At 39.2% G+C, this 57704-nt stretch overlaps 2 protein-coding genes and 1 long non-coding RNA gene across 3 annotated transcripts; 2 read left to right on the forward strand and 1 right to left on the reverse strand.

Annotated features, from left to right (window-relative positions):
• Positions 1-2674: 2674 nt before the first annotated feature.
• On the forward strand, positions 2675-10275 carry LOC133542210 (glucosamine-6-phosphate isomerase 2-like; the record flags this gene model as incomplete). Its single annotated transcript, XM_061886106.1, has 4 exons — positions 2675-2888; positions 5711-5895; positions 8056-8230; positions 9946-10275. Coding segments are annotated over 4 exons (633 nt in total), but the record flags the coding sequence as incomplete, so codon positions are not given.
• Positions 10276-21271: 10996 nt separating this feature from the next.
• On the reverse strand, positions 21272-42567 carry gabrg1 (gamma-aminobutyric acid type A receptor subunit gamma1). The gene is made up of 9 exons (XM_061885985.1): positions 42410-42567; positions 40385-40545; positions 34913-34980; positions 30136-30356; positions 29791-29873; positions 26347-26484; positions 26117-26269; positions 24565-24767; positions 21272-21944 (listed from the first exon to the last, which is right to left on the reverse strand). Exons 1-9 carry the CDS (start codon positions 42466-42468, stop codon positions 21663-21665), a joined length of 1368 nt encoding a protein of 455 aa, XP_061741969.1. The 5' UTR covers positions 42469-42567; the 3' UTR covers positions 21272-21662.
• Positions 22436-36774, forward strand: LOC133542127 (uncharacterized). Its single transcript, XR_009804062.1, has 4 exons — positions 22436-23050; positions 24644-24748; positions 35484-35600; positions 35679-36774. It is a non-coding gene; the product is annotated as an uncharacterized LOC133542127 (long non-coding RNA).
• Positions 42568-57704: the final 15137 nt, after the last annotated feature.

Here is a 57704-nt window from a genome sequence, read left to right on the forward strand (position 1 = left end):
TAGCAATGCTGTGAGCGCTATAGCGCCACAATAAAGCTGCATCCGTTTAGCACTCATCTTCTAAAACTTATTGCTCATCCTCTTTGTGTTCAGGCTCAAAAATGTAAGGTTCTGGATCATCATTTTTCCCAAAGTTGGGTGTTCCAACAGGACAATGACCCCAAACACAGGTCAAAAGTGGTAAAGGAATGGCTAAATCAGGCTAGAATGAAGGTTTTAGAATGGCCTTCCCAAAGTCCTGACTTAAACGTGTGGACAATGCTGAAGAAACAAGTCCATGTCAGAAAACCACAGAATTTAGCTGAACTTCATGGGCCGAAAGACAGGTTTACTTTGGCATCACCTGAGAAAAAACCCCCACAAAAAGGCTACTTTTTTCAACCCTTCGTGAGGATTGCGATTGAATCTTCATCCAAGCCCCACTATGTGAGCGTGCCGTTGGTCGACTTCCCAGCAGGAGTGGAAATTGTACAATACATTTTTGTTTTATTATGGTTAGTTTGTATGTTTAGCACCTAGCAATGCTGTGAGCGCTATAGCGCCACAATAAGGCTGCATCCGTTTAGCACTCGGCTTTTAAGATGTATTGCTCAGCCTCTTTGTGTTCAGGCTCAAAAATATAAGGTTCTGGATCATCATTTTTCCCAAAGTTGGGTGTTCCAACAGGACAATGACCCCAAACACAGGTCAAAAGTGGTAAATGAATGGCTAAATCAGGCTAGAATGAACGTTTTAGAATGGCCTTCCCAATGTCCTGACTTAAAGGTGTGGACAACGCTGAAGAAACAAGTCCATGTCAGAAAAAACAACACATTTAGCTGAACCACACCAATTTTGTCAAGAAGAGTGGTCAAAAATTCAAGCAGAAGCTTGCCTTTTTTTTTTTTTTTACAAATCTGAAATGGTAAATAAATAGCTAATAATTGAGTCAAAAGATCGAAGGTCCTCCAAGTCCTCCAAATATGAGTGATATTGTTATTATAAACATATCATAAGCGGCCCATTGATAGCAGTGAGCTCTTGCTAGCTTACGCTGGTATTGTTGAAACTTGCTAAGAGTAAATTCTAGATTTTAACTCATGCATCTCACCTGCTAGTAGACACATGTCGCCATGGACCGAGAGACAGGTTTACTTTGGCATCACCTGAGATGGCGAAAAAAAACACAAAAAAGATGATGAGCGGCGGCTACTTTTTTTTTTTTTTAACCCTTCGTGAGGATTGCGATTGAATCTTCATCCAAGCCCCACTATGTGAGCGTGCCGTCGGTCGACATCCCAGCAGGAGTGGAAATTGTACAGTAAATGTTTGTTTTATTATGGCTAGTTTGTATGTTTAGCACCTAGCAATGCTGTGAGCGCTATAGCGCCACGGCTTCTAAAACGTATTGCTCATCCTCTTTGTGTTCAGGCTCAAAAATATAAGGTTCTGGAACATAATTTTTCCCAAAGTTGGGTGTTCCAACAGGACAATGACCCCAAACACACCTCAAAAGTGGTAAATGAATGGCTAGATCAGGCTAGAATGAAGGTTTTAAAATGGCCTTCCCAAAGTCCTGACTTAAAGGTGTGGACAATGCTGAAGAAACAAGTCCATGTCAGAAAAGCAACACATTTAGCTGAACCGCACCAAATTTGTCAAGACGAGTGGTCAAAAATTCAAGCAGAAGATTGCCTTTTTTTTTTTTACAAATCTGAAATGGTAAATAAATAGCTAATAATTGAGTCAAAAGATGGAGGGTCCTCCAAGTCCTCCAAATATGAGTGATATTGTTATTATAAACATATCATAAGCGGCCCATTTTAGCGGCACATTGATAGCAGTGAGCTAATAATAGCTTACGCTGCTATTGTTGAAACTTGCTAAGAGTAAATTGTAGATTATAATTCATGCATCTCACCTGCTAGTAGACACATGTCGCCATGGACCGAGAGACAGGTTTACTTTGGCATCACCTGAGATGGCGAAAAAAAACACAAAAAGATGGCAAGCGGCGGCTACTTTTTTATTTTATTTTTTAACCCTTCGTGAGGATTGCAATTGAATCTTTATCCAAGCCCCACTATGTGAGCGTGCCGTCGGTCGACATCCCAGCAGGAGTGGAAATTGTACAGTAAATGTTTGTTTTATTATGGCTAGCTTGTATGTTTAGCACCTAGCAATGCTGCAAATACTATAGTGTCACAATAAAGCTGCATTCGTTTAGCACTCGGCTTCTAAAACGTATTGCTCATCCTCTTTGTGTTCAGCCTCAAAAATATAAGGTTCCGGATCAAAAAATGTTCCCAAAGTTGGGTGTTCCAACAGGACAATGACACCTCAAAAATGGTCAAGGAATGGCTAAATCAGGCTAGAATGAAGGTTTTAGAATGGCCTTCCTAAAGTCCTGACTAAAAGGTGCGGACAATGCTGAAGAAACAAGTCCATGTCAGAAAACCAACACTTTTAGCTGAACCACACCAATTTTGTCAAGAGGAGTGGCCTCAGTTTTGAATCCATGTTTCGGTTCATTAGCATACCGAACCCTACCAAGCTAAGAGACAGCGCACTTACCTGTGTCAAAAGAAACTAGAGGAGGTGGACCTTCACGCTGCTTCAGTGTGGCTGATTCAAGGTTTAGGCTAAATAATGATTGGTTTAAAGAGTTATGTGGGCGTGGTCTAACATTGCTTGACTGTGTAACGGCGGGCGCTCTCCTCCTCCAGGTCTCCCCCGTGCCCACCCCGAGAGCTACCACTCCTACATGTGGAACAACTTCTTCAAGCACGTCGACATCCAGCCCGCCAACGCTCACATCCTGGATGGCAACGCAGACGACCTGCAGGCAGAGTGTCAGGCCTTCGAGAAGAAGATTGCAGAAGCTGGAGGGATCCACTTGTTTGTTGGGGGTCAGACATTTTTTATTCACATATACATACATACATCCATTTTTATACCGCTTGTCCCTTTTTGGGGTGGCGGTAGGTTTCATGTAGACGTTTGTATTTTTATCTTTCCCATTCTTGTACACATATACATTTTTTATCTTTCTTATTGATGTATACATATATATTTTTTATCTTATTGACATATACATATATATATATATTCTTTATATTTCTTATTGATATATAAATATATATTTTTATCTTTCTTATTGATGTATACATATATCTTTATGTTTCTTATTGACGTAAATATATATATTTTATAGCTTTCTTATTCATGTATACATATATATTCTTTATCTTCATTGATGTATACATATGTATTTTTATCTTTCTTATTGATGTACAGATATATATATTTTTATCTTATTGACGTATACATATATATTTTTTATCTTTATTATTCACGTACACATATATATATTTTTATCTTTCTTATTGATGTATATGTATTTATTCGTATCTTATTGACATATACATATGTATATGTATATATATATATATATTCTTTATATTTCTTATTGATATATAAATATATATTTTTATCTTTCTTGTTGACGTATACATATATATTCTTTATCTTTCTTATTGACGTATAGGTTTATGTTCTTTATCTTATTGACGTATACATATATTCTTTATCTTTATTGATTTATACATATATTCTTTATCTTATTGACGTATACATATACATTTGTTATCTTTATTATTCACGTATACATATATATTCTTTATTTTTCTTATTGATGTATACATATATATTCTTTATCTTATTGACGTATACATATATATTTTTTATCTTTATTATTCACGTATACATATATATTCTTTATCTTTCTTATTGACGTACACATATATATATTTTTATCTTTCTTATTGATGTATATGTATATATTTGTATCTTATTGACATATACATATATATATGTATATATATATATTCTTTATATTTCTTATTGATATATAAATATATATTTTTATCTTTCTTATTGACGTATACATATATATTCTTTATCTTTCTTATGGACGTATAGGTTTATGTTCTTTATCTTATTGACGTATACATATATTCTTTATCTTTATTGATTTATACATATATATTTTTTATCTTTCTTATTGACATATACGTATATATTCTTTATCTTTCATGTATACATTTATATTTTCTGTCTTATTTACATATACATATATATTCTTTATCTTTCTTATTCATATATACATATATATTCTTTATCTTTCTTATTCATATATACATATATATTTTTTGTCTTTCTTATTGACGCATACATATATATTTGTATCTTTCTTATTGATGTATACATATATATTTTTTATCTTTATTATTCACGTATACATATATATTCTTTATCTTTCTTATTGACGTACACATATATATATTTTTATCTTTCTTATTGATGTATACATATATATTCTTTATCTTTCTTATTGATGTATACATATATATTCTTTATTTTTCTTATTGATGTATACATATATATTCTTTATCTTATTGATGTATACATATATATTTTTTATCTTTATTATTCACGTATACATATATATTCTTTATCTTTCTTATTGATGTATACGTATATATTCTTTATCTTTCTTATTGACGTATAGGTTTATATTCTTTATCTTATTGACGTATACATATATTCTTTATCTTTGATTTATACATATATATTTTTTATCTTTCTTATTGACATATACGTATAAATTCTTTATCTTTCATGTATACATTTATATTGTCTATCTTATTTACATATACATATATATTCTTTATCTTTCTTATTCATATATACATGTATATTTTTTGTCTTTCTTATGACGCATACATACTACTTCTGAATCACTAATTCTGGCCTCCATGGCGACAAATAAAGTACGTTTCTTACAGGTACTATTATCACTGGAGGAGGAGGAATAGCTAAACATGCTTCACTACACAGCGTAGGAGGATACAATAGCTCACCGGTGTCACAATGTAAACAAATGCCATGGGTGGATCTACACCCGACACCTACTGTAATGATACCTAGTACAAGAGCGTATGTTGTCGATGCCGCTATGATTACGTCGATATTTTTTGGCGTCACAACACTTTCTTTCGTTTTTTTTTTTTAATTCATTTCATGTTTTTAAACTCAGTTAATATGTCCCTGGACACATGAAGACTTTGAGTATGATCCTGTAACTACTTGGTATCAGATCGATAACTAAATGTGTGGTATCATCCAAAACTAACGTCAAGTATGAAAGAAGAGAAGAATAAGTGATTCTTACATTTGAACAGAAGTGTAGATAGAACATGTTGAAAGAGAAAGTAAGCAGATATTAACAGTAAATGAAGAAGTAGATTAATAATCCCTTTTTTACAGTTTGTCCCTCATAATGTGTATAAAATAATAGGTGTATAAATGACGCAATATGTTACTGCAGACTAATTAGGAGTTTTTGTTTGTTTGTTTACTTACTATTAAAAGATAAGTTGTCTAGTATGTTCAACATTTTATTTAAGGACTAAACGACAATGGTAAACATGTTTTTAATTTACCCTAATTAGGAGTCTTTGTAACCCCTACTAGTTACTAGGGTTGTCTTGATACCGATATATTGGTACCGGTACTATAATGTATTTATGATACTTTTTAAAATAAAGGAGACCACAAAAAAATTCATTATTGACTTTATTTGAACACAAAAACTAATAATAGCGTACATGAAACGTATGTTTATTATTGTCATTTAGTCCTTACCTTTACTGCTCTGTCCTCTGCCTAGGCATTGGACCCGATGGCCACATTGCATTCAACGAGCCAGGATCCAGCCTCGTCTCCAGAACCAGAGTGAAGACCCTGGCCAAGGACACCATCGTGGCCAACGCTCGCTTCTTTGGCAACGACCTCGCCAAGGTCCCCACCATGGCTCTCACTGTTGGAGTCGGGACGGTCATGGATGCCAAGGAGGTCAGACATTTAAGTCAGGACTTTGAGAAAGCCATTCTAAAACCTTAATTTTTTGATCCAGAACCTTATATTTTTGAGCCTGAACACAAAGAGGATGAGCAATACGTTTTAGAAGCCGAGTGCTAAACAGATGCAGCTTTATTGTGACGCTATAGCGTTTGCAGCATTGCTAGGTGCTAAATATACAAGATAGACATAATAAAACAAACATTTACTGTACAAAATCCACTCCTGCTGGGAGGTCGACCGACGGTACGCTCACATAGTGGGGCTTGGATGAAGATTCAATTGCAATCCTCACGAAGGGGTTAAAAAAATAAGCCGCCGCTCGACGTCTTTTTGTGTTTTTTTTCGCCATCTCAGGTGATGCCAAAGTAAACCTGTCTCTCGGTCCATGGCGACATGTGTCTACTAGCAGGTGAGATGCATGAATTATAATCTACAATTTACCCTTAGCAAGTTTCAACATTAGCAGCGTAAGCTATTATTAGCTCACTGCTATCAATGTGCCGCTAAAATGGGCCGCTTATAATATGTTTATAATAACAATATCACTCATATTTGGAGGACCCTCGATCTTTTGACTCAATTGTTAACTATTTATTTACCATTTCAAATTCGTAAAAAAAAAAAAAAAGCCAAGCTTTCTGCTTGAATTTTTGACCACTCTTCTTTACAAAATTGGTGCGGTTCAGCTAAATGTGTTGCTTTTCTGACATGGACTTGTTTCTTCAGCATTGTCCACACCTTTAAGTCAGGACTTTGGGAAGGCCATTTTAAAACCTTCATTCTAGCCTGATTTAGCAATTCCTTTACCACTTTTGAGGTGTGTTTGGGGTCATTGTCCTGTTGGAACACCCAACTTTGGGGAAAAATTATGATCCAGAACCTTATATTTTTGAGCCTGAACACAAAGAGGATGAGCAATACGTTTTAGAAGCCGAGTGCGAAACGGCTGCAACTTCATTGTGATGCAATAGCATCGCTAGGTGCTAAACATACAAGCTAACCATAATACAACAAACATTTACTGTACAATTTCCACTCTCGCTGGGAGGCCGACCGACGGCACGCTCACATAGTGGGGCTTGGATGAAGATTCAATCACAATCTTCATGAAGGGTTAAAAAAAAAAAAGTATCCTCCGCTCGCCGTCTTTTTGTGGAGTTTTTTCGCCATCTCAGGTGATGCCAAAGTAAACCTGTCTCTCGGTCCATGGCGACATGTGTCTACTAGCAGGTGAGATGCATGAATTATAATCTAGAATTTACCCATAGCAAGTTTCAACAATAGCAGCGTAGGCTAGCATTAGCTTACTGCTATCAATGTGCCGCTAAAATGGGCCGCTTATAATATGTTTATAATAACAATATCACTCATATTTGGAGGACCTTCGATCTTTTGACTCAATTATTAGCTATGTTTACCATTTCAAATTCGTAAAAAAAAAAAAGCCAAGCTTCTGCTTGAATTTTTGACCACCCCTATTGACAAATTTGGTGTGGTTCAGCTAAATGTGTTGGTTTTCTGACATGGACTTGTTTCTTCAGCATTGTCCACACCTTTAAGTCAGGACTTTGGGAAGGCCATTCTAAAACCTTCATTCTAGCCTGATTTAGCCATTCCTTTACCACTTTTGAGGTGTGTTTGGGGGTCATTGTCCTGTTGGAACACCCAACTTTGGGGAAAAATGATGATCCAGAATATTTTTGAGCCTGAACACAAAGAGGATGAGCAAACCGTTTTCAAAGGTGAGTGCTAAACGGATGCAGCTTTATTGTGACGCGTTAGCGTTTGCAGCATTGACGTGTGTTTGGGGTCATTGTCCTGTTGGAACACCCAACTGCCCCCAAGACCTAACCTCCGGGCTGATGATTTTAGGTTTTCCTGAAGAATTTGGAGGTAATCTTCCTTTTTCATTGTCTCATTTACTCTCTGTAAAGCAGCAGTTCCATTGGCAGCAAAACAGGCCCTGAGCATAATACTACCACCACCATGTTTGACGGTAGGTTTGGTGTTCCTGGGATTTCTCCTCCAAACACATTGCTGGGTATTGTGGCCAAACCGCTCCATTTTTTTTCCATCCGACCACGAACTTTCCATGTGATGTCCTGAATAATGACACAACATGTACAGACCAGACTGTGTTCCTACTCCCAGGTCCTGATTCTCATCACCGGCGCACACAAAGCCTTTGCTCTCTACAAGGCCATTGAGGAAGGTGTCAACCACATGTGGACAGTCTCCGCCTTCCAGCAGCATCCGCACACCATATTTGTTTGTGATGAAGATGCAACACTGGAGCTACGGGTGAAAACTGTCAAATACTTCAAAGGTACGACTACGGACACCATTCACTACCTGGATTGCATTTATTTGACTACTTGCAAAGTGCGCTCTTGATGGAACATGTGCTAACCCCAAAAGCAGTGAAGTTGTCACCTTGTGTAAATGGTAAATAAAAAGAGAATACAACAAATCATTTTCAACTTAAACTTAATTGAATAGACTGCAAAGACAAGATATATCATGCTCAAATAATCACAAACTTACAAACCCCGTTTCCATATGAGTTGGGAAATGGTGTTCGATGTAAATATAAACAGAATACAATGATTTGCAAATCCTTTTCAAGCCATATTCAGTTGAATATGCTACCAAGACAACATATTTGATGTTCAAACTCATAAAAATTTTTTTTTGCAAATAATCATTAACTTTAGACTTTGATGCCAGCAACACATGACAAAAAAGTTGGGAAAGGTGGCAATAAATACTGAGAAAGTTGAGGAATGCTCATCAAACACTTATTTGGAACATCCCACAGGTGTGCAGGCTAATTGGGAACAGGTGGGTGCCGTGATTGGCTATAAAAACAGCTTCCCAAAAAGTGCTCAGTCTTTCACAAGAATGGATGGGGCGAGGTACACCCCTTTGTCCACAACTGTGTGAGCAAATAGTCAAACAGTTTAAGAACAACCTTTCTCAAAGTGCAATTGCAAGAAATTTAGGGATTTCAACATCTACGCTCCATAATATCATCAAAAGGTTCAGAGAATCTGGAGAAATCACTCCACGTAAGCGGCATGGCCGGAAACCAACATTGAATGATTGTGACCTTCCATCCCTCAGACGGCACTGTATCAAAAACCGACATCAATCTCTAAAGGATATCACCACATGGGCTCAGGAACACTTCAGAAAACCACTGTCACTAAATAGCTTGTTTCTACATCTGTAAGTGCAAGTTAAAGCTCTTCTATGCAAAGCGAAAGCCATCTATCAACAACATCCGGAAACGCCGCAGGCTTCTCTGGGCCCGAGATCATCTAAGATGGACTGATGCAAGGTGGAAAAGTGTTCTGTGGTCTGACGAGTCCACATTTCAAATTATTTTTGGAAATATTCGACATTGTGTCATCCGGACCAAAGGGGAAGTGAACCTTCCAGACTGTTTTCGGCGCAAAGTGTAAAAGCCAGCATGTGTGATGGTATGGGGGTGCATTAGTGCCCAAGGCATGGGTAACTTACACATCTGTGAAGGCACCATTAATGCTGAAAGGTACATACAGGGGAAGCTGCTTTTATAGCCAATCATGGCACCCACCTGTTCCCAATTAGCCTGCACACCTGTGGGATGTTCCAAATAAGTGTTTGATGAGCATTCCTCAACTTTATCAGTATTTATTGCCACCTTTCCCAACTTCTTTGTCACGTGTTGCTGGCATCCAATTCTAAAGTTAATGATTATTTGCAAAAAATAAGTATTTATGAGTTTGAACATCAAATATGTTGTCTTTGTAGCATATTCAACTGAATATGGCTTGAAAAGGATTTGCAAATCATTGTATTCTGTTTATATTTACATCGAGCACAATTTCCCAACTCTTATGGAAACAGGGTTTGTACATATGGAGCCGATAAGAGTACCGATTTGTTAAGGAATATCGGTATCAATAAAACGCTACCAATATACATCCCTAGTCCTGTATGAAAGGTGGCGTTATGTAGATCATACAAATAACACTTGACTCCTCCCATGTGTTGCAGGTCTGATGCATGTCCACAACAAACTGGTGGAACCGCTGCTCAGCATAAAGGAGCAGTAAGACTTCAATGTTGTTACACGCCTCCTCAACAACCACATGTTTACCAGGTAACCTTTGAAAGGACGGTCACATGTTCTGTGTCAAGACCCACAGGGGCCCGGAGCATACCCATACCCTACCTGACTCATGGGCAGATGTTACAGTACTTAGTGGACCTTGCATGCAGTTACAATTGCAAGGCACTAGATGGCAGTTGGGACAAGAGCAGCGTGTTAAAGAGCCGCACTTGGCGGGTGTCAAAGTTGTCCGTAATAAAGCCAACACAACTGAAGATACGTTTCTCTTCTTGAAGTTGATATTAATAATAATAATAATAATGTGGTTTATTTGGTATAGGGCTTTTCAGGGTATCAAAGACTCTTTACAGGATACAAATGAATAATATCAGTACATTTCTTGGCCATTCTTCAGAGAATATGAAAGATAACACAGAAACTTTTTTTCCACTCATGCTTAATGGTTGTGTGAAGCTACTTATTGGCCAACAACTGTGTTTACTGTTTTTAAATCAAAATGACAAAAGAAAGTACCCAAATGACCCCCATCAAAAGTTGGCATACTCCAGTGACTCTGATCTGATAACATCATCAATCAATCAATGTTTATTTATACAACCCTAAATCACAAGTGTCTCAAAGGGCTGCACAAGCCACTACGACATCCGAGTCCACATAAGGGCAAGGAAAAACTCAACCCCCCCCTCCTCTAGGGGAGACCAAAAGCAATGGATGTCGAGTGAGTCTAACATGATATTGTGAAACATGCACAAAAGTTGACACAAACAGGTTTGATTGGCTAATCCATGTTCCGATCCCTCAGCCTTCCCGGTAAGGTCTATTCAGGTGTACTGGAGAGGAGGCTATGTCGGATAGTCCAACTTCGGATTCAGGAGGAACAGTGTGGTTTTCGTCCTGGTCGTGGAACTGTGGACCAGCTCTATACTCTGGGCAGGGTTCTTGAGGGTGCATGGGAGTTTGCCCAACCAGTCTACATGTGTTTTGTGGACTTGGACAAGGCATTCCACCGTGTCCCTCGGGAAGTCCTGTGGGGAGTGCTCAGAGAGTATGGGACTGTCTGATTGTGGCGGTCCGCTCCCTGTATGATCAGTGTCAGAACATAGTCCACTCCCTGTATGATCAGTGTCAGAACATAGTCCACTCCCTGTATGATCAGTGCCAGAGCTTGGTCCGCATTTCAGGCAGTAAGTCAGACACGTTTCCAGTGAGAGTTGGACTCCGCCAAGGCTGCCCTTTGTCACCCATTCTGTTCATAACTTTTATGGACAGAATTTCTAGGTGCAGTCAGGGCGTTGAGGGGATCTGGTTTGGTGGCCGCAGGATTAGGTCTCTGCTTTTTGCTGATGATGTGGTCCTGATGGCTTCATCTGGCCGGGATCTTCAGCTCTCACTGGATCGGTTCACAGCCGAGTGTGAAGCGACCGGGATGGGAATCAGCACCTCCAAGTCCGAGTCCATGGTTCTCGCCCGGAAAAGGGTGGAATGCCATCTCCAGGTTGGGGAGGAGACCCTGCCCCAAGTGGAGGAGTTCAAGTACCTCGGAGTCTTCTTGCTCACGAGTGAGGGAAGAGTGGATCATGAGGTCGACAGGCGGATCGGTGCGGCGTCTTCAGTAATGTGGACGCTGTATCGATCCGTTGTGGTGAAGAAGGAGCTGAGCCGGAAGGCAAAGTTCTCAATTTAACGGCCCATCTACGTTCCCATCTATGGTCATGAACTTTGGGTTATGACCGAAAGGACAAGATCACGGGTACAAGCGGCCCAAATGAGTTTTCCCTGCCGGGTGGCGGGTCTCTCCCTTAGAGATAGGGTGAGAAGCTCTGCCATCCGGGAGGAACTCAAAGTAAAGCCGCTGCTCCTCCACATGGAGAGGAGCCAGATGAGGTGGTTTTGGCATCTGGTCAGGATGCCACCCGAACACCTCCGTAGGGAGGTGTTTAGGGCTTTGTCCAACCGGTAGGAGGCCCCGGGGAATACCCAGGACACGTTGGGAGGACTAAGTCTTTCGGCTGGCCTGGGAACGCCTCGGGATCCCCCGGGAGGAGCTGGACCAAGTGGCTGGGGAGAGGGAAGTCTGGGCTTCTCTGCTTAGGCTGCTGCCCCCGTGACCTGACCTTGGATAAGGGGAATAAGATGGATGGATGGATGGATGGATGGATGGTTCCAATCCTCACCTATGACCTGTTTGTCTGTAAATAATGTGTGATCAGTGAGTGTCTGGGCTTCTGACAGACCATTGCATCTTTCATGCAGTGCTGCATGGATGTTTCTGGATTCTGAGTCACGGGGAAGGCAAAATAATTGTCAAAAGGCTCTGTGAGAAAAGGTAATTGAACTGCATAAAACAGGAAAGGAGTATAAAAAGATATCCAAGGAATTGAGAATAAAAAGATATTCAAGGAATTGAGAATAAAAAGAGATCCAAGGAATTGAGAATGCCAATCAGCAGTGGAAAACGAGGGATTCAGGTAGACCAGCAATGATTTCAGCCACAGCTGCCAGGAAAATTGTCTGAGAAAAAGAAAACAAAATATCCACAAATAACTTCAGCTAAAATACAGGACTCTCTGAAAAATTGTGTTGTGGCTGTTTCAAGATGCACACTATTGAGGCACTTGAAGAAAAATGGGCCGCATTGGATGCCCCCCGAAGTTTAGGGCACGTCCGACCGGTAGGAGGCCACGGGGAAGACCCAGGACAAGTTGGGAAGACTATGTCTCCCTGCTGGCCTGGGAACACCTTGGGATCTCCTGGCAGGAGCTGAACGAAGTGGCTGGGGAGAGGGAAGTCTGGGCGTCTCTTCCTAGGCTGCTGCCCCCGCGATCCGATTTTGGATAAGCTGAAGAAGATGGATGGATGGCCGTTTGCTCTTCTCTGTGCCTGACAGGTAAAGCACATGGTATATATATATATATATATATATATATATATATATATACATATATAAAAACATGTCCACATCACAGTCATGCTGACAACTCTCCAGACAATGGTGTGTGTTGTGTTTACGTTCTGTTTCTATAGCGCGGTTTTTGGTGATCAAAGTCTTTTTTTTCCTGTGGTCAAGTTTTTGGTACGTCACTTGTCAATATTGCTCCAAAAATAGGCTATATATTTATAATATATATATATATATATAATATCAATTCATACTGTAACGACCGTTACGTTTTATGTTCGTGTGGTTTGGATTTGATGTCGGTTTTTCCTATGTTCACAAACACACCGTCCGTGCCTGAAATATGATTGGCGGAGAATGAGGAAGTGTTGTTGCGTGTCCAGCAGGAAAGCGAAGACTCGAGGAGATGAGCGTGTTTTCGTGTGCGGTGAGACCGGTTGAAAATGTGCCGTTGTTTGTCGATAAAAGTTAAAAATAGCGTCTGGCTTTGTGTGATTTCTACAATATAAATTACTTTCCTTAGTTTTCAAGTAAAATAAAAAACAATTGTTGTGCCATAGTGTGGGTGTCAGAATAATTGTATGTAATTTATCACAAAACGTTCTGTTCCCGGCGAGCAGACAAAGCAAAAGGCTTGTAAAACTCCACTGTGTATGATGGGAAGCAACATGACAGCGTCGGTTTCTTTGATCTATTGCAATCCACAGGAAGATCTTGTCTTGACCCGAGATCTACAAAGCAGAGGGGAAGAAGGACCTGACACAAGCGCCAGGCACCTTTTTTTTAAAACTGTTTTTGTGACGAAGGGTAACGGCTGTTTACGACCCCCTTCCCTCCCTTTCCATGTAATCAGGGAAAGTCCAAATAAAAGAGGAGGCGTAGAATTCTCTCGTCAGCGCGTGGGGCTACACTGTACAAGGGTACAGGTCTACGCGTTCTCCTCATTGAGCCAAATGGAATCCTGTCTCTGTTTGATTCCTTGCTTCTTGTCTGTTTAATAGATGTCATCGGGGTTATAACCTGACAAATCCTCACACAATCGTTTTCAGGCACTGCTTTATTTATTTTCACAGTCTTTTTGAGAAGTCACGATACATTGTGATCATCATTGACAGACTTGCACACAGCGGACAAAGGCGGTAATATGGCTGGGGTTAAATGCAACAGACAATCATGCCTCGCTAAATAATGTCACCCTGTTGTTTATCCACAGTAGTTCATTTTCTCGGGTGCTGTAGGCGATGCGTCGGGGTTTCTGACATGTATCGGAGACATTTTGCAACATGAGAACATTTGAATTCCAGGCTTGTCACAAACGGGGATACCACCGTGCACTACCAAGTGTACTGTGGTGTGAACTCAGGTCCCGAGTGCACACACGTGGACATGGTTGACAGTTGTTTACGGCTGTTGCTCACTTACCAGAAATTACCGTTGCACGTTTACCTTCTTCTGTTAATCACTTTCAACGGCTACAGGTTTCTCCTTATTTCAACTTACTATGTGTGTGTGTATATATATGTATATATATGTATGTAAATATATGTGTATATATATACTGTTTTTTGTATATATATGTATATACACATATGTGTATATATATGTATATATGTATGTTTATGTGTGTATGTGTATATATATATAATATATATATATATATATATATATATGTGTGTATATGTGTGTGTGTGTGTGTGTGTATATGTATGTATACGTATGTGTGTGTGTATATATATATATTGTCAAAGATTAAACATAGTTCATTTAGTTACATTAAGTTAGTTACATTTCACAGGCTTGTAGGGATGTTTATTTAATGTGTGTATATGTGTGTGTGTATATATATATATATATATATATATATATATATATGTATGTGTATGTATAATGTGTGTATATATATATGTATATATATATATGTGTGTGTGTATATATATATATATGTATAATGTGTGTGTATATATATGTATATATATATATGTGTGTGTGTATATATATATGTATAATGTGTGTGTATATATATGTGTATATATATGTATATATATATGTATGTATGTATGTATGTATGTGTGTGTGTGGGTATATATATATATATATATGTATAAAACGTGTGTGTGTGTATGGATATATGTATCTATGTAATGTATATTATCGCTTGTAAATGTGAATTCTAACCTTTAGAAAATTAAACTGTCATTTAGTTGGAAATAATGGAATGTTTGTTAACTATGAGCAACTCTGAAATAGTTTGATTGACTGATGGCAAGTTGGTACAGCATTGACTAATATTTACGAGCAAGATGACTTTGAGAAAAAGAATGTACTACAAAAATCCTGAAGACGTTAGCATTAAGGCTGCACATAGAACACAAGTTAGGAGGCATTCCAAACAAACGTTTAAATAATTAGGGTCCCAAAAGGACTCCCAGAGGACCCTATTGAATTTGTAAGGTTTTATTATTATTATTATTTGTTTGTTTTTTTATAACAATGACTAAAAGATCCCAAGTTTAACAGTTGATTTAGAGTCAACATACCTGTGTTTGTCCTTGCATAGTTTATTATCCTGTCTTTTGGGACCTGTTACCTTTCATGGATGGATGGATGTATTTCAAAGACTGAATAATTACAGCTTAAGACTTCAACGCAGCAGTGAGGCAGAGAAACAGGTTGCCTCTACATGGAAGCCATTTTCATATAAATCTGATTTGTGACACAGAAAGACTTCCAAAGTTTGCGAATGAATAGAAATGATGAAACCAGTATCTATCTCACAGAGATTTCCAAGCAATTTTGAGAGCTAATGAGCAAGCAGTCACATGATCGGTGACGTCGCGTTAGGAACCGCAGATCCCTTCCCCATCGACAACAATGCTAATCAAGCAGACTTTGTGAGAGCCAACAATTACTACATTGGGGAAAATGATGATCAGAACCTTATATTTTTGAGCCTGAACACAAAGAGGATGAGCAATAAGTTTTTGAAGCTGCTAAATGGATGCAGTGGCTTGTGGTTAGAGTGCCCGTCCTAAATCGGTAGGTCGTGAGTTCTAACCCCGGCCGAGTCATACCAAAAAGTATAAAAATGGGAGCCATTACCTTCCTGCTTGGCACTCAGCATCAAGGGTTGGAATTGGGGGTCAAAGCACCAAAGAATGATTCCCGGGCGTGGCCAGCTCACTGCTCCCCTCACCTCCCAGCGGTTGGGTCAAATGCAGACAATACATTTCTTCACTCCTAGTGAGTGCGTGACAATCATTGCTACTTTATCTTAACGTATACGGTATAACTTGGTTGATAGACCGGCCATTCCAGGTTCGATCCCCGCTTCCGCTATCCTAGTCACTGCCGTTGTGTCCTTAGGCAAGAAACTTTACCCACCTGCTCCCAGTGCCAGCCACACTGCTTCAATGTAACTCAGATATTGGGTTTCACTACGTAAAACTGCTTTGAGTCACCAGAGAAAAAGTGCTATATAAATATAGTTCACTAATTCACTTATTGTGACACTATAGTGTTAGCAGCATTGCTAAGTGCTAAACATACAAGTTAGCCATAATAAAACAAACATTTACTGTACAATTTCCACTCTGGCTGGGATGTCGACCGACGGCACGCTCACATAGTGGGGCTTGGATGAAGATTTAATCGCAATCCTCACGAAGGGTTAAAAAAAAAAAAAAGTAACCGCCGCTCGCGTCTTTTTGTGTTTTTTTTGTGTGTGTTTTTTTCAGAAGCTTGTGGATGGCTACTAAAAGCGCCTTATTGCAGTGAAACTTGCAAAGGGACATGTAAGCAAATATGAACATTGCTGTACGTATACTTTTGATTGCTCACATTTTCAGTAGAGCCATAATAAATTCATAAAAGAAGCAAACTTCATGAATATTTTTTGGGGTCTTACATAAGGGTTGTAAGCACATCTCTTTCTGATTAGTTGCAATATTACCAGTATGACTGACCTAATAATGTGGTCAGAGAGCATACATTGACGTAGAATCCACGGAAATTACCGAAAATATTCAAATCGGCCGACTGAACTTGTGGCATTTTGTGATGTACTTTCGCGTACTTTGTGGATTTTAAATACAATTAAATATGTTTCACGGATAAAATGAAGCACATAAAGTCAACTTGTTTTTCCACTCTACTGCTACTTTAACTCCTTTTTTCAGCTGCCATATTGCATTTCAAATGGGTTCTTCATACACAGGATACTGTAGATGGATGGGTATATAGGTCGAGGGCGGGTCGCGGGGGCAGCAGCCTAAGTAGGGAAGCCCGGACTTCCCTCTGACCAGCTACTTCATCCAGCTCTGATATAGATACAGAATTATAGATCATACATAGAAATACTCGATTCTTCTTGTTAGCGCCAATAATGCAGTTAGATGAGATGAATGATTATTATGGAATGCATAACGAGAAGTTTGTTTATTTGGCTGGGTAGTCGTGAGAGGTGGGCTGAGCGTACTGATCAAATATAAATAGTATCCATTCCAAGGGTAGTATCACAATCAAATATGAGCATATCTATACAAGACCTATATATATATATTACATTATGTTTATTTGTGTTAATATTACATGAATGATATTTTAATACTTATATATTGTTTTAAAAAAGAGGAATTATTATCATGTTTTTTGTTTTGTAAGTAATAATATTAGATAATATTGCTATTGCAAAACTCTGTTAAAAAGTTGTCTTTAAATCATGTTCTGTTGTTTTTGTCGACGGGAATCATTTGTTAACACGTTTGTGTGCTAAAATCGTGTCCCGTGTTGGTTTTTCCCTTTTCCCGAAGTGTTCTCTGAGTTGGACTTTTTCCCTTTGCCTGACCCGACCTGTTGGATCCTCCGACTGTTCCAGCGTGCTTGGTGTATATCGGTTGTTCTCAAACTGCGATACAGCTCCATCTAGTGGTACGGCAAATAATCACTTGGTTAAAAGTACCGTATTTTCCCGGACGATAGAGCGCACCGATATATAAGCTGCAACCTCAGCCTTTTTGGAAATGTTTCCTCCCCCCCATATGGTGTCTTTAACAGGGCAGTAAAACGGCCGATCAAACAAAACAGAAGTCATGGTCATGGACCCACTAGCTGCGCAAGCTAGCTCTCCAATCCGCTAAACAGACTCTATAACTCCACGCTGACGTTTTGGTGAATATTCAAAAATGAAACAAAAAATGCCATTGTAAACTAATAATGCTAACATATTTCCGGACGATTGAGTGCACCAATATATAAGCCACACCCTCCGAATTTTAGAAAAGTTTTCCTACCCCATTTATTAGCCGCACCAGACTATAAGTGGCAGATATATACTTGTTGTGAAATGAGTTATTTACACTTAAATATTTTGTAAATGTTCATTTACATACCCTAATGGTTTCCAAACGGTGTCTGTAACAGGGCAGTAAAACGTCTGACCAAGTAAAACAGAGGTCATGGTCGTGGATCCACTAGCTGCGCAAGCTAGCTCTCCAGTCATCTAAACAGACTCAATAACTCCACGGTGACGTTTTAGTGAATTTACAAAAATTAAACTAATAATGCCATTGGGAGCTAATAATGCTAACAAAGACACACGTAAAATGCGAGCTATTAATTACCTTATTAGCTAATGCTAACGACACTAGCTGCCTTACATTATGATAGCAGGTACAAATATGCATGGAAACACTCCTGCAGACATCACACGTGGGACGCTTAAGTAAGTAAAAAAAGATGTTGTAGTTATATTGTAAAACTTACAAACATCACTTGGAGTGATGAATGGAGAATCAATGTCAGTAGAAACGCTGCGGATGGCCAGAAGACGGAAAAGGGCTTCCTGACACAGCCGGTTGAAGACTCCGTTCAAGCAGCCTTATAATCCAGGGCGCTTTATATATGAAAAAAAAAACGAAAATAGACCATTTATCCGCAGTGTGACTTATAATCCAGTGCGCCTTATATATGGACAAAAAATGAAATAGACCATTTGTCGGCAGTGCGCCTTATATATTTAAAAAAAGATTGAAATAGACCATTTATCCGCAGTGCGCCTTATGATCCGGTGTGCCTTTATATATGACAAAAAGATCGCAATTAGACCATTTATACACACTACGCCTTATATGTATAAAAAAAATCAAAAATAGACCATGTTTCGGCGGTGCGCCTTATAATCCGGTGCGTTTTATAAATGGAAAAAAAATGGAATTTATCCGCACTGCACTTTATATATGGAAAAAAGATAAAAAATAAACTATTTATCGGCAGTGCGCCTCATAATGGGGAAAAAACAAAAATAGACCAATTTTCGGCGGTGCGCCTTATATATGGAAGAAAATGGAAATAGACCATTTGTCTGCAGTGCGCTTTATAATCCAGTGCGCTTTATGTATGAAAGAAGATAGAAAATTTCCCGCAGTGTGCCTTATAATCCAGTGCGCTTTATGTATGGAAAAAAACGAAAATAAACCACTTATTGGCAGCACGCCTTATAATCTTGTGCGCTTTATATATGGAAAAATATAAATAGACCACTTATCGGCAGTGTGCCTTATAATCCGGTGCGCCTTATATGTGGAAAAAGATTTAAAAAATAGACCATTTATCGGCGGTGTGCCTCATAATTCAGTGCGACTTATATATGGAAAAACATCAAAAATAGACTATCGGCGGTGCGCCTTATAATCTGGTATGCCTTATATATGGGAAAAAAACGAAAATAGACCATTTATCGGCAGTGCGCTTTATAATCCGGTGCACTTTATACATGAAAAAAGATCGAAAATAGACCATTTATCAGCAGTGCGCTTTATAATCCATTGCGCCTTATATATATGGAAAAAAACAAAAAAGAAGGCCATTTATCGACAGTGCGCCTTATATGCGGAAAAACGAAAATAGAAAATGTATCGGCAGTGCGCCTTATAATTCTGTTCGCCTCATATATGAAAAAAACGAAAATAGACCATTTATCGGCAATGCGCCTTGTAATTCAGTACGCCTTATATATGGAAAACGGTGGAAAATATGCCATTTATAGACAGTGCGTCTTATAATCCGGTGCGCCTTATTTATGAAAGGAACGAAAATAGACAATTTAGCGGGAGTGCGCCTTATAATCTGGTACGCCTTATATATGGAAAAAGATCAAAAATAGACCATTTATCGGCAGTGCGTCTCATAATTCAGTGCGCTTTATATATGGAAAATTATCAATAATAGACTATTTGGCGGTGCGCCTTATAATCTGGTACGCCTTATTAATGGAAAAAAACGAGATAGACCATTTATCGGCAGTGCGCTTTATAATCCGGTGCACCTTATACATGAAAAAAGATCGAAAATAGACCATTTATCGACAGTGCGCTTTATAATCCGGTACGCTTTATATATGGGGGGAAAAGAAAATGGACCATTTATCGACAGTGCGACTTATATATGGAAAAACATCAAAAATAGACTATCGGCGGTGCGCCTTATAATCTGGTATGCCTTATATATGGGAAAAAAACGAAAATAGACCATTTATCGGCAGTGCGCTTTATAATCCGGTGCACTTTATACATGAAAAAAGATCGAAAATAGACCATTTATCGACAGTGCGCTTTATAATCCGGTACGCTTTATATATGGGGGGAAAAGAAAATGGACCATTTATCGACAGTGCGACTTATATATGGAAAAACATCAAAAATAGACTATCGGCGGTGCGCCTTATAATCTGGTATGCCTTATATATGGGAGAAAAACGAAAATAGACCATTTATCGGCAGTGCGCTTTATAATCCGGTGCATTTTATACATGGAAAAAGATAGAAAATAGACCATTTATCAGCAGTGCGCTTTACAATCCATTGCGCCTTATATATGGAAAAAAAACAAAAAAGAAGGCCATTTATCGACAGTGCGCCTTATAATCCGGTGCGCCTTATGTGGAAAAACGAAAATTGAAAATTTGTCGGCAATGCACCTTATAATTCAGTACGCCTTATATATGGAAAACGGTCGAAAATATGCCATTTATAGACGGTGCGTTTTATAATCCGGTGCGCCTTATTTATGAAAAGAACGGAAATAGACAATTTATCGGGAGTGCGCCTTATAATCTGGTACGCCTTATATATGGAAAAAGATCAAAAATAGACCGTTTATCTGCGGTGCGCCTCATAATTCAGTGCGCTTTATATATGGAAAATTATCAATAATAGACTATTTGGCGGTGCGCCTTATAATCTGGTACGCCTTATTTATGGGAAAAAAAACGAGATAGACCATTTATCGGCAGTGCGCCTTATAATCCGGTGCACCTTATACATGAAAAAAGATCGAAAATAGACCATTTATCAGCAGTGCGCCTTATAAGCTGGTACGCCTTATATGTGGGGGGAAAAAGAAAATGGACCATTTATCGACAGTGCGCCTTATATATGGGGAAAAAACAAAAATAGCCCATTTATCAACAGTGCACTTTATAATCCGGCGCGATTTATAGTCCGGAAAATACGGTAATTGAATTCTAACCTAATTGTTGTACGATATCAGGTGTTTTTAGCTCAAATTCAGTGAATGGAGCAGTTTTTGGTGGCCCAGCATGCTCACTTGAAACAGACAGCATGTTTTCAAAGGGAAAGTCACATGTTAACATAATAATAATAATAATAATAATAATAATAATAACAATAATAGCTCCTTCTCTGGAAAATGCTGCGGTATATAAAACAAACGTCAGCCATCCCGGCTTCACAGGTACAGATAACCTATCCAGTAAACCACGTTGAAAAGGCCGAAGGCGGTGGGGAAGAATATTCTGGAGTAGGAGTCGATCTTGGACACGCGCACATGCATGCGGTTCTCCCGCCAGGCACCTGAGCGGCAGTCGTCGAAGCAGCAGAAGAAGCCGGCGCAGTCTTTGCCGTCCAAACACTCGTAGGCGTGCTCGTCCTCCTGGTGGTAGCGCATGATGTTGTTCATCTGCAGCAGCGACGTTCCCCCGTGGAGACTCACCATGCTGCTGGTGTTGTGCTGGGGAGGGGAGCACGCATACCACATGTCAGACTTGGTGACACGCTGCACACGTCACTTCATGCAAATGCTAAATAAAAAGAGAATACAACAAATCCTTTTCAACTTATAATCAATTGAATAGACTGCAAAGACGAGACATTTCATCTTCACACTGACAAACTTTGGTATTTTTTGTGCAAATAATCATGAACTTTGAATTTAATGGCAGCAACACATTTTAAGCGTTTCTGGGTGTTGTTGATAAATGGCTGTGGCTTTGCTTAGTAGAGTTTTAACTCGCACTTACAGATGTAACGACCAACTAGTTACGGACAGTGGTTTTCTGAAGTGTTCCTGAGCCCGTGTGGTGATATCCTTTACACACTGATGTGGCTTTTTGATGCAGTATCGCCTGAGGAATGGAAGGTGTGTAATATCATGGCTTACGTGCAGTGATTTCTCCAGATTCTCTCAACCTTTTGATGATATTACGGAGCATAGATGGTGAAATCCCTAAATTCCTTGCAATAGCTGCTTGAGAAATGTTGTTCTTAAACAATTTGCTCAGGCGTTTGTTGACAAAGTGGTGACCCTCCCCCTGTCCTTGTTTGTGAATGGAAGCTGCTTTTATAGCCAATCATGGCACCCACCTGTTCCCAATTAGCCTGTTCACCTGTAGGATGTTCCAAATTAGTGTTTGATGAGCACTCCTCGACTTTCTCAGTGTTTTTTGCCGCTTGTGCCAGTTTAATAGTAACTGTTGACTTAGGAGAATCACCCAGCTTCCGCCGTCCTATCCTTGGGCGAGACACTACAACCTCCTGCCATCACTGTGTGAATGTCTACCTGAGTGGGTGAATAGAAATGTAGCGTACGATAAGCCGCTACTTTTTTTTCCCCCCGCGCTATGAATCCTGCGTCTTATAAAGCGGCGCGACTAATTTATGCATTTTTCTTTGCTAACATCCAGTTTGCTCACTGCAGGTGCTGCTGGGTAATCCTATACAGTGTTTCCTGCCTTTTTAAAGCTTTGAACCGGAAGTACAAGTTGTCGTTCCATCTTCTAATCATCCATAGCGTTTCTACTTGCAAGGATTCTTCAGTCATCACTCCAGGCAACGTTGGTAAGTTTTACAATATAACTAAAACAATATTTTCTCACTAAAGCGTCCCATGTGTGATGCCTGTCAGAGTGTTTTCATGCATATTTGTACCTGCTATTGTGACGGAATCAAGCGAGCACCGTTAGCATTAGCTAATACGCTAACACGTTTACGAGTGTGTGTTAGTATTATAAACTCACGACGGCATTCTTTTTGTTTCACTTTCACAAATAACTCTGTAAATTCGCCAGGACGTCACCGTGGAGTCTGTTTAAGCTGATTGGAGAGCTAGCTTGACTTCTGTTTTGTTTGATCGGCTGTTTTACTGCCGTGTTACAGACACCATCAGCAAAGAATTAAGGTATGTAGATAAACATTTAAAAAGTAGTTCTGTGTAAATAACTCATTTCACACGGCTAAAATGTGGAAAATATGTATTTTTCCTAAAATTTGGTGGGTGCAGTTTATAATCCGGTGCGCCTTATATATGGAAAAAAAGATCGAAAATAGACCATTTATCGGCGGTGCGCCTTATAATCAGGTGCGCCTTATATGTGAAAAAAAGATCGCAAATAGGCCCAATATTGGCAGTGTGCCTTATAATCAGGTGCGCCTTATAAATGAAAAAAAGATCAAAAATAGGCCCAATATTGGCAGTGCGCCTTATAATCAGGTGCACTTTATATATGGGAAAAAAGATCGAAACTAGGCCTGATATTGGCAGTGTGCCTTATAATCAGGTGCGCCTTATAAATGAAAAAAAGATCGAAAATAGGCCCAATATTGGCAGTGCGCCTTTTAATCAGGTACACTTTATATATGGAAAAAAAGATCGAAAATAGACCATTTATCGGCGGTGCGCCTTATAATCAGGTGCACCTTATATATGAAAAAAATATCGGAAATAGGCCCAATAGTGGCAGTGCACATTATAATCAGGTACACTTTATATATGGAAAAAAAGATCGAAAATAGACCATTTATCGGCGGTGCGCCTTATAATCAGGTGCACCTTATATATGAAAAAAATATCGGAAATAGGCCCAATAGTGGCAGTGCACATTATAATGAGGTGCGCCTTATAAATGAAAAAAAGATCGAAAATATGCCCAATATTGGCAGGGCGCCTTATGTATGGAAAAAATTAGAATATACACTGTTTTCAATGGTGTGCTCTATAGTCCGGAAAATAGGGTGTATGGATGGCGTCAGGTATAATATATAAGCGCTATAAAAATACAGACCATTTAGTATTCACGGGGCATCGCTGGTCATATTTAGAAGGCCGTTAACATTAATCGATTTATTAATTCTGATTCATTAGCCGCGATAAAAAAGTTAAAACTCGATTATGCAAAGCCAAAGCCATTTATCAACAACACCCAGCAAAATGTTTCTCTACATTATACCCATCCCCAAACAACTTTCCAAAATATAACAACAATTCTTTGTGTCCTTTTTATTTTTGTTCAAATGACATGATTAAAGGGGTTTGCAATCACCTTTTTATGTATTAAAAATGAGAGGTTCCTTACCTGCGTTTGGTTGTTGGCTTTAGTCTTCTTGGTCTGCCTGTTGCTGGTGAAGTAATGCAGGGTTCCGTACTCCATCAAGGCGGCAAAGGTGAAGATGAAACAGACGGAGACAAACAAGTCCATGGCGGTGACGTAGGACACCTTGGGCAGGGACTTCCTGGAGATGGTGCTCAGAGTTGTCATGGTGAGGACGGTGGTGATGCCTTCGCACAAGAACGGATGGACAATGTTGGTACCTTTGCTATATCCCGTTTTGTTCATAAGACATGAACTATGGTGTCGTTTCACTGAAATGGCTTTTGGAGCTAATCCTCCTTTTTCTTTGTCCCATTTAAAGCAGCAGTTCCATTGGTAGAAAAACAGGCCCAGAGCATAATACTACCACCACCATGCTTGACGGTAGGTGTGGTGTTCCTGGGATTAAAGGCCTCACTTTTTCTCCTCCAAACATATTTCTGGGTATTGTGGCCAAACAGCTCCATTTTTGTTTCACCGGACATCACCTGGACAAAGATGAGACCTTTTGGAGGACAGTTATGTGGTTCTGTGGGCCTAATATAGAACCCTGAGGTACACCCTTTCACGTAACTGGTACTTTGGCTCGATCCAGCCACTTACCGAACTCAGCCGGGGTAGGTTCTAGCTCATCCTTTTTCATTGTCCCATGGACAAAGATAAGACCTTCTGGAGGAAAGGTCTGTCGGATGAAACAAAAATGGAGCTGTTTGGCCACAACACCCAGCAGTATGTTTGGGGGAGAAAAGGTGTGGCCTTTAATCCCAGGAAGCGGTGGAACTGGTGCTTTACAGAGAGTAAATGGGACAATGAAAAAGGAGGATTTCCTCCAAATTGTTCAGGACAAGCTAAAATCAGCCCGGAGGTTGGGTCTTGGGCACAGTTGGGTGTTCCAACAGGACAATGACCCCAAACACACCTCAAAAGTGGTAAAGGAATGGCTAAATCAGGCTAGAATGAAGGTTTTAGAATGGCCTTCCCAAAGTCCGGACTTAAATGTGTGGATAAATACTTCTGGAGGAAAGTTCTGTGGTCAGGTGAAACAAAAATGGAGCTCTTTGGCCACAATACCCAGTAATATGTTTGGAGGAGAAAAGGTGAGGCCTTAAATCCCAGGCACACTATCCCTACCGTCAAGCATGGTGATGGTAGTATTATGCTCTGGGCCAGTTTTGCTGTTTTGGTAATGTTTTTAAAACAACATTTACTGTCTAAAAGTTAGTTTTTCTTTGCAATATGCACTTTCAAATTGTAGAGTCCAGTACAGACTCAATTTTGAATCGTCCGACACTGTACCATTTTCTTCAATTGTGTGTTTTTTTTAAGGGGCTTTATAAATAACGTTGGTATGGTATGGTATTTATCATTTTTTCATGTACCAAATAAAATAGCTTCGAGGTCAGTAAGAAAAAAACGAATGATTCCGTACATTAGGCGCACTGTCGAGTTTTGAGAAACAAAAAGGATGTTAAGTACGGTACTTGGAACATGAACATGATTTAATTAGAGTAGCAAAACATAATTTTTTTTTAGAAACCTAGAGATGTGCGAGCAGGGACCGCATCCTTGTTGATCCAGAAGGAGACCCAGGACAGGACCACAATCATACTGCAAGGTATGTAGGTCTGGATGGTGAAGTAACCCATTCTCCGACTCAAGTCAAAAAAGATAGTCATGACGACATATTCCCCTAGAAAGAGTACAGTCACAGAAGAAGAACTTAGGCAGGAGTGAAGGATGTGACACCAGAGGTGTGTCACTTCTTACCTGACTGGGTGTGCGCCACATCCGAGGTGTTTCTCATCCCTACAAAGGCAAACTGGTAGAGTCTCCAATAACGCTGGTCGGCCACTTCCACCGCTCGTCTTTGCCATCGATACAAGATTTCAGTCCGAGGGTAACCGTCTGTGGGAGACCACACATGTTCCTTAGTCCGGAGGATATCAGACGGAACAGTCTCCAAGTCAATCGGGGGAGGTACTGAAACATGCCGGAGACCACACACAACACTTGAGATGGAACTGACAAGTTGTCTCGTGAAATTTGATCGAATGAGCATAGTGTCTGAAATGCAAATTGGTAAATACCATTTTGATTTAGTAAGTTCAGGAACCGTTCAGAATTGTTGTAGTGTAACGGAATGCAGAGACCCTCTCCAGGGAAAAGGTTCAAGTACCACTGATAGTGAAATTATCCTCTGCATTTGAACCATCCCCTTGTTCCACACACCGGAAGGTGAGGGGAGCAGTGAGCAGCAGCAGTGGCCACGCCCGGGAATCATTTTTGGTGATTTAACCCCCAATTCCAAGCCTTGATGCTGAGTGCCAAGCAGGGAGGTAATTGGTCCCGTTTTTAAAGTCTTTGGTATGACTCACGACCTACCAATCTCGGGGCGGACACTCTAACCACTGGGCAGGTTTTGAAAAGTGCACTTTAAAAATGTATTTTTGTTCATTTGCCACAATTTTTCTCTCCCGGCAAGAAATCTGCGTTCAAAGGACTCCGGCTTATTAGTGATTCCTACAGCCCAAAAAAAGTCTGCGGGCTATAGAGCGTTTTCCATTCGGGCTCCAGTACTCTGGAATGCCCTCCCGGTAACAGTTCGAGATGCTACCTCAGTAGAAGCATTTAAGTCCCATCTTAAAACTCATTTGTATACTGTAGCCTTTAAATAGACCCCCTTTTTAGACCAGTTGATTTGCCGTTTTTCTTTTCCTCCTCTGTCCCCCTCGCCCCTGTGGACAGGGGGCGGAGGGACACAGGTCCGGTGGTCATGGATGAAGTATTGGCTGTCCAGAGTCAGGACCCAGGATGGACCGCTCGTCCAGAGTCGGGACCCAAGATGGACCGCTCGCTTGTGTATCGGTTGGGGACATCTCTGCACTGCTGATCCGCCTCCGCTTGGGATGGTTTCCTGCTGGCTCCACTATGGACGGGACTCTTGCTACTATATTGGATCCACTTTGGACTGGACTCTCACCGTTAAGTTAGATCCACTATGGATTGGACTTTCACAATATCATGTTAGACCCGCTCGACATCCATTGCTTTCGGTCCCCTGGGGTGGTGGGGTGGGGGCGGGGCCACAAATGCGGTCTTATCCAAGGTTTCTCATAGTCGTCATTGTCACTCTCACCGACATCCCGCTGGGTGTCAGTTTTTCCTTGCCCTTATGTGGGCTCTACCGAGGATGTCGTTGTGGTTTTTGCAGCCCTTTGAGACACTTGTGATTTAGGGCTATATAAATAAACATTGATTGATTGATTGATTGATTCAGCGAGCGTAGTCGTAAAAAACTGCTCGTACGAGGCGGATGACAATCTAGAAAGCATTCCATCAAGCATCCAAACACTTCCCTGCAATGTTGCAATCAACCAATCAATCTATCAATCAATGTTTAATTATATAGCCCTAAATCACGAGTGTCTCAAAGGGCTGCACAAGCCACGACGACACCCTCGGCTCAGATCCCACATCAGGGCAAGGAAAAACTCAACCCAATGGGATGACAATGAGAAACCTTAGAGGGATCGCAGATGTGGAAGGATATCACCATATGGGCTCAGGAACACTTCAGAAAACCACTGTCAGTAACTACAGTTGGTCACTACATCTGTAAGTGCAGGTTAAAACTCTACTATGCAAAGCCAAAGCCAGTTATCAACAACACCCAGAAACGATTCTCTGACTCCCGACGACATTGTCCTCCCAGTCTCTGGCTCCTACGACATCGTCGTCCTCTTCTCTGACTCCGACAACATCATCCTCCTCGTCTCTGGCGGGCCTTTCTCTGACGCTGCCATCCTCCTCGTCTCCAGCATCATTTCCCCCGCGGCCTCCGGCTGGCCGGCCGCACGAGGCGCCCTTCGTGGCCAGTGCATGGACACTTTTTGCGCCAACAGCAGCAACGCCCAGAACAGAGGCGTGAAACTCGTAGGCTGCTGCGCTTCTGGCGCCACTCACGTCCGGCTTTCTGACGGCCAAGGAGATGGCCGTTCCTTGGTCGCCCGCCTCGGCGTTCTACTCGCTGCGGCCACCAGACTCAACCCCGGTGGATTCGGGGACACTCGGGCCGGCGACCCACCACAAGTTCACCCCTCCACCCTCCCTTGACTCTTGATCTCTGTGTTCTTCAGGTTCCAGTTTTAGAACATCTGGAATCTGTCCGTAGGATGGGGGTACTGTCACGGCCCCGTGCGCATTCACCTCTAAAAGCGCGCTGGCACGCGCCACTCCGACTGCAACAAGCGGCTGCATTCAATCAGCAATCAACACACCTTCCGCTGATGAGCTGTCCTGCCTTTTGAGCCAGCGCAATCCTGTGCCAGAAAGTAGCGACCTGCGCTGTACAGTAAGCCGAACTTATCAAGCTCTATGCACTCTTTCTCTCTCTGTGTTCATTTGTCTCGTGTCCTCCTTGTCCCCGTCCAACAACATGCCTCCGTTCCCACGTCACATGGGCTGCCTCTTGGATCTCGACATCCTGCCTGGAAAGGGACCTTTGACTCCTGGCTATTGCCCTCGACTTCCTGCCTGCTCACGGACCTCCGAGCCAGTCTTGCCCCCCCCTCTTGGAGTTCCGCATCTCGCTCAACACTCCTGGTAACACTTCTCCGTTAATCACTACACGTAGTTGCACACATGCAAGTTTCTCAGTGTGAATATTAAATATCTTGTCTTTGCAGTCTATAAGTTGAAAAGGATTTGCAAAATCAGTGTATTGTCTTTTTGTTTACCATTTACACAACGTGGCAACTTCACTACTTTTGGGTTTTGTGTTTAGGAGTTGAAAAAGTGTGGCCGACTTTTACTGGCGTATGCTCATTTGATGAAATCCGATTGAACTGCAGTGTTACAGATATCCATCAAACCCATGAAATGGTCACTGGCATGTGGACAAAACCATGAGAGGGTGAGGCAAAATGCAGGAGACAAATGAAGAATGACGCATACAGCATGAGTCAGGCTGCTGAGGCTGTATAATTCATTAAGTCTGTCAAAGCAAATGGTACTAGATGACATCCTCTCGCCACTGGTGGTGCAAAATAATAGATTGGCACAGGTTAGAGAGGGCAGCCTAAAGCAGATGGATCTTTTGGCAGGGAGAAGAAATAGTCTTAGCCCACAAAGGAGCCTGTGTCGCCAGCCAAGGTTAAGTTGAAGTCAAGATGGCAGGTTAATAATGGAAGAGGAAAGCATTTGACCACCTACAGCTTGAAAACTCCAGTGGACACGAGTGCTCATCCATTGGAAAGTTATGCAGCTTAAGGTAACACTCCGCATTAATAGTCAACCTGACAACAAAAGAATCGTGACAGAGATAAGGCAAGTCTCAGCATTTTTTCCCCTGCCAAGCGTGACCAAACAAACATTTTCTGTGTTATCACGGCAACAAATGCAGAGCAAACACTGACAAGATCAAAAGGGTGGTCACCTAAGAGAGGACAAGTACAGAAGCAGACGCTACAGTAGCACGAACGACAAATGTATTCCAAGAAGCTCGTAGCTGCAAAGGATACAAGAAGGTTTGGCTGACCGATTGCTTAGCGGTCTTACCTCAGAGTGTACATCACCCTCCCATTGCTCCACAGCCTCAGTAGACGGTTGGGCGTGGTGATCCAGTGTGCGTCGGATTTCCTGGAATTCCGGAAGAATGTGTCGGGAATCCAGATTTTGCCTACCATGTTACTGTTGAGCATGAGTAGTTTCATTGAGCTGTTGAACTTCAGTCTGCTGTCATACCATGTCTGGGCAAAGAATATATCGATCGTGTATTCCTGTAAAAGATAAAAAGTGGCATTAGTTTGGGGGTTCTGTTAAGGGGAGTTCAAGGACTGGTTGAAGGACGGACTCTGGGTGTATAGCTGCAGACTTTGCTGCTGTTCGTCCCAGTCAGGGGCTAAGAGCAAACACGGAGTTGTGGGTGTCCTTTGCAACTGGATGCTTTGGCGTATAAATCACGAGAAGGCTCCCACCGAGTATCACTCAATCAATCAATGTTTATTTATATAGCCCCAAATCACAAATGTCTCAAAGGACTGCACAAATCATTACGACTACAACATCCTTGGAAGAACCCACAAAAGGGTAAGGAAAACTCACACCCAGTGGGCAGGGAGAATTCACATCCAGGGGGACGCCAGTGACAATGCTGACTATGAGAAACCTTGGAGAGGACCTCAGATGTGGGCAACCCGAAAGCAATGGATGTGGAGCGGGTCTAACATGATACTGTGAAAGTTCAATCCATAGTGGCTCCAACACAGCCGCGAGAGTTCAGTTCAAGCGGATCCAAGACAGCAGCGAGAGTCCCGTCCACAGGAAACCATCTCAAGCAGAGGCGGATCAGCAGCGTAGAGATGTCCCCAACCGATACAGGCGAGCGGTCCATCCTGGGTCCCCGACGAGCGGTCCATCCTGGGTCTCGACTCTGGACAGCCAGTACTTCATCCATGGTCATCGGACCGGACCCCCTCCACAAGGGAGGGGGGGGACATGGGAGAAAAAAGAAAAGAAGCGGCATATCAACTGGTCTAAAAAGGAGGTCTATTTAAAGGCTAGAGTATACAGATGAGTGATGAAATCATTTGTGTTTACTGTCCCATTACAGACGAACACAGCCAACCTTCACCTGGCGCAGGAAGCCCAGAGTGCATGGTTACAGTCTCAATCGCCTGCCTAGGTAGCATCTCGAACTGTTACCGGGAGGGCATTCCAGAGTACTGGAGCCCGAACGGAAAACGCTCTATAGCCCGCAGACTTTTTTTGGGGCTCTAAGAATCACTAATAAGCCGGAGTCTTTTGAACGCAGATTTCTTGCCGGGACATATGGTACAATACAATCGGCAAGATAGGCTGGGTTGAGTAAAGGTCCGACATCGGAGGAGTTCAAGGAGATAAAGCTCTCTCTCCTCTCCTCGTGCGGCAATGTGACTGAACTCAGCAGGAGCAGCCTCTGGGGCTACTGGAGGAGGTGAAACAACTACGCAGGAAAAGAACAGCGCATTGTCAACCTGGACCAGTTGGAGCAATGCTGCCGCATGAATGATGATGTCATCACCGGCATCAAGGTTAGGCCCAGCTCCTACACTCATGCATTTGCGGTGGACAGTGGGGAACCCAGGGACCAGGAGGCGCAGTCGGTGGAGTGACAGGTGGCTTCCTATCTCCAGACCAGCAAGATAAAGCCCTGGAACTCCTCCGGACTTGTTGCCCACTGCCCACCAGCGGTCATCATGAGGTTTGCCAATCGTAAAAAGAAAATGCCACTTCTGAAACAAGGTCGCAAAACTGAAATTGAAAGAAAAGGGTAGATTGGTTGGGCAAGAGGTCTTGCCTCAAGTAGTCCGACATCAGAGGAGTTCAAGGAGAATGAGGAACTCCTACCTTGGAGGAGCTGAACCACAGTCTTATATCCCTTCTTTCTCTGACTGGGTGTGTGTTAATTCAGGAGAGTACAACCTGACCATGTGAGGAGGTTTTCGTGTGTAAGTCTCCCTAAGTTGTACGTTAAGGTTGAAAAGGTTCCCTTTCGTTTCTGCTATGTTTCATTTCTGGGTTCCATGGCGGAGAAAGGCCAAGTCAGAGTGCAGGTACAGGATGTAGCTCCTTCAACACTAGTGTTCAGATTTTGTCATTGTTCATGTGCCTGATGGCCGAAGGGAAAAAACTGTTCAGGTGGCGGGAGGTGTGGGTGTGGATGGACCGTAGTCTCCTGCCTGAGGGGAGAGGGGAGAATAATTTGTGTTCAGGGAGAGAAGAGTCAGCTGTGATCCCACCCGCACGCCTCCTGGTCCTGGGGGAGAACAGGTCCTGGAGGGACGGGAGATTGCAGCCAATCACCTTCTAAGCAGCGCGTACCGTGCACTGCAGTCCGTGCTTGTCGGGGGAACCACACTTTGATGGAGGGGGTCTCATTGGCTGTGATAGGACTGCCGAGCGGAGCCCAGAGGATAAAGCCTAGAGGCGGAGCCGGAAGTTGTCTTTCTCACTTTCACTCTAGCTGATCACAGCTCCCATTGTTGCTTTGCCAAACCTGCTTTATTAGCAAAAACTCCTGACCTACTAAAGCTTTTAGAAGCTAAACAATCAGCAGATCAAACTATAGCATAGTTGCGCAATAGTATAGTAGACCCTGCCCCAAGTGGAGGAGTTCAAGTACCTCGGAGTCTTGCTCAGTAGGGGGGGAAGAGTGGATTGTGAGATGGACAGGCGGACAGGTGCGGCGTCTTCAGTAATGCGGACGCTGTATCGATCCGTTGTGGTGAAGAAGGAGCTGAGCCGGAAGGCAAAGCTCTCAATTTAGCGGTCGATCTACGTTCCCATCCTCACCTATGGTCATGTGCTTTGGGTCATGACTGAAAGGACAAGATCACGGGTACAAGCGGCCCAAATGAGTTTCCTCTGCCGGGTGGCGGGTCTCTCCCTTAGAGATAGGGTGAGAAGCTCTGCCATCCGGGAGGAACTCAAAGTAAAGCCGCTGCTCCTCCACATGGAGAGGAGCCAGATGAGGTGGTTCGGGCATCTGGTCAGGATGCCACCTGAACGCCTCCCTAGGGAGGTGTTTAGGGCAAGTCTAACCGCTAGGAGGCCACCGGCTGGCCTGGGAACGCCCCAGGATCCCCCGGCAGGAGTTGGACAACGTGGTTGGGGAGAGGGAAGTCTGGGCTTCTCTGCTTAGGCTGCTGCCCCCGCAACCTGGGTACTACTACAGTACATAAACTACTTAAGTAGTTGGAATTTAAAAACATCAAAAAAATCGTCATATTGATATTTGATCTTTTTGGGGGGGGGGGGAGCAATGACATATAAATTAAAAAATAAATGATATTAAAATTATAGGGGAACCAAAAATGGCGGCACTCATAAAAAAGTTAAAAAAAAAAAAAAAAAAAGGTCAAGCATTTTTTTTTTCCAACGCTTGAGATTAACTTCAGATTTATTCGTTGATTATAAATTTGTATTATCTTTTATGTTTTTTGTCCTTTTCGTCAACAACAAAAAAAACATGCACAATTTACAATATTTCCCCCCCCAAAAATAATTTAAAGTGGAATTTTTGATGTGAAATCATTCATTAACTCTTAGTGAAATATTTAATCATTTATTTAAGTAGTTTAAGCAGTTGGAACTTTAAAAACATCAATAAATCATAACATTCATTTTAGATAATTATTTTTTTTTTGAGTAACAACATTTAAATTAAATAGCAAAAATACCAACAAAATTATTGGGGAACCAAAAATGGCCCCACTCATCCATCCATCCATTTTTCTACCGCTTGTCCCCACTCATAAAAATGTTTGAAAAAAAAAAAAAAAGGTCAAGCATTTTTTTTTTTTACAATGCTTTAAATTAACTTCAGATTTATCCTTTGATTACAAATTTGTATTATCTTTTATGTTGTTTTTTTTGTGTGCCCTTTTCGTCAAAAAAAACCCCCCAAAAAACATGCACAATTTGGAATATTTTCCCTCCCCAAAAATTATTTGAATTGGAATTTTTCATGTGAAGTCATTCATTATTTCTTTTTTTTGTCCTGTCCAGCCTGTCATTCATTATTTCTTAGTTAAATATTTAATAATATATTTAAGTAGTTTAAGCAGTTGGAACTTTAAAAAGATTAATAAATGTTAACATTAATTTCACATCTTTTTTTTTTTTGTATCAATGACATTTAAATTAAAATAAAAATAGTAATGAAATTATAGGGGAACCAAAAATGGTCCCACTTGTAAAATTGTAAAAAAATATATCAAGCATTTTAAAGTGTAATTCTTGATGTGAAGTCATTAATGAATTCTTACTGAAATATTTAATATTATGTTTAAGTAGTTTGAACTTTAAAAATATCACTAAATGTTAACATTAATTTCACAACATTTTTTTTATTTTTGGAGCAATGACATTTAAAAAAAAACAAAAAACAAATAGCAATAAAATTATTTTGGGGAACCAAAAATGGTCCCACTTATAAAGTGTTAAAAAAAAAAGGTCAAGCATTTTTTTTTTTCAAAGCTTGAGATTAACTTCACATTTATCCTTTCATTATCAACAACAACAAAAACATGCACAATTTGCAATAATCTCCCCCCCCAAAAAAAAATTTATATAAAGTGGAATGTGAAGTCATTCATTAAGTCAATAATTCCCAACAAAATTGATTTTGCCTAATTGTTTTTTGAGCAATAACAGCTTCAAAGAGAAAAAAAAGTATTGTATGATTAGAGCCAACATTGCAAATGTTCTTGTTACATTTCACCCTTTTTTTTTTTTTTTTAAGAGTATTTCATTGTGGAATGTGAGCAGATCATGCAGGAAGTCGGGGTCTCACCATGTTTATGGGGTCCACCGGTCCAATGCTGTTGATGTACACGGCTGTTTCGATCACTGTCGGCCTCACTGAGGGCATGACAGGAATAATTAAGTCACATATAAAAGACAATTAAGTCACATATAAAAGGTAATTAAGTCACATATAAAAGATAATTAAGTCACATATAAAAGACAATTCAGTCACATATAAAAGGTAATTAAGTCACATATAAAAGATAATTAAGTCACATATAAAAGACAATTCAGTCACATATAAAAGGTAATTAAGTCACATATAAAAGATAATTAAGTCACATATAAAAGATAATTAAGTCACATATAAAAGGTAATTAAGTCACATATAAAAGGTAATTAAGTCACATATAAAAGATAATTAAGTCACATATAAAAGATAATTAAGTCACATATAAAAGATAATTCAGTCACATATAAAAGATAATTAAGTCACATATAAAAGACAATTCAGTCACATATAAAAGACAATTAAATCACATATAAAAGATAATGTGTTTGTCCTCAACTCCAACAGGCTCTTATTTTGGCGTTTTCCTGTCTGCACTGTGTTTCAGCCAGCTTGATCGGGAGGCGGGTGACACGTTTACGTCGTCTAACGCAGGGGCGTCCACGTGGTTTTCCCCGAGGGCCAAGTGGCACTTGTGTTTGGCCCCAGAGGACTGCTTCTAAAAGTAAATACCATTATTGCACCATTTGTTTATGTATTTTAATAGTAGTCCATGACCATGACTTCTGTTTTGTTTGATCAGCCATTTTACTGCCTTGTTACAGACACCATTTGGGAACAATTAAGGTATGTAGTTATTACACCATTTTTTATGCATTTTATTAGTCGACTTTTTTAAAACTAAAATGTAAAAAAAAATGTATGGTAAGTGGCAATAATTTCACCCAAAAATTTTCTTTATTTGACTGTAAATGGAAAAACTGTACTGCCGTTTTTCTGGTAAAAGCATTTTTCTTAAAAATGCAGCTCAGTTGCCAGAATTTTACTATAAAATGTCCTATTTTTCTGTAAATAAAAAAACTGCAATTTTACAGTAAAATTTTGGAATCCGAACTTCTTACTTACTAAACCATACTATTACACAATTTTTTTAATGCATTTATTAGTAAATTTTTTTAAAACTAAAATGTACGTTGCAATAATTTCACCTCAAAATGTACATGGAAAAACAGTACTGCTGTTTTTGTGGTGTAAAAAAAGGCAGATCAGTTGCCAGAATTTTACTGTAAAATGAAAAAAAAAATTCTGTAAATAAGAAAACTTGCAATTTTACCATGACCTTGACTTCTGTTTTGTTTGATCTACCGTTTTACTGCCCTGTTATAGACACTGTTTGTAAGATATTATTACACAATTATTTTATGCATTTTATTAGTAAATTTTTTTTAAACTAAAATGTAAAAAATAAATACTTTTAAGTTGCAATGATTTCTCCTAAAAAAAAATGTATTTGACTGTAAATGGAAAAAGAGTACTGCTGTTTTTACGGTAAGAAAAAAAAAATAGGCAGGTCATTTGCCAGATTTTTACCGTAAAAATTAAAAAAAATGTTTGTATTGTTTCACTTTCACAAATCCCTCACTAAACTAATCAAGACCACTTATCCAGTTTGTTTAGCTGATTGGAGAGCTAGCTTGCGCAGCTAGTGGGTCCATGACTATGACTTCTGTTTTGTCTGATCAGTCGTTTTACTGCCCTGTTACAGACACTGTTTGGAAACAATTAAGGTATGTAAATGAAAATATTATTGCACCATTTTTTTATGCATTTTATTGGTCGATTCATTTTTTTTACTAAAATGTAAAAATGTTGTGTATTTTACTGTAAATGGAAAAACATTACTGCTTTTTTTATGGTAAAAAAAATACAGCTCATTTGCTAGAATTTTACTGTAAAATTTACTTTTTTTCTGTAAATAAAAAAAAACTGTAATTTTACAGTAAAAATTTTGGCATCAGAGCTTCTTACTTACTAAAACATACTATTACACAATTTTTAATGTATTTTATTAGTCAATTTTTTTAAAACTAACATGTAAAGAAAATATGGTGAGTTACAATAGTTTCCCCTCAAATCGTTGTGTATTTGACTATAAATGGAAAAACAGTACTGCTGTTTTTTTGGTAAAAAAAAACCAAAAAAAAACCAAGGCAGTTCAGTTGCCAGAATTTTACTGTAAAATTAAAAAAATTAAAAAAAAATAAAAATCTGTAAATAAAAAACCCTGCAATTTCACCATGACCATGACTTCTGTTTTGTTTGATCTAACGTTTTACTGCCCTGTTATAGAAACTGTTTGTAAGATATTATTACACAATTGTTGTATGCATTTAAGAGTCAAATTTTTTAACTAAAATGTAAAAAAAATATGTTTAGTTGCAATAATTTCACCTAAAAATATAGTTTATTTGACTGTAAATTGAAAAATAGTACTGCTTTTTTATTGTGAAAAAAAAAAGGCAGCTCAGTTGCCAGAATTTTACTGTAAAATTTAAATGTTTTTGTATTGTTTCACTTTAATAAATTCCTCACTAAACTAACCAAGACCACTTATCCAGTCTGTTTAGCTGATTGGAGAGCTAGCTTGTGGGTCCATGACCATGACTTCTATTTTGTCTGAACAGCCGTTTTACTGCCCTGTTACAGACACTGTTTGGAAACAATTAAGGTATGTAACTATTACACCCTTTTTTATGCATTTTATTAGTATTTTTTTTCTTTTCTTTTTTATTAAAATGTAAAAAAAAATGGTAAGTTGCAATAATTTCACCTAAAAAAGTATTTTATTTTACTGTAAACAGAAAAACAGTACTGCTGATTTTATGGTAAAAAATAAAAAAATACAGTTCAGTTTCCAGAATTTTACTGTAAAATAAAAATAAAACATTTTTGTAAATAAAAACACTTGCAATTTTACCATGACCATGACTTCTGTTTTGTTTGATCAGCCGTTTTACTGCCCTGTTGCAGACATCATTTGTAACATATTACACAATTTGTTAATGTATTTTATTAGTAGATGTTTTTAAAAATAAAATGTCCCAAAAATATGGTAAGTTGCCATAAATTCACCTAAAAATTGTTTATTTTGCTGTAAATGGATAGAACAGTATCGCTGTTTTTATGGTAAAAAAAAAAAAAAAAAAGGCAACTCAGTTGCCAGAATTTTACTGTAAAAATGTTTTGATATTTTTTAAATTGCATTAAAAAAAGCTAAAAACATATTGCATGTAGTTAAAGACAGGCGTGTGTCGGTCCTGCCTTCTTTCGCAGGTGCAGACCTGCATTCCGGGCCAGAACGTAATCATCTCTTCCTGTTCCCAAAACCCCGTTCCCGTTTATCGAGTTGTGCGTCTCATTTTCCTCATGTGTTCCTCCCTGGTTCTCTGGCTGCCCCCTTTGGAGCTCGACCTCTGGCCTGGACACGGACCTCCTACGCCCCGCTATAGCCCCTCCGACTTCCTGCCTGTCTGGTGGACATTCGAGCCTGTCTTTGCCCTCCGGGACTTCAGCCTTTCGCTCAACGCTCCCGGTAACACACTCATTAATTCCTACACATAGTTTCACACAATACAGTACACCCCTTGGATTTTTGTCACACTCCATTCTCTAGTTTATATTAACATTGTTTATTATTATATATACATATATGTAGTGTTAATATATATAATTAATCATAGAACTACTATGCCCCCTGGTGGTGTATGCCGTCTACTCCCCCCGGTACATAACAATATTATCATTAATTAATAGATTATACATTATGTTCTTGCCTGGACACGGACCTCCTACGCCCCGCTATATCCCCCTGACTTCCTGCCTGTCTGGTGGACATTCGAGCTTGTCTTTCCCCTCCGGGACTTCTGCCTTTCGCTCAACACTCCCGGTAACACACCCATTAATTCCTACACATAGTTTCACACCATATACGCCTTGGATTTTTGTCACATTCCATTCTCTAGTTTATATTAATGTTGTTTATTATATATATATATATATATATAGTGTTGATATATATATAATTAATCTTAAAACTACTACAATCCCCTTGTGGTATGTGCCGTCTACTCCCCCCGGTACATAACAATGTTATCATTAAATAATAGTTTATAAATTTTGCTCTTGCCTGGATACAGACCTGCTATGCCCCACTATAGCCCCCCCGACGTCCTGCCTGTCTCACGGACATCTGAGCATGCCTTTCCCCTCCGGGACTTCTGCCTTTCGCTCAACACTCCCGGTAACACACCCATTAATTCCTACACATAGTTTCACACCATATACGCCTTGGATTTTTGTCACATTCCATTCTCTAGTTTATATTAATGTTGTTTATTATATATATATATATATATATATATATATATATATAGTGTTGATATATATATAATTAATCATAAAACTACTACAATCCCCTTGTGGTATGTGCCGTCTACTCCCCCCGGTACATAACAATATTTTCATTAAATAACAGTTTATAAATTTTGCTCTTGCCTGGATACAGACCTGCTATGCCCCACTATAGCCCCCCCGACGTCCTGCCTGTCTCACGGACATCTGAGCATGCCTTTCCCCTCCGGGACTTCTGCCTTTCGCTCAACACTCCCGGTAACACACGCATTAATTCCTACACATAGTTTCACACCATATACGCCTTGGATTTTTGTCACACTCCATTCTCTAGTTTATATTAGTATTGTATATTATTATATATACATATATGTAGTGTTAATATATATAATTAATCATAGAACTACTACGATCCCCTTGTGGTGTGTGCCGTCTACTCCCCCCGGTACATAACAACATTATCATTAAATAATCGTTTATACATTTTGGTCTCGCCTGGACATGGACCTCCTATGCCCCGCTATTGCCCCCCCTTTCTTCCTGCCTGTCTCACGGACATTTGAGTCTCCAAACTTCCACCTTTCGCTCAACACTGCTGATAACACACGCATTAATTCACACCATCCATCCCTTGGATTTTTGTCACACTTCATTCTCTAGTTTATATTAGTATTGTTTATTATTATATATACATATATAAATAATGAATCATAAAAGTACTATGCCCCCTTGTGGTGTGTGTCGTCTACTCCCCCCGGTACATAACAATATTATCATTAAATAATAGTTCATACATTTTAGCTTTCATAACATTTTACTTACATATTTATTGCTGTTTTTTTTTAGAAAATACACAACTTTTAACATTTTAGCAGAGACGTCGGGTGTATTTGCACAAGGTATGGGATCAGTATCGCGGGAACCAGCCTTAATTTGACTTTGCATCAATGGTATCGCACATCACTAAATGAAACGATGGACCCTTCCAAAGAAATATTCTTCTTCTAACTCCCGTGGCTGTTTTTGGACTCTGTGTTTGAGTTTTGACGGATCTGAATGTGGGTCCGCAGGGTTTTAATCAAGAAATGGGGTACTTGCCACCAATGTCAGGTCGTAGCTTGTTGTCGTAACCTTGTAGAAGTTTATTGAGTATCATGGTCACATCACTTTCATAGACCTTGGGAGACAAGACCCAGGTCTTATTTATGGGCACATCTTCATAATCCTCTTCTTCCGGTTTCCCAGGCCCAAGCGCCACACTGGAGGCAAAAGGAAATAGGACATTTCAAATGAAGAGTGACATCATTTGTTGGAAACGTGTTTGTTTCAGCAAGAAAACACAACTTGTATTGTCCCAGCAAAAACATAAGGCTGTTTAATAGCACAAATGCTATCTTGACAGAGTCTTAGAACACGACATGCTAGATCAGGGGTGTCCAAAACCAAGCATTGGACTGCAGAGTGCTTTCAAACTCATCTTAAATAGCAGGCAGACTCTGGAAGCTACAGATCTGCTGAGGTCTTGTGGACAAATGTGAGTAATTCACCCTTAAATGTAGTTTGACACAATCCAAACAACCTTCCCTAGTCATGGTGCAAAAAAAAAAAAAAAAAGCTAATTAACAAACAGGTCAATACACATGTTCACACATAACACAACCTGCTTACTGAACTTTTTGGATATTATGAGAAAGGTCCAAACACCATACAACATTTTCTAAATTTACACCCATTTAAATCCATACATTTGAAGTGATGTCATGCATGCATGTGTACATTTGAAGTGATGTCATGCGTGCATGTGTACATTTTAAGTGATGTCATGCATGCATGTGTGCATTTGAAGTGATGTCATGCGTGCATGTGTACATTTTAAGTGATGTCATGCATGCATGTGTACATTTGAAGTGATGTCATGCATGCATGTGTACATTTGAAGTGATGTCATGCATGCATGTGTACATTTGAAGTGATGTCATGCATGCATGTGTACATTTGAAGTGATGTCATGCATGCATGTGTACATTTGAAGTGATGTCATGCATGCATGTGTACATTTGAAGTGATGTCATGCATGCATGTGTACATTTGAAGTGATGTCATGCATGCATGTGTACATTTGAAGTGATGTCATGCATGCATGTGTACATTTGAAGTGATGTCATGCATGCATGTGTACATTTGAAGTGATGTCATGCATGCATGTGTACATTTGAAGTGATGTCATGCATGCATGTGTACATTTGAAGTGATGTCATGCGTGCATGTGTACATTTGAAGTGATGTCATGCGTGCATGTGTACATTTGAAGTGATGTCATGCATGCATGTGTACATTTGAAGTGATGTCATGCATGCATGTGTACATTTGAAGTGATGTCATGCATGCATGTGTACATTTGAAGTGATGTCATGCGTGCATGTGTACATTTTAAGTGATGTCATGCGTGCATGTGTACATTTGAAGTGATGTCATGCGTGCATGTGTACATTTGAAGTGATGTCATGCATGCATGTGTACATTTGAAGTGATGTCATGCATGCATGTGTACATTTGAAGTGATGTCATGCGTGCATGTGTACATTTTAAGTGATGTCATGCGTGCATGTGTACATTTGAAGTGATGTCATGCGTGCATGTGTACATTTGAAGTGATGTCATGCATGCATGTGTACATTTGAAGTGATGTCATGCATGCATGTGTACATTTGAAGTGATGTCATGCGTGCATGTGTACATTTTAAGTGATGTCATGCGTGCATGTGTACATTTGAAGTGATGTCATGCGTGCATGTGTACATTTGAAGTGATGTCATGCATGCATGTGTACATTTGAAGTGATGTCATGCATGCATGTGTACATTTGAAGTGACCCTGGACGTCCCGCAGAAGAAGGCTCCCCATGTCCTCCGACCCTCCTCTCATCTCACGTGACATTTGACATCCGTCCAAGGTCTGCATTCGTCTGGTCTGTGCGCGTGCGTGCGTGTATGCGTGCGTGTGCGCGATGACTCATCGTTAACGACGCGTCAGTCGTCATGTCCCCCCCCCCCGACTCCCACCGCATAAACAGCGCCAAAACGTCCCGCGTGTTGTCACGTGATGGCGTCGGCGGACACCTACCAGCATCCCAGCACCGCCAGCAGCACCCACGGAGCACGCGTGGCGAACAGCGGCCCCATTTAGACGTCCGGAGGAGGGCGAGTGGAGGACAGTGTGTCCGAATTCCGAGGCTGCAAATCAGCGAGGACTGCAGGAGGGAGAAGGTGCGGCCATGATGGTGCGGCGGAGGGGGGGAGGGAGGAGGGAGGAGGGGGAGGGGAGGAGGGAGCATCCTGCAGTGTCACACTCTAATAATAAAGATGTTACTTTCATCCACTCTTGTTCTCTTTTTCTCTTTCACTGCTGATTATACATAGATGTCTTTCATTTCTGGTTGTTCAATCCACGGCTGAATTCATCAAGAAAAGAAACTATTATTATTATTGTTATTATTATTATTATTATTATTATTATAATGGGCAAGTTAGTGGAAAAAGTAGTGGTATAAAACGGTGCTGATTAAACAGAGCTAAGTTATCTGCAGTGGATTGTAGACAAACAGTCCTCATAAGACTTGAAGAGACACCCGTCAGAGAAGATGGACATAAGTGTACATAATAGTTGTGTTAGCCTACTATCACAATGACTTGAAACATGTTATAAAAGTGTTAGGCAACATGTTCAAAAAGTAGTCACATTATGGATGTGTTCCTGGGAAATGTAGTGACGTCACACAGTATGTACATTATGAAAATACATGATGTATGATACATGATGTATGATACATGATGTGTGATACATGATGTGTGATACATGATGTGTGATACATGATGTGTGATACATGATGTGTGATACATGATGTTTGATACATGTGTGATACATGATGTGTGATACATGATGTGTGATACATGATGTGTGATACGTGATGTGTGATACATGATATATGATACATGATGTATGATACATGATGTGTGATACATGATGTGTGATACATGATGTGTGATACATGATGTGTGATACATGATGTATGATGTGTGATACATGATGGGTGATGTAAGATGTGTGATACATGATGGGTGATACATGATATGTGATACATGATGTGTGATGTAAGATGTGTGATACATGATGTGTGATACATGATATGTGATACATGATGTGTGATACATGATGTGTGATGTAAGATGTGTGATACATGATGTGTGATACATGATGTGTGATATATGATGTGTGATACATGATGTGTGATACATGATATGTGATACATGATGTGTGATGTAAGATGTGTGATACATGATGTGTGATACATGATATGTGATACATGATGTGTGATGTAAGATGTGTGATACATGATGTGTGATACATGATATGTGATACATGATGTGTGATACATGATGTGTGATACATGATGTGTGATACATGATGTGTGATACATGATATGTGATGTATGATGTGTGATACATGTGTGATACATGATGTGTGATACATGATGTGTGATACATGATGTGTGATATATGATGTGTGATACATGTGTGATTCATGATGTGTGATACATGATGTGTGATACATGATGTGTGATACGTGATGTGTGATACATGATATATGATACATGATGTGTGATACATGATGTGTGATACATGATGTGTGATACATGATGTGTGATACATGATGTATGATGTATGATGTGTGATACATGATGTGTGATGTAAGATGTGTGATACATGATGGGTGATACATGATATGTGATACATGATGTGTGATGTAAGATGTGTGATACATGATGTGTGATACATGATATGTGATACATGATGTGTGATACATGATGTGTGATGTAAGCTGTGTGATACATGATGTGTGATACATGATGTGTGATATATGATGTGTGATACATGATGTGTGATACATGATATGTGATACATGATGTGTGATGTAAGATGTGTGATACATGATGTGTGATACATGATATGTGATACATGATGTGTGATGTAAGATGTGTGATACATGATGTGTGATACATGATATGTGATACATGATGTGTGATACATGATGTGTGATACATGATGTGTGATACATGATGTGTGATACATGACGTGTGATACATGATGTGTGATACATGATGTGTGATACATGATGTGTGATACATGATGTGTGATGTATGATGTGTGATACATGTGTGATACATGATGTGTGATACATGATGTGTGATACATGATGTGTGATACGTGATGTGTGATACATGATATATGATACATGATGTGTGATACATGATGTGTGATACATGATGTGTGATACATGATGTATGATGTATGATGTGTGATACATGATGTGTGATGTAAGATGTGTGATACATGATGGGTGATACATGATATGTGATACATGATGTGTGATGTATGATGTGTGATACATGATGTGTGATATGTGATGTGTGATACATGATGTGTGATACATGATGTGTGATACATGATGTGTGATACATGATGTTTGATACATGTGTGATACATGATGTGTGATACATGATGTGTGATACATGATGTGTGATACGTGATGTGTTATACATGATATATGATACATGATGTATGATACATGATGTGTGATACATGATGTGTGATACATGATGTGTGATACATGATGTGTGATACATGATGTATGATGTATGATGTGTGATACATGATGTGTGATGTAAGATGTGTGATACATGATGGGTGATACATGATATGTGATACATGATGTGTGATGTAAGATGTGTGATACATGATGTGTGATACATGATATGTGATACATGATGTGTGATACATGATGTGTGATGTAAGATGTGTGATACATGATGTGTGATATATGATGTGTGATACATGATGTGTGATACATGATATGTGATACATGATGTGTGATGTAAGATGTGTGATACATGATGTGTGATACATGATATGTGATACATGATGTGTGATGTAAGATGTGTGATACATGATGTGTGATACATGATATGTGATACATGATGTGTGATACATGTGTGATACATGATGTGTGATACATGATGTGTGATACATGATATGTGATGTATGATGTGTGATACATGTGTGATACATGATGTGTGATACATGATGTGTGATACATGATGTGTGATATATGATGTGTGATACATGTGTGATACATGATGTGTGATACATGATGTGTGATACGTGATGTGTGATACATGATATATGATACATGATGTGTGATACATGATGTGTGATACATGATGTGTGATACATGATGTGTGATACATGATGTATGATGTATGATGTGTGATACATGATGTGTGATGTAAGATGTGTGATACATGATGGGTGATACATGATATGTGATACATGATGTGTGATGTAAGATGTGTGATACATGATGTGTGATACATGATATGTGATACATGATGTGTGATACATGATGTGTGATGTAAGCTGTGTGATACATGATGTGTGATACATGATGTGTGATATATGATGTGTGATACATGATGTGTGATACATGATATGTGATACATGATGTGTGATGTAAGATGTGTGATACATGATGTGTGATACATGATATGTGATACATGATGTGTGATGTAAGATGTGTGATACATGATGTGTGATACATGATGTGTGATACATGATGTGTGATACATGATGTGTGATACATGATGTGTGATACATGACGTGTGATACATGATGTGTGATACATGATGTGTGATACATGATGTGTGATACATGATATGTGATGTATGATGTGTGATACATGTGTGATACATGATGTGTGATACATGATGTGTGATACGTGATGTGTGATACGTGATGTGTGATACATGATATATGATACATGATGTGTGATACATGATGTGTGATACATGATGTGTGATACATGATGTGTGATACATGATGTATGATGTATGATGTGTGATACATGATGTGTGATGTAAGATGTGTGATACATGATGGGTGATACATGATATGTGATACATGATGTGTGATGTATGATGTGTGATACATGATGTGTGATGTAAGATGTGTGATAATGATGGGTGATACATGATATGTGATACATGATGTGTGATGTAAGATGTGTGATACATGATGTGTGATACATGATATGTGATACATGATGTGTGATACATGATGTGTGATGTAAGATGTGTGATACATGATGTGTGATACATGATGTGTGATATATGATGTGTGATACATGATGTGTGATACATGATATGTGATACATGATGTGTGATGTAAGATGTGTGATACATGATGTGTGATACATGATATGTGATACATGATGTGTGATGTAAGATGTGTGATACATGATGTGTGATACATGTGTGATGTAAGATGTGTGATACATGATGTGTGATACATGACGTGTGATACATGATGTGTGATAGATGATATGTGATGTATGATGTGTGATACATGATGTGTGATGTAAGATGTGTGATACATGATGTGTGATACATGATGTGTGATATATGAATTGTGATACATGATGTGTGATATATGATTTGTGATACATGATGTGTGATACATGATGTGTGATACATGATGTGTGATACATGATGTGTGATACATGATGTGTGATATATGATGTGTGATACATGATGTGTGATACATGATGTGTGATACATGATGTGTGATACATGATGTGTGATACATGATGTGTGATATATGATGTGTGATACATGATGTGTGATACATGATGTGTGATACATGATGTGTGATACATGATGTGTGATACATGATGTGTGATATATGATGTGTGATACATGTGTGATACATGATGTGTGATACATGATGTGTGATATATGATGTGTGATACATGATGTGTGATACATGATGTGTGATGTATGATGTGTGATACATGATGTGTGATGTAAGATGTGTGATACATGATGTGTGATACATGATATGTGATGTATGATGTGTGATACATGATGTGTCATGTAAGATGTGTGATACATGATGTGTGATACATGACGTGTGATACATGATGTGTGATACATGATGTGTGATATATGATGTGTGATACATGATGTGTGATACATGATATGTGATGTATGATGTGTGATACATGATGTGTGATGTAAGATGTGTGATACATGATGTGTGATACATGATGTGTGATATATGATGTGTGATACATGTGTGATACATGATGTGTGATATATGATTTGTGATACATGATGTGTGATACATGATGTGTGATACATGATGTGTGATATATGATGTGTGATACATGATGTGTGATACATGATGTGTGATGTAAGATGTGTGATACATGATGTGTGATACATGATGTGTGATATATGATGTGTGATACATGATGTGTGATATATGATGTGTGATACATGATGTGTGATACATGATGTGTGATATGTGATGTGTGATACATGATGTGTGATACATGATGTGTGATACATGATGTGTGATATATGATGTGTGATACATGATGTGTGATACATGATGTGTGATACATGAAGTGTGATGTAAGATGTGTGATACATGATGTGTGATACATATGTGATGTATGATGTGTGATACATGATGTGTGATGTAAGATGTGTGATACATGATGTGTGATACATGATGTGTGATATATGATGTGTGATACATGATGTGTGATACATGGTGTCTGATATATGATTTGTGATACATGATGTGTGATACATGATGTGTGATACATGATGTGTGATATATGATGTGTGATACATGATGTGTGATATATGATGTGTGATACATGATGTGTGATACATGATGTGTGATACATGATGTGTGATACATGATGTGTGATATATGATTTGTGATACATGATGTGTGATACATGATGTGTGATACATGATGTGTGATACATGATGTGTGATATATGATGTGTGATACATGATGTGTGATACATGATGTGTGATACATGATGTGTGATACATGATGTGTGATATATGATGTGTGATACATGATGTGTGATACATGATGTGTGATGTAAGATGTGTGATACATGATGTGTGATACATGATGTGTGATATATGATGTGTGATACATGATGTGTGATATATGATGTGTGATACATGATGTGTGATACATGATGTGTGATACATGTGTGATACATGATGTGTGATACATGATGTGTGATATATGATGTGTGATACATGATGTGTGATACATGATGTGTGATACATGATATGTGATGTATGATGTGTGATACATGATGTGTGATACATGATGTGTGATACATGATGTTTGATACATGATGTGTGATGTATGATGGGTGATACATGATGTGTGATACATGATGTGTGATACATGATGTGTGGTTTTTGATGTTTGATACATGATGTGTGATACATGATGTATGATGTGTGATACATGATGTGTGATGTATGATGGGTGATATATGATGTTTGATACATGATGTGTGATGTATGATGTGTGATACATGATATGTGATACATGATGTTTAATGTCTGATACATGATGTGTGATACATGATGTGTGATATATGATGCAGCCCTTTGAGACACTAGTGATTTAGGGCTATATAAGTAAACATTGATTGATTGATTGATGTATGATACATGAGGTGTGATGTATGATGTGTGATACATGATGTGTGATATATGTGTGATGTATGATGTGTGATACATGATTTGTGATATATGATGGGTGATGTATAATGTGTGATGGATGATGTTTAATACATGATGTGTGATGTATGATGTATGATGGGTAATGTATAATGTGTGATACATGATGTAAGATACATGATGTGTGATGTATGATGTGTGATACATGATGTGTGATACATGATGTGTGATACATGATGTGTGATGTATGATATGTGATACATGATGTGTGATACATGATGTTAAAATGTGTGATACATGAGGTGTGATACATGATGTGTGATACATGATGTGTGATACATGATGTGTGATACATGATGGGTGATGTAAAATCTGTGATGCATGATGTGTGATATATGATGTGTGGTATATAATGGGTGATGTATAATCTGTGATGTATAATGTGTGATACATGATGTGTGATATATGATGAATGATGTATAATGTGTAATGTATGATGTGTGATACATCAATCAATCAATCAATCAATGTTTACTTATATAGCCCTAATGATATGTTATGTATAATGTGTGATACATGACGTGTGATTCATGATGTGTGATACATGATGTATGATACATGATGTGTGATACATGATGTGTGATACATGATGGGTGATGTAAAATCTGTGATGTATGATGTGTGATATATGATGTGTGATACATGATGTGTGATATATGATGTGTGATACATGATGTGTGATACATGATATGTGATGTATGATGTGTGATACATGATGGGTGATGTAAAATCTGTGATGTATGATGTGTGATATATGATGTGTGATACATGATGTGTGATATATGATGTGTGATACATGATGTGTGATACATGATATGTGATGTATGATGTGTGATACATGATATGTGATGTATGATGTGTGATACATGACGTGTGATTCATGATATGTGATACATGATGGGTGATGTAAAATCTGTGATGTATGATGTGTGATATATGATGTGTGATACATGATGTGTGATATATGATGTGTGATACATGATGTGTGATACATGATGTGTGATACATGATGTGTGATACATGATATGTGATGTATGATGTGTGATACATGATATGTGATGTATGATGTGTGATACATGACGTGTGATTCATGATATGTGATATATAATGGGTGATGTATAATGTGTGATACATGATGGGTGATGTATGATGGGTGATACATGATATGTTATGTATAATCTGTGATGTATGATGTGTGATACATGATATATGATGTGTGATACAGATGTGTGATGTGTGTGTATATATATATTTATATATAAATGCAAATATATATATATGTACATATATATGTATACATATATATGTACATATATACATACATACATATATATATATATATATATATATATATATATAATATACATATATATTTTTTTTTTATTTTTTTTTTTACTCTTTTCCTCACCTATCATAGTTAAATGATTGCATTTGTATATTAAGAAAAATCTTGTTGCAACAAAACCCAGGGTATCTCAGTGTTAAACACTGTGGGCTCCCAATGCAAGGAGACTGGGTTTGAATCCCAATTGGTTTGTTTTTCAACTTAGGCCTAACATTTTGCTCCACCTCAATGATAGTTTACTGCGACATATGTCACGATTACATTAGTGAATGAGCCCGACTACACTTAGAACAAGACCAAGGATACTTCAATGGTTAAGACTGCTACTCAGTAAAGTATGATAGAAGTAGACCAAAATACTGTCAAAATCTTAGCTCATCAAGACCCTGGTTAGCTCAATGGTTAATTCTGCTGATTCTCATGCAGTATTACTGGTTTCAAATCCATACCTTGGAAGAGTATGTTTTTAGTGTCGGCCTGATCATAGTTCACTGATTACATTTGTATATGAGGGAAAATCGAGCCTTGGAGGGACTCAGGGTAGCTCAATGGTCAACACTGTGGGCTCCCAATGCAGGAGTACTGGGTTTGTATCCCAATTGGTTTGGTATTTAACTTAGGTTTAACATTTTGTTCAACCTCAATCATAGTTTACATCCACATGTGTCACGATTACATTAGTGAATGAGCCAGACTACAGATATAGCAAAACTAGGGATAGCTTACTGGTTAAGACTACTGCCTCCCAGTCAGTAAAAGTGGGTTCAAGTCCATAACTAACTTTTTGTTTCACCTATCAGTGGTTAATGATTGCAATTGTATATGAGCGGAAATATTGACTTGATTGGACCCGGAGTAGTTCTACAAGAATCAGGATGGCTCAATGGTTAAGGCTGCTACCTCTCAATCAGTACTACTGGGTTCAAGTCCAAAACCTTCAAGATTTTGTTTTTAGTTTCGCCCTGATCCTAGTTGACTGATTACTTTTGTATATGAGTGAAAACCAATATTAGTAGGACACGGGATAGCTCAATGGTTAAGAGTGTTGCCTGTCACTCAGTACTACTGGGTCCAAATCCACAAGTTGAAATATTTTGTTTTTAGTTTCGCCCTGATCATAGTTGACTGATTACATTTGTATATGAGCGAAAACCAGGTCTTAATGGGATCCAGGAGAGCTCAATGGTCAACACTGTGGGCTCCGAGTACAGAGGTACTGAGTTCAAGTCTGTATGGCGTCAAAACGACATACATTGTGGGGTGTTTCTTCTCCCCCACACAGAGTAATGTTATGTGATACTTGTTTGACTAACATATAGTTGAACAATTAAGTCAGCACTAAATAATAATAAAAAAAAAAAAAATAGTCAAATAGTCAATGATGACACCTCAGGGGTTACGTGAGTGTGTGTGCGTGTGTGTGCGTTTGTGTGCGTGTGTGTGAGAATGAGTGTGTGCGAGTGAGTGTAATTCCTGAGGTGGGGGGGAATAGGAGTAAAAAGTAAATAATCGAGAGCGTTGACCAATGAGCTCTCCTGGGTACAATTAAAAGAAAATAGGTTAATTGGATAAGAAAAAAAAAAGTTAATTAAATACTTATTTTAACAATACAAGTCACAATATAAGTCACCTCAAAGGCACCAGCCAATTTTGTAAATTACATGTCAACCCAACCGGGATTCAAACCCAGCACCATTCAATCTCATTCAACAGTCTTAACCCCTGGACTATCCTGGGTCTTGCAGAGAGAAGATCTTTTTTCATACACTAATGTAATCGAGGACTCCTGCCTCAGTAAAGTATGATGAGAGATAACAAAATACCATCAACCCGAGTGGGGTTTGAACCCAGTAACTTTCATTCCGAGTCAATAGTCGTAACCGCTGGCCTATCCTGGATCTTGAGAACACAAGATTGTAATCCATAAACAAATGTAATCGAGGACTCCTGGCTCAGTTACGTATGATTAGGTGGAACAAAATGCAACCAACCAGAGTGGGTTCGAACCCAATACCTCTCACTCCAAGTCAGCAGTCGTAACCACTGAGCTACCCTTGGTCTTGAGAAGTACAGTTCTTTTTCCATACATTAATGTTATCTACGACCCCTGAATCAGTTACGTATGATTAGGTGGAAAAAAATGCTATCAACTAGAGTGGGACTCGAACCCAGTAATTCTCTTTTCAAGTCAGCTACCTTAACCACTGGACGATCCTCGCTCTTGAGAGAGCAGTTTTTTTTCATACACAAATGCAATTGAGGACTCCTGCCTCAGTAAAGTAGGATGAGAGATAACAAAAAACCATCAACCAGAGTGGGGTTTGAACCCAGTACCTTTCTTTCCGAGTAAACAGTCTTAACCACTGGCCTATCCTGGATATTGAGGAGACTAGATTGTAATCCATACACAAATGTAATCGAGGACTCTTGGCTTAGTAAAGTATGATGAGGTTAAACAAAATGCAACCAACCAGAGTGGGTTCGAACCCAGTACCTCTCATTCCGAGTCAACGGTCGTAACCACTGGCCTACCCTGGAGCTTGAGAAGGCCAGATTTTAATCCATACACAAATGTAATCGAGGACTCCTGGCTCTGTTAAGCATGATGAGGTGGAACAAAATGCTGTCAACTAGAGTGGGATTCGAACCCAGTAATTCTCATTCCAAGTCAGCAGTCTTAACCACTGGACAATCTTGGAACTTGACAGTCATGTTTTTTTTCACACACAAATGCAATTGAGGACTCCTGGGTCAGTAAAGTGTGATGAAGAAGAACAAAACACCATCAACCATAGTGGGGTTTAAACAAAGTAACTCTGATTCCAAATCAGCAGTTTTACCCACTGAGCTATCTTTGGTCTTGTGAAGATCTGATTTCTTTCCATACAAAAATGTTATATATGACCGCTGACTCACAAAAGTGTGATAAGGTAGAATCAAGCACTGCCAAACAGAGTATGGTTCAAATGCAGGAACTTCCGTCGTAAGTCAACATTCTTAACCACTAGGCTATCCTCAGTCTTAGCGACAGTCTGATTTTGTACCATACACGAATGTAATCGAGGAATCCCAGCTCAGTAAAGTATGATGAATTTGAACAAAACACTGTCAACCAAAGCTGAGTTTGAACCCAGTATCTTATATCCCAAGTCAACAGTCATAACCACTGAGCTATCCTCCCTCCAGTTTGTGCGGATCTCTTTCCGTACACAAATGTAATCGACAACCCCTGAGGTGGAAAAAAATACAACCAGATTGAGTGGGGTTTGAACCCAGCACTTTTAACTCCAAGGCAACAGTCTTAACCACTGGACTATCCTCTGTTTGGCAAGGTTTAGATTTATTTCCATACACAAATGTTATCTCTGACCCCTGCTTTACTAAAGTATGATGTGGTTGAAAAAAGTACTGCCAACCGGAGTGTGGCTTGAACCCAGTGCCTTTTGTTCTAATTCTTAACCACTGGGTTATCCTCAGTCTTGGGACACTTTACCCAAAAAAATGTCACCATTTTAAAAGAACAACAAAAAAATGGCAGTATAGTGATAAAATGTTATATGACAAATGTCACCATTTTGCAAATATAAAAAAAGCTTGTTGTGAAAAATGAATTAGAATTCCACTAGAAAAAGGTCACAATTTCACAAGAGAAACATGGAATTTTGGCAGTTTTATTATAGAAGTCGTCATTTTGCTCAACGAAAGTCAAAATTTTACAAGAAAAACTGAACATTTGTGCAATATTATGATAAAAGTTGGAATTTTAATCAATAACAGTTGCAAGTTTACATGACAAGAGTCGTAATTTTACTCGACAAAAGTCCAAATTTTATCAAAAATAAAAAAACTTAAACATTTTGGCAATAATTTAATAATAATAATAATAATCAAAATTTTACTCTGCAAAATTATGACAAAAGTCGTAACTTTACACAAAAATATGTCATGATTTTAAAAGAACAAAAACAATTGGCAATATTGTGATAAAAGTCAGAATTTTATATGACAAATGTCACCATTCTGCATTAGAAAAGTCATCATTTTTTCAGAAAATGTTGCAATGTTACAGAGACAGAAAGAATATGAGAAATTGTTCCCAATTTCATTAGAAAAAAGTCAACACATTGTGAGAAAAAGACTGTGTTTTTGTTTGAAATTGGATCAACACTGTGGTCTCCCAATACAGGGGTACTGGGTTTGAGTCCCAATTGGTTTGTTTTTTAACTTAGGCTTAACATTTAGTTCCACCTTAATGATAGTTTACTGCGACATATTTCACAATTACATTAGTGAATGAGCCAGACTACACTTAGAACAAGACCGAGGATACTTCAATGGTTAAGACTGCTACATCTTGCTCAGTAAAGTATGATAGAAGTAGACCAAAATACTGTCAAAATCTTACTTTATCAAGACCCTGGTTAGCTCAGTGGTTAATTCTGCTGATTGTCGTGCAGTACTACTGGTTTCAAATCCATACCTTGGAAGAGTATGTTTTTAGTGTCGGCCTGATCATAGTTCACTGATTACATTTGTATATGAGCGAAAATCGAGCCTTGGAGGGACTCAGGGTAGCTCAATGGTCAACACTGTGGGCTCCCAATTCAGGGCTACTGGGTTTGTATCCCAATTGGTTTGGTATTTAACTTAGGTTCAACATTTTGTTCAACCTCAATCATAGTTTACAGCCACATATGTCACGATTACATTAGTGAATGAGCCAGACTACAGCTATAGCAAAACTAGGGATAGCTTACTGGTTAAGACTACTGCCTCCCATTCAGTAAAAGTGGGTTCAAGTCCATAACTAGCTTTTTGTTTCACCTATCAATGTTTAATGATTGCAATTGTATATGAGCGGAAATAATGACTCCATTAGACCCGGGGTAGCTCTTCAAGAATCTGGATGGCTCAATGGTTAAGGCTGCTACCTCTCATGCAGCCCTACTGGGTTCAAATCCAAAACCTGGAAGATTTGCGTTTTAGTTTCGCCCTGATCCTAGTTGACTGATTACATTTGTATATGAGCGAAAACCAGACCTTAATGGGACCCAGATTAGCTCAATGGTTAAGAGTGTTGCCTGTCACACAGTACTACTGGGTTCAAATCCACAAGTTGAAAGATTTTGTTTTTAGTTTCGCCCTGATCATAGTTGACTGATTACATTTGTATATGAGCGAAAACCAAACTTTGACGGGACTCAGGATAGCTCAATGGTCAACACTGTGGGCTCCCAATGCAGAGGTACTGGGTTTGTATCCCAATTGGTTTGGTATTTAACTTAGGTTCAACATTTTGTTCAACCTCAATCATAGTTTACTGCAAGAGGTGTCACGATTACATTAGTGAATGAGCCAGACTACAGCTATAGCATAACTGGGGATAACTTACTGGTTAAGACTACTGCCTCCCAGTCATTAAAAATGGGTTCAAGTCCATAACTAATTTTTTGTTTCACCTATCAGTGGTTAATGATTGCAATTGTATATGAGCGGAAATAATGAATGGATTGGACCCGGAGTAGTTCTACAAGAATCAGGATGGCTCAATGGTTAAGGCTGCCACCTCACATGCAGTCCTACTGGGTTCAAATCCGAAACCAGGAAGATTTTGTTTTTAGTTTCTCCCTGATCCTAGTTGACTGATTACATTTGTATATGAGCGAAAACCAAATCTTGGCAGGCCTCAGGATAGCTCAATGGTTAAGAGTGCAGCCTGTCACACAGTACTACTGGGTACAAATCCTCAACTTGAAATATTTTGTTTTTAGTTTCGCCCTGATCATAGTTGACTTATTGCATTTGTATATGAGCGGAAACCAGATTTCAACGGGAACCAGGATAGCTGAATGGTCAACACTGTGGGCTCCTAATACAGAGGTACTGAGTTCAAATCCCATACAGGGACTCAGTAATTTGGCTGTATGGCGTCAAAACGACATAGATTGTGGGGTGTTTCTTCTCCCCCACACAGAGTAATGTTATGTGCTACTTGTTTGACTAACATATAGTTGAACAATTAAATCAAAACTAAATAATTAAAAAAAAAAAAAAAAAAAAAAAGTCAAATAGTAAATGATGACACCTCAGGGGTTACCTGTGTGTGTGTGTGTGTGTGTGAGAATGAGTGTGTGCGAGTGAGTGTAATTCCTGAGGTGGGGGGGAATAGGAGTAAAAAGTAAATAATCGAGAGCGTTGACCAATGAGCTCTCCTGGGTACAATTAAAAGAAAATAGGTTAATTGGATAAGAAAAAAAAAGTTAATTAAATACTTATTTTAACCTTACAAGTCACAATATATGTCACCTCAAAGGCACCAGCCAATTTTGAAAATTACATGTCAACCCAACCGGGATTCGAACCCAGCATCATTCAATCTGATTCAACAGTCTTAACCACTGGACTATCCTGGTTCTTGTGAAGAGAAGATTTTTTTTTCATACACAAATGTAATCGAGGACTCCTGCCTCAGTAGAGTAAGATGAGAGATAACAAAATACCATCAACCCGAGTGGGGTTTGAACCCAGTAACTTTCATTCCGAGTCAATAGTCGTAACCGCTGGCCTATCCTGGATCTTGAGAAGACAAGATTGTAATCCATAAACAAATGTAATCGAGGACTCCTGGCTCAGTTACGTATGATTAGGTGGAACAAAATGCAACCAACCAGAGTGGGTTCGAACCCAATACCTCTCATTCCAAGTCAGCAGTCGTAACCACTGAGCTACACTTGGTCTTGAGAAGTACAGTTCTTTTTCCATACATTAATGTTATCTACGACCCCTGGCTCAGTTACGTATGATTAGGTGGAACAAAATGCTATCAACTAGAGTGGGACTCGAACCCAGTAATTCTCTTTTCAAGTCAGCTACCTTAACCACTGGACGATCCTGGCTCTTGAGAGTCCAGTTTTTTTTCATACCCAAATGCAATTGAGGACTCCTGCCTCAGTAAAGTAGGATGAGAGATAACAAAATACCATCAACCAGAGTGGGGTTTGAACCCAGTACCTTTCTTTCCGAGTAAACAGTCTTAACCACTGGCCTATCCTGGATATTGAGGAGACTAGATTGTAATCCATACACAAATGTAATCGAGGACTCCTGGCTTAGTAAAGTATGATGAGGTTAAACAAAATGCAACCAGCCAGAGTGGGTTCGAACCCAGAACCTCTCATTCCGAGTCAACAGTCGTAACCGCTGGCCTACCCTGGAGCTTTGAGAAGGCCAGATTTTAATCCATGCACAAATGTAATCGAGGACTCCTGGCTCTGTTAAGCATGATGAGGTGGAACAAAATGCTGTCAACTAGAGTGGGATTCGAACCCAGTAATTCTCATTCCAAGTCAGCAGTCTTAACCACTGCACAATCTTGGAACTTGACAGTCATGTTTTTT

This window comes from Nerophis ophidion, linkage group LG24 (assembly GCF_033978795.1).
Source record: "Nerophis ophidion isolate RoL-2023_Sa linkage group LG24, RoL_Noph_v1.0, whole genome shotgun sequence".
Lineage (NCBI taxonomy): Eukaryota > Metazoa > Chordata > Actinopteri > Syngnathiformes > Syngnathidae > Nerophis > Nerophis ophidion.

Coding starts and splice junctions, on each gene's coding strand:
- gabrg1 (XM_061885985.1), bottom strand. CDS start 42,468: ATGGGGCCGCTGTTCGCCACGCGTGCTCCGTGGGTGCTGCTGGCGGTG. Junction 26,485..29,790: donor TCCACTGGAGTTTTCAAGCT/GTAGGTGGTCAA, acceptor GGTCTCCCACAG/ACGGTTACCCTCGGACTGAA. Junction 21,945..24,564: donor AAGCCAACAACCAAACGCAG/GTAAGGAACCTC, acceptor TCCCCTCCCCAG/CACAACACCAGCAGCATGGT.